This window comes from Stenella coeruleoalba (genome assembly GCF_951394435.1).
Source record: "Stenella coeruleoalba genome assembly, chromosome: 1".
In the NCBI taxonomy this organism is placed as follows: Eukaryota; Metazoa; Chordata; class Mammalia; order Artiodactyla; family Delphinidae; genus Stenella; species Stenella coeruleoalba.
The window spans coordinates 162,661,469-162,722,416 of record NC_137169.1 but is presented as its reverse complement, the minus strand read 5'-3'; the positions used below and the strand labels follow the sequence as shown (position 1 = coordinate 162,722,416).

The 60,948-nt window shown below is 47.2% G+C and overlaps 4 protein-coding genes across 6 annotated transcripts in view; 2 read left to right on the top strand and 2 right to left on the bottom strand.

Moving 5' to 3' along the window:
* Positions 1-387: 387 nt before the first annotated feature.
* On the top strand, positions 388-9,215 carry PIGR (polymeric immunoglobulin receptor; the record flags this gene model as incomplete). Its single annotated transcript, XM_079931032.1, has 10 exons — positions 388-430; positions 1,159-1,503; positions 2,245-2,895; positions 4,091-4,423; positions 4,988-5,311; positions 6,218-6,392; positions 6,785-6,903; positions 7,540-7,671; positions 7,795-7,853; positions 8,886-9,215. 10 exons carry the CDS (start codon positions 388-390, stop codon positions 8,979-8,981), a joined length of 2,277 nt encoding a protein of 758 aa, XP_079787158.1. The 3' UTR covers positions 8,982-9,215.
* Positions 9,216-15,646: 6,431 nt separating this feature from the next.
* FCMR (Fc mu receptor) lies at positions 15,647-29,008 on the top strand (the record flags this gene model as incomplete). Of its 3 annotated transcripts, XM_079923052.1 has the most annotated exons (8): positions 15,647-15,706; positions 22,994-23,329; positions 24,078-24,209; positions 25,168-25,390; positions 25,541-25,677; positions 26,001-26,177; positions 26,433-26,491; positions 28,779-29,008. In XM_079923052.1, 8 exons carry the CDS (start codon positions 15,670-15,672, stop codon positions 28,953-28,955), a joined length of 1,278 nt encoding a protein of 425 aa, XP_079779178.1. In that variant the 3' UTR covers positions 28,956-29,008. The 3 variants fall into 3 exon arrangements, with proteins under 3 accessions (XP_079779178.1, XP_079779180.1, XP_079779179.1); XM_079923053.1 differs by lacking the exons at positions 22,994-23,329; positions 24,078-24,209 and having other exon boundaries at positions 15,670-15,706; XM_079923054.1 differs by lacking the exons at positions 24,078-24,209; positions 25,168-25,390; positions 25,541-25,677 and having other exon boundaries at positions 22,994-23,326; positions 25,998-26,177.
* A 1,910-nt stretch (positions 29,009-30,918) lies between these two features.
* Positions 30,919-34,759, bottom strand: IL24 (interleukin 24; the record flags this gene model as incomplete). The annotated part of the gene is made up of 5 exons (XM_079923080.1): positions 30,919-31,002; positions 31,903-31,977; positions 32,436-32,594; positions 33,472-33,534; positions 34,589-34,759. The coding sequence occupies 5 exons, from the start codon at positions 34,757-34,759 to the stop codon at positions 30,919-30,921; spliced, it is 552 nt and encodes a 183-aa protein (XP_079779206.1).
* A 25,798-nt stretch (positions 34,760-60,557) lies between these two features.
* Positions 60,558-60,948, bottom strand: part of IL20 (interleukin 20) — a gene marked incomplete at both ends in the record, with an annotated part of 2,632 nt that continues 2,241 nt past the window's right edge. The window contains 1 exon segment of the mRNA XM_079904822.1: positions 60,558-60,632. Coding sequence (XP_079760948.1) covers positions 60,558-60,632 — 75 coding nt within the window.

Below are 60,948 nucleotides of genomic sequence, written 5' to 3'. Positions count from 1 at the left end.
TCCGGTGAGCTGTTCCTGAGCTGTAACGGATCTTGCCCAGGACCGTGACCCCCGGACAGGGATAGAGAGGAAATGACCCATGTGCGTGTCCCTACCCCAAAGGAACTTTGCAGCTTAGTTGAGAAGATGAAAATCTACTTATACCTATTAAGGAACAAAGAAGCATTGTTGATAACGGGACTTTGAACTGTAATGGGAAAGGTGGAGCCATTCATTCTTCCACAGGTTTTATGTCGGTTACTGGAGATACAAAATCAAACAGGTGTTGCAGGAACTCGGTCAGCTAGTCTTGGAAGACAAAGGCACTCCATCACCTCATGCTATTGTCTTTCAGCAACCACTCAAGAAGGCGGCCTGTGTGGCACAGCCCCACGGGATCCTCCAGCGATGTCGCGCCTCTTCTTCGCCTGCCTGCTGGCTGTCTTCCCAGGTGCGTCGGCCAGGTCCCAGCCCACCCCCATCCCAGACCCAGTTCCCTGGGGGCTCTGAAATCAGGCCCGTCCCCAAGGATGTCCTTTGCAAAGCCTGCACTCCCTTGAGGAGTAACCGCACAGACGATGCAGAGAGGCCACGTCTGAAAATGGATTGGTGAGCCAGCGCTGGGGATAGGGAACAGAAATGGCGCTCCCACATTTGAAGGTCAGGGGTCTGGTGAAGGATCTTCACTGGGAATAAAGAAAATAAGACCTTGACCTTGAACGAAGCATCACTATGAGTTGCTTTGTTTGGGGGTTTTGGGGAAATGACTTATCCTTGTGGCTCTTAATATTTTTATCTGGAAAAAAAAAAGAAAGTAATCTGTAAAGCGTTTTCAGAAATATAAGGAAATAACAGATAACAAAGGAAATAACGTAGCACCCCACGAGGGTGGTTTAAAAAAATATATATATATACACACACACAAGGGATATCACTAAATAAGTTTGTGATTCCGTTTTCCTTAAAATGGTTATCATTAATGAATTACGATTAAAATGTAAGAATTGTTCAACAGTTTGGCAATTTAGCAATTGCCTAGCTGTAGCACATGGTAATTAATCCACAGAAGGCACATGTCTTGGGAGGAAACGTTCATGTCCTCGGCGTGGGCTGTCTGGATCCTCTCAGCGGGCTTTACCCTCCTGCAGCCTCGGAAAGCCTCTGTCTCTGTCCCCACAGTGGTCTCCATGAAGAGTCCCATATTCGGTCCTCAGGAGGTGAGCAGTGTGGAAGGCAGCTCAGTGTCTATCAAGTGCTACTACCCTGCCACCTCCGTCAACCGGCATACCCGTAAGTACTGGTGCCGGCAGGGAGCCAGGGGCCGCTGCATTACCCTCATCTCCTCAGAGGGCTACGTCTCCAAGGACTATGAGGGCAGAGCCAACCTCACCAACTTCCCAGAGAGCGGCACATTTGTGATGAACATCGGCCATCTCACTCGGAATGACTCGGGGCTCTACAAGTGTGGTCTGGGCATTAGCAGCCGAGGCCTATCCTTTGATGTGAGCCTGGAAGTCAGTCAAGGTAAGGATCCAGGTGCCTTAGACTTCTGGGGAAAAGTGAGAGGGAATCATCCCAGGAGCAACAGGAAGGCCTGAGGAAGGATCTCCTGAGAGGGCATGGGGAAGGCTATGGGTCCATCTGGAGGAAAGGACTTTGCATAATAGAACATGGAAACAAGACAGACGGGACCTACTTGGTGGTGGGGTGCGGGGGCACTTTTCTAGGTCTTCAGGGCCTGAAACATTTAAGGTTTTACTAAGGCTCTAACTTAGAAGAGCATGAGGAGGACAGCGTCTCTCATTAGATTTGTTGCAGGAGGGACAAGAGGTCCATGAGCAGGGAGAGATTCATAGGGTTCCTTAAATTCTTGCTATTAGAGCACCCTTCAGATCAAGACCTTGGGTCACCAGAAGGCTTCTTTTAAAATATATTTTCTAACCTGAGATCCATTAGTCCATCAAAACTCTCAGCGTAAATAAAATGATCAGTTCTTGCCCAAAGTCCACAAGACTGGATGTAATAAGTGATACAGGTGTAAGTATCAAGACAGAATAGAGGAGGGAGAGACGAGTGCCAGCTTGGGAAGCCTTCATAGAGGAGGCAGCAGTAAAGTTGGGCCTTGGTAGATATTCCGACAGTGTCCCTCTGGAAAAGAGGGCACTCCAGGTGACAGGCACACCCAGCCCTCAAGGGGAACATTGAGTAGTCCTATTGTTGCAAGAAAGCAAAATCACAACTTACCCCCCACCCCTCATTCTGCAGCTCCTGGGCAGATAAATGGCGTCCACGTCTACACAGCAGAACTGGGCAGAAAAGTGACCATCAACTGCCCTTTCAGGGCTGTGAATTCTGAGAAGAAGAAATCTGTGTGCAAGAAGACAGGCCAGAGCTGCGTGCTAGTCACCGACTCTACTGGGTATGTGAGCCCCAGCTACAGCAACAGAGTACATCTCAATATTCAGGGTACCAACGAATTAGCGTTCAGCGTTGAAATCAATCACATCCAGCTCAACGATGCTGGGATGTACGTCTGCCAGGCTGGGGATGATGCCAACGCCGACAAGAGCAATGCTGACCTCCAAGTGCTGAAGCCCAAGCGTGAGCTGATTTATGGAGACCTGAGGGGCTCAGTGACCTTTGACTGTATCGTGGGCCCCGAGAAGGCAAATGTGGCCCAATTTCTGTGCCAGGTAAAAAATGCGGAAGCTTGCAGTGTGATCTTCAACACGCTGGGGAAGAAGGCTCAGGACTTTGAGGGCAGGATCCTGTTCACTATCAAGGATGACGGCTTCAGAGTGCTTGTCACCAGCCTGAGGAAAGAGGATGCGGGGCTCTACCTGTGCGGAGCCAACCCAGATGGTGAGCCTCAGGAAGGCTGGCCCACCCAGGCCTGGCAACTCTTCGTCAATGAAGGTGAGACCTGAGAGTGGGGAGAGGGAAGAGGTGGGCAGTCTGGCAGGGGAGAGCCTCACTCGCTCCCTGTGAGTCTATTTAATCTCCGTCAGTCAGCTGACAATAGCTGCTCACTGACGAGCCCTGGATCAGATGTTCTGTGGGCAGCTGTACACGAGAGCTATACGACATAGCCTTTGCCTTGTGTGATCTCCTAACTCTTCTTCTCTGTTATCAAAGGCCTTTGATGGCCGTCCCTGATCAATAGGAATGAGAGGAGTGAAGCTCCTGATTGAGACCCGACCTGTAGATTGCCTGGGTTTCAGGGAGTCATGGTGAGGACATAACACGGAGGCTACCTGACCCTCGAGCACTATGGCATCTCATCCTTCACACTCAGATGGAAGAAGTCTTGACTTACGTTGGTCGCAAAGCTTTCCCAGGAAGGCAATGCCCCAGCTTCTAAAATCTCCCCTCTAACATCTCTTAGGGTTATTTGTTATTCAGCAGGTTAAATCTTTGCTTCTTCTCACCCTGGAGCACTCCACACAGAGTTACCCTCATGAGACACAGTGAACCAGTACTTGAAGTTCATGGTCACTGCCCTTGTGACTTTCCTGTAAGGGGCTCACATTCCCTGTACATCATTTCTCCATCTAGCTCGGTCCTCACCACATCCCTCAGCATCTTCAGTCATCTGGGGTTCTCATGAAATCTCAACTTTAGCTTCTTGGAGAGAAGCCATGCTTCTTCTCTTGGACATGGCCCTCAGTCGGGGTGCTCAACAATTAAACTTATCTGTGCTACATAGTGTATATTTTAAATCATACTGTTCTAATACATTTTCTTAATTTGGAGAAAAAACATCTGGCCCTTTTGTGGGACAAGTTAATAAACAGACAAAAACTTACCTAGGGGGAGATTTTGTAAGAAGCCTAAGGAGAAAGGCTAATAGTTTCTCTTTAAACCCCTTCCATTCTCTGCTCAGAATAAGGTGGGGGAAGGAATCAAGGTCGCCAGACCAGTGGGGAAGTCTCCTGGAGGCTGGGTGAAGGCTCCAGTGCTGGGCTCTGTGACATTAGGAAAATCTTTTTCACTTTCTCAGGAGGGTGAGGTGATTGGTCTAAATGTCACTCTCTACCCTGGCCGAGCCCACGGGGAAGAGGCTGCCCAGACCGCATTGCTTCTTCCTTCCCATCCCTGTCTGTGCTTCTAGAGACCATGATTCCCCCAAGTCAGCCTGTGGTGAAAGGAGTGGTGGGAGGCTCCGTGGCCGTGTCCTGTGCCTACAACCCGAAGGACACAGGCAGCCTGAAGTACTGGTGTCGCTGGGAAGACACTCAGGGTGGCCACTGCCCGAATCTGGTGGAGAGCAAGGGGCTGGTCAAGGAGCAGTACGAGGGCAGGCTCGCACTGTACGAGGAGCCAGGCAATGGCACCTACACCGTCATCCTCAACCAGCTCACCACCCAGGACGCCGGCTTCTACTGGTGTTTGACAAGCGGCGATACTCGCTGGATGTCCACGGTGGAGCTCAAGGTTGTGGAAGGTAATTGCTGCACTGGGGCAAGAGGGAAGGCAGGCAGCCCCAGGTACCCCTCCAGTCAGCAGCAGTAACACCCCTCAACCACTCTGCCTCCCACCTTCCCCCACCTCCATGCTGATGGAGAGAGCCCACCTGCTCATACCTGTATCAAGCACCCATCCCCGTCCCGTTCACACCTGTAACAAACCCTTTCCTGCCCCACACTCTTCAAACTACCACACCTCCAGCGATCAAGAGTATCGGCTTCTTTTACAGTATATACGGCGTCAGCGGAGTAGAGTATGGCTGTCTTGAGTCTAGGAGAGCAGATAACAACGAGGAAAGCAAATTGAAGTCATTAGCAAGGTCTATGGTCTGTGATAGACTAGAGTGACTCACGGTGGTCACCAATAATCTATTATAGACACATAATTACAAGTGCTTTTGTGTTCAGTATAGTGTGTTTATTTACCATGCTGTCCAAAGAGGAAATAGGCTGTGGACAAAGCACCCCCCTAGTCCCCCCGTCACTTTTCTGCAGCATCACCAGCGCCGACTTCTGTGCCTATTTCTCCCTCCCTGCTCCAGGAGAACCAAGCCTCAAGGTACCCAAGAATGTCAAGGCTTGGCTGGGAGAGACCCTCAAGATCTCCTGCCACTTCCCCTGCAAATTCTACTCCTATGAGAAGTACTGGTGTAAGTGGAGCAACAAAGGCTGCAGGACCCTGCCCAGCCAGGATGAAGGCCCCAGCCAGGCCTTTGTGAACTGCGACCAGAAGAGCCAGGTCGTGTCCCTGAACCTGACCTCCGTCACCAGCGAGGACGAAGGCTGGTACTGGTGCGGAGTGAAGGAGGGCCACAAATACGGAGAGACCGTGGCTGTCTATGTGGCGGTGGAGAAGAGGGTGAAGGGTGAGTCTCCGAGGGCCATGCCCACGTACCCTGGGACCCCACAGAAAGCTGCCTAAGAGCATCTCCATCAGGGGTGGCCCCTAGGGTTGGCTATAAGAGGCGGGGGTGGGGAGGGGGGTAGATTATGCCCCCACCTGGTCTAATTTAGCCTTCCAGAAAGGGCATCCCAATAAATATACAAACTAATTAAAAATAGTGGATTTGCCATTTAACCTCAGTTTCAAGACAAGTCCCATAGTTGCTCCTTCAGGCCACTTTGAAGCCCTTTCTATACAGAGAGATCTTCTTCTATATGTAGAAATGTCAAAGTCACTGTTATATGCGTCATACTCTGCCAAAGTCTGCTCAAAAGAGGGCCAGATAACCTTCATGTACAAGGTCTGATAAAGAAAATCGGGGCAATATCTTCTAATAAGTTTGCATTTCAAGCCTCTTTTTAAAATATCACATGAAATGTTTTATCCCTAATGAAGGTATTTTTAGTCCCTCCAGAAATCCGATTATGTCAGCATCCAGTTGGTCAGGCTCACTGAGGGAGCCCTAACCAAGCTATCACCAGGGGGCAGCACTATGGCGCCCAGCCCTGTAGTCAAGAGGCCCTGGGCAGGGTTTCAAAGCTGTGAAAAATCTCCCTGTCCACAAATGATGGGTCAGCCCTTATGCATACCTGGATCTAATGACACGGAACCCTGCAAATGGAAGTGAATTTGCTATGAATGAGACCGAGGTCATCTGTGACAAGCTACTGAAGACCACCAGTCCTGTTTCTAGTGTCCTTCGAGACCCTATCCTAACAGTCTTGAAATCTCACCCTGACCCTGGGGTTCCTAATGAAGTCCCACTCCTCAGACTCCCTAAACTCAAGGACAGAAAGAACCATAATCCAGCCCCCTCTGCTCTCTCCAGGGTCCCAGGATACCAGTCGAGTGAATGCTGCTCCTGGTGAGGAGGCGATAGAGCCGAGGGCCAGGGAGACTGAGAACAAAGTCATTCAGGGTCCCAGCCTTTTTTCAGAGAAAAGAGCAGCGAACGATGTCGGAGGTCCAGCTGGTGGGAGCGGAGCACCTGCAGATCCCGGCAGGTGAGGAGGGATTTGGGGATCCCCACCCGGAGAACATTCTGGAGACCGAGGACCTGAGGTTGGTCCACCAGGCCCAAGGAGGAGAGCCTGTCCGCTTCTTGACAGCGGAGGCAGCCCTCACTGCCTCGGTCTGTGCTCTCTGCCCTTCTCCCGCGACCAGTGCGGTGTTCACCATTCAGTTCAATTTGCCAGTCCGGGGATGCAGGCAAGGCCCGGTCCTCAGCTTTGTCCTGTCTAGGAGGGCTTCTTAGAAGAACAGAGCTCGGGCGGCTGTATCAGGAGGACGCAGTGGATTAACCAGGAAGGAAGAACTGGCTGGAGACAACCGGCCAGCACCTCCTGGGATCCCCAGTGTCCCTTGCAGGGACTAACTAAATTAATGCTCCCTCCAGCTCTGCAGGACAAGGTGGGAGCTCCAAAGCGCTGATCACCCTGGTGCCCCTGGCCCTGGTGCTGGCTGCAGGGGCCGTAGCGATTGCAGTGGTCAGAGCCCGACACAGGAAGAATGTCGGTGAGTCCCGGGGTGCTCCCTGCCCCCCACCTCCAACACTGAGCCTCAGTCCTGGCTCAGAGGCGCTGAGGGGAGTTGCCATGATTTGTTTCCTTTTATCAGCTCAAAGGAAGGGTCCAGGAAAGTGAGGTGGGGAATAATAAACCCATACATGCTCAAAACTTACAGTAAGTGCTGTGGTCCAAATGCCGTCATCTCTGCTGGAAGTCCATCTTCAATTGCTGCGGGTCTAAGTTCAGAGGCATAGCTGCTGGGGAGAGGAGGGCAGGGTGCTGGGAAACCTGGGCTTCCAGCCTGGTGTGAGGACCAGTCAGCTGTGTGACTCGGGGTGTCCCAGTTTCATACCTCTGGTTTCCTCACGGCTCAAGACAGGGCTAAGAATAAACATCTCTGAGGACAAAACAAGGTCCTGGGCATTGCAAGTTTGCAGAGTGATGAAGAGAGGTCAGCGACTGTTGAGTCTAGATTGTCTGTGAAAAGGGACTGGGGAGGAGACTCGGGTCACTTCTAATCTGCCTTGGGTCCTAGTCAGAGACGAGCAGCAAAGAACTTGCCCCCCTTCAGCTCTCCTGTGGGGCTCCCTCGGGGACGCCCCGGTCCCCATCTCTACACCAACTCCTCTTTGCCCCCGGACAGACCGGATTTCAATCAGAAGCTACAGGACGGACATTAGCATGTCAGACTTTGAGAACTCCAGGGATTTTGGAGCCCATGACAACATGGGAGCCTCTCCAGACACTCAGGAGACAACTCTCGGAGGAAAAGACGGTACATCCCTCACTCAAGGGAATGCCCAGTCCCTGGGGAACAAGAATTAGCCCTGACTCCGCATCTGGGATGGGAATAGGAGGCCGGGGAGGGCTGACCCACCCACCCCTGCTCTTCACACAGAGTTCGCCACCACTACCGAGGATGCCGTGGAGAAGGAAGAACCCAAGAAGGCGAAAAGGGTGAGAGCAAGGAGGGAGAAGGAGGCCTCACGTGGGTGACGAGGAAATGCAGCATGAGGGACTGCAGTTAGACATCAGGAGAAACCACCTCAGAGTGGGGCTGGTGCCAGAGTAGGGAAGGGGGTGTAAACAGTATTTGGAAAGTGCATCTTTCTGGTTGTGGTGTTGACCTGGCTGAGGCCCAGGCAGGAGGTAAGCTGCGTTTATAGGCTGTAAACTGGCAGGAGGGAGGGAGACGGCAGTGGGGGGGAGGGGGCAGGGGGAGTGGTTGGCAGGGGATGAGGAAGGCAAATGCATTAAAGATTCAGCCACAGGGTGGGCAGGTCAAATGTCAAACGCTGGCCATGGGACCCATAGACTCAGGTCACCACCCTCGCTTGAGGGTTTGCGGGGACCAGCATTTTCCCTGGGCCCGGAAGACATTTGCTCATGGGAGGTACTGTTAGTCACTAGAGGCCCCTTCCCACCCCAACCAAGTGCCATGTTACTTGAAATCCTGCCTGCCTTTGGGTCACATGTTACCCTCTCCTCGTACTTCCCTGATCCCAAGGCACTAACGCTTGTTATCATATCTACTCTCCCTGGCGGCAGCAGAGATCCCAGCACTGGGAACAATTAGGGGAATGAGTCAGTCCTGGAGACAGCCTTCCCCTCCAGCCTGGTGTTGTGTCTCTGAACTGGTAGAGAAAGAAAAATGTAAACCTTGTAGCAGACGCCAACCTAGGCCACCTTGGCCGTGACTGGGGGCAGGGCTTCCGGGGACGGGCCCAGGCAACAGAGATGGTTCCACTCCATGTGTTGGAAGGAGGTAGTGAGACAGAGGGAGATATTTTTAGAAGCTGCAACTTTCCATTTCTCAAAATTAGTCCCTCTTGGTGAGCACAGTGGCTGGAATGAGAACAGTGGGTGAACAGTCTTGGGTTGTTTAGGCCAAGATTATGAATTTAGGATACTTAGTGCATCCCCCCCCCTCCGACCCCCACTCTCTGAGCCAACGCCCCAAACACTGACCCCTCTCCTGTTGCCCCCTAGTCATCCAAGGAGGAAGCCGACATGGCCTTCACCACCTACCTGCTCCAGACCAACAACATGGCCGCTGCCACCCAGAACGGCCCCAGAGAAGCCTAGACAGAGCCCTGGTTGCACCCATCCCTCTGCACGTGGCAATCACGTTCTGAATCACGTTGATCCTCAGGGCCCTCAGCTCCGGGCCTCCACTCCCTGCACTCACACCCCACCTAGGCTTTTCCTACCTGTCCTCAGAGGGTATGTTGGTCCCTTCTCGGTGGCATCCAAGCCTGGCTTACTTGTTCCTGTTGGGGGTGAGGTGACGTGAGGCATTCCCACCTACAGTTTATTCCTAATGAAAGAACTAAGGTGTGGAAGGAGAATTAAGATCTAAGGGGACCTCTCAGAAAGAAAAGGGACCACAGTGGGTGGAGAGACAATTTCAGAAAGCCACTCAGGGCTTCTCTGCACCCTTGTTTTGGGATGTCAGTGGGATTCTCCCTTCCACTCCATCCCCGAGTCTCCCAATCCCCCACTCCCTTCCATCTTCTCTTCTTCTTTCCCTCATTAAAAATACGCATTTGGATATTCACTAGATTCCATGTGCTCTGCTAGACACCGGGACACGTAGGCCACAAACCCGGCTAGCAACCTTTCTAAAAACATCACTGAATCCCTGGAAGCCACAGCATCTCTGTGTATTTACACTCACTAAAATCCTCATCAGGTATTCTCACCTCTGCCTATATTGGGAGAAACCATAAAAGGTCTGGAGTCCTGAGGCCTTGGGGATTATGTAACATGGGCATACATACAAGGAATCAAAAACACATTCTTACCATTTTCCAGGTGAGAAAATTGAGGTCCTAAGAGGTGAAGAATTTTGTCCAAGGGCAAAAAATGAGATACACTAGTGTCAAAGCTAGATTTCGCATCTCCTGTCTCCATACAAGAGCCTCTGCTCTCCTGATGGAGACAGAATTCTACAGGAAGGAGGAAGAGGAGGAGAAAAATGTAAATAGCGACTTTCGCAAGCCCCACCTCAGGGAAGACACCCCTTTCCCTTTTTGTCACTCACAGAGACCTAATCGTGTAAGAGAATGGTCAAACATTCATAACCCCTGTATTTGAAGAGTTCTGAGTGAAAGGGGAGAAAAGAGGGGGTTTGATGGTGCCAGGGAGGGGCTGATCTCCAAAGAGCTAAGGTTTTAAGGTCTTTTTCCCTCTAAGCTCTGCACTTCAACTAGCACCTACAAGCTGGGACTTGCTAACAAATCAAAAATGTGAATTAATTAATAATTAAAGACAGTGATTGCCACCAAGGAGGCTCAGACTGCATTTGTCCCCCATACCACTTGTTTCCCAGGCAACCCTTTCAGAGCAGTTTGCTGTAGTCTCACTTTTAGACACCCCAGGACATGTATCTAAACCAGAGTTCCCCCACCTCCAATGCTGGGCTGAGGGAGGCTAGGGGACAGCTTGCAAGTGGGACCAAGATTCTCTTCAATAAGAGAACACTTTGGGGCCTACACCAGTGGTCAAGATGCCAAAGCTCTGTAATGAAAGACTCTCTATGATGGAATAAACTGAAAGCAGATATAACCAGTGCTCCGCTTAGGCATTAAAAAACGTCTTGGTACAGCATCCATGGAACACCTGACCTTAAATCTCATACCTCCCTGGGGTATCCTCTGAGATCAAGAGGCTATTAATCAAAACTCAAGTAACCAAACGAATAGACCCCTTCCATAGACTAGAGGCTAATTAGATGATGAGTTAGGTTTTAGAATAGTTGACCCAAAGCCTCTTGGGGGACAGTGATTAGGTAAAGGACCCCCTCGTCTCCTAAGGCCATTCCTAGGTTCTGCTAAACGTTGCCATATCTTATAAGTTTCCGTGCCACCCCTAGACTCTTCTTCAGGGTGTCAGTGTGTAGAGAGTTCTCTCTTGGAGAGAGTTCTTCCTGGCCGTCTAGCCCACCTGATGTGGGATAGAACCTATGTTTCTATCCGGGCCTTGAACATAATGCTTTCCATGCTATGTGCTTCCCCAGTCTGGATCGCAAAGCATTGCAGGAGAACCAAAACTACAAGGTATGTTAGAACCCATCACTGTTTTACCCTCAGGAAGCTGCTCCCTGACCCACCAAAGAGTCATGCCTGGGGCAGAAGAATTAAGATACAGCTTCTGTGTTAATGCAACAACCTACAAGCCAGTCCTGAACTTAGGCAGTCTATCCCAGTCCCTAGAATCAAAGGCCAAGAAATGTCACTAAAGCTGCAATCTTGTATTATTCTTAACTGACATTGTCAATAGATGATAGCAAGTTTAGTAATATGACCTGCCCCAAATCCACCTGCTCCGCATGCAGCATGTTGGACAGAAAAACCCTCCTATGAATAAGGAAGCTGGTCTATAGCCTAAATGGGATCTCTAATAAGTTAAAAAGTCACCAATTTGCGGGAGTATATTAATTTCCTAGGGCTACTCTAGGAAGTACCACAAACTGGGTGGTTTAAAATGACCGTAATTTATTTTTTCACCATTCAGGAGTTTAGAAGTCTGAAATCAAGGTGTCAGCAGGGTCGGTCCATGTCAGCAGGGAATATCTGTTCATGTCTCTCTCCTGGCTTCTTGTAGTTGCCAGCAATCCTTGGCTTGTAGACGCATCACATGCATCAACAAGGATGCATCACATCCTGGGCTTGCCTCCATCATCGCATGGCCTTCTCCCTGTGGGTTGCCCTGTGTCTTCACATGCTTTCTTATAAGGACACCAGTCATTGGGTGGAGGACCCACTCTAATCCAGTTTGACCCCATCTTAATGAATTACATCTGCAAAGTTACTGTTTTTAAACAAGGTCATGTTCTGAGGTTCCAGGTGGACATGAATTTTGGAGGGACACTATTCAGCCCAATATAGGGGAGTAACAATCAACTGTGAGGTTGATAATGATAAATCAGATAACAAGGATTAGTATCCAGCAACCATGCAGAGAACTAGTTCAATATTTCTGATGGCAAGAAAACCTTCCTCAAGTTCTTGAATTATCTTGATTTTTTTCTTTTTAAAAATCCATTATGTAACAATGATTACACATTACTAAGACCCAGTAGTGGTTGAGAAGCTGTTTATAGCAGTTGATTTTTGTTTGCAAAGCTAAATATGTATATATATATATATATATATATATATATATATATATATATATATATATATATTTGTCCAAGACTTTCCCAAGACTCAGGACGGGTCATCTCTCCTAAAAACAGCAGACAGCAGAGAGGACCTGACTATGATATGGTCTGTGAAGCTTGTCCCCAAGGCAGAGAAACAAGTAGGGCTCCCCATCCCCAAGCTTCTCTGAAGTAACTCTACGATGGAGCCTGTACAATAAAAAATTATGAGATCATCTCAGAAAGACTACACATCTAGACAGGGGCACACCGAGAGAGAAGATATAAAACTAAGATCAGCGGTCCCCAGCTGGACAGGAAGCTGAAGCGGGAAGGGAAGGAAGATAGTAGAGCTGTAAAATTCAAGGAGTTCTAGAAGCTTGTAAACCTCTCCTAAGGCTGATAAAGAAATGGGTGGCCAATCCACCCTCACTAGAGCCAAAAGTCTTTGTTTAAGTGTATGAAGCTGAATATTCTAAAATCTAGGTCTTTGCGGACAAATCACATTAAAATTCATCCAAAATTTCCACATATTTGGGTTCTAACCTTAGAACACCAACAGGAACATGACCATATTCAGGAAAGAAATTTTACCCAAACTCCACCATTTCTTGTAGCAGAAAGTCACGAGTCTGTTTACCATAAAGGTTAACCTTCCCAAAGGCCCATTCCTGGGGAGCAGCTCCCTCTGGGGCGGGCAAGCCTGTGATCGAAGTTCTCAGAAAGAGGAAACTGCAGGATGCCTGAGCCAGGTGCCTCTACCTGGGCGGGCTCCCCAGTGAGTCCAGGGGGCAGGGGACTCTCACGGTCTGTCTTTGGGGAGAGCAGTGCTGGGTCATAGTGAGGGCCACCCAAGGATCTCAGCCCTCTGTCTGGAAAGGTCAGGAGATGGCTCTTCAGAGCCTGGCCAAGGGGAAGGTCAAAGCAGGGTGATGCGATAACCAAGCAGAGCCGTAGGACAACGTCCCCCTTGATGACAAGGGCTAGTCTCCTCGGCGCTCACACTATATTCCAGCCCTAGGTAATGCCTGCCTTCTGCAGCCCTTACAAGAACTTTGTGAGAAATGTTCTCACCCCATCTGTAACAGAGGTAGGATAATAAAACCTCAGCTGTTATGGAGAGTGGATGAATTTACCTGAAGGACTTTACCTGAAGGAATTTACCTGAAGTTCCTGATCTATCTGGTGTTATTTATTCCCTCCACCCGCCGGTCACTGGGCTCTGAATATTTTCCATTGGGTTATCCCTTCTGGCCAAGCCTTGGCACGACATGAGGCCACGGAGTCCCCTGCCTGTCGGGGCGCTGCAGCTCCTCAGAGCTTCTCCTGTGAGTGGGGGCACCAGAGCCTTCCAGCAGCCCTGTCGGTCAGAAAGAAGAAATAGTATAGATGGGCAAAAAAAGGCGAGGGAGAAGAGAGTGAGGATGGCTAACTTTTCCCACTTGGCAATTTAGCCAGGGATCAGCCTTCCCCTGGGGCCACACCCCCAAGACCCGGGGGCAACATCTGAAAGTAGAGACTAGACGGCCCAGGTCTGCGAGCTTTAGTCCCTCAGACTCCAAACATTCACTTCCTCCCTGACCATCCTCAGATCCCACTCTTAAGAGCCCAATGTGATGTTGTTAAGAGTTTTATTTGGGCCACACATGATGTGAAACTCCCTCCTACACACTCTTATCCCACACATCCCTGCACTACCTGGCAGACGCAGCCACAGCTCAGCCGACCCCTCGTCTTCATAGACACATTCACACACACAGCACGTTCACACTCACAGCCACGCACCCACACACTCACAAGCACACACCACACACACACACTCACAACCACACATACATTCACACATCACACACACACATCATTACTCCACACACGCGCTCACACGCTAACATCACACATAACACACTCCCACACCGCTCCTCCCACTGTCACACACTCACACATTCTGGTCACATACCACTCATGCTCACACATCACACACCTCACACTCTCACACCCACAGTCACACACACACACACACACACACACACACACACATTTCATTCATTCATTTATTCTGTCTCCCTCCAAGGCATCCCAGGCCTCGGGCCTGGCAATGCCAGAGCCCAGCTGTGCACCAGCTGCAGGGCTGGGAAGAGGCCTGAGTATAGGGAAGGGTGGAGGCTGACGGAAGACCCCCTAGAGTCACCCACTTGAACCAGAGCCTGGAGGCTGCTCTCGACACCTCGGCGGGGGCGGGGAAGAAATCACAGCTGCAGCTGCTCTGGGCTGGTGGGGACCCAGCGCCCCGCCACCCACACTTCCTCTGCACCTGCTCCGAGCCTCACGCCCCACTTCCACTGCGGATGTTGTCTTCTGTGTTTTGGAGAGCGTGTGACAGACCTGTGTTGTGGGGGCAGGTGGGGCCTCCTGGAAAGGTATGGGGACAGCCAGAGTCCCCTGTGGGCACAGGAGGCTGCAGCGCCTGGAGGTGGGGGCCCTGGGAACCAACCTGTGGACAGGGATGAATCATCCAGGGATGAATGCTGAATCCTCCGATCAGTAGCACCTTCCATGCCTCCGCATGAGGGGCTCTAGAGACACCTGCATGACCATGGCTTCTGCGGGGCCTCAGGCACACTGTGGGAGGGAGGCAGGGCAGGCACCATCCCATTTTATCCGTGGGAGAACTGAGGCCCACGCTAGAAAGTGCCAAGCCAGCAAGAGAATCCAGGGTTCTGACTGGAGCCCAAAGCTCCTTCCGTGATGACTCTCAGTGTCCCGGCCACTGACCCTCACCCTCGACCGTCAGGGGCCTGAAGGGTAGTTCTGCCAGGCTGCTGTGACTCTAGGCAGAGTTGCCGTGTGACCTGTCACACCCTTTCCGGGCATTGCCCTTGTGGTCACTGGACCGTGCCTGGGCCGCCGTGAGAGGGCAGCACCTTAGGGAAAGAGTCGGGGAAGATGAGGGGTGGCTGATCTGAGGGGGGATGAGCTGCAGTTAAGACCCCAGGAATGATGTTCTGTGGGAGAGAATGCCAGTGATCATCTAGTCCCACCTTCATTTCCTAGATAGAGAAATGCAGGCTCAGAGAAAGGTAGTGAATTGCTCAAAATCCACAGCTGGTATTTCCACATAGTAGGTCTCCCAAAGCATGTGTCAAATGAGTTCAAGGGCTACAACCAGCACCTTCTGACTTCAAGCCCAAGCTTCTGTCCATACAGCTGTCCTCAGATGCAGAAAATTGGTAAGGAGGCTCTTTTATCCTGAAGACAGGCATAAGGGGAATGACTGTGGCGCACTTAAAGCGTGGGAGGAGCCCCCAAGGCAGAGAAATAGCAGAACTGGTAGTTTCTAATAGTCTTCAGAAGCTGCCTCGAGGCACTTTGAACCCTGGTGACCCATTCTCACTGAACACAACATGTTTTCTCAGTTCCTGACTTCCTGTTTGGTTTGCTGGTATATTCTTTTTCATCTAAAACTGGTAAGCAAATAAAATAGGTTGTCATTTCCTCATTTTCAAGCCATACTCCTTGTGGGCACCAGAAATCTCTTTCAAGCCTCAAACAGTGAAGGGCTCCTGGGTGAGCAGTGGGTCTCTGTCCCCCTCTCCAGGGGCTCTTGGATGGGACCTTGGTCTGGAAGGAGCCATGGACCTCTGGCTTTGGTCACTTTACTTCCTGCCAGGTAAGTGTTGTGGGGAAACACACTGGACGTTGTATGAGGGCTTAATTGGCCACAGGTAGGGGAGTTGCTGTGCATCTCCAGCTCTGAAGTTTCTGGATGGATTTAGTTGCAAACCGGTACCTAGGGCAGGACATGGATGGAGGTCCTCCCCACTCCCAGTTAGTGCGCCTCCCTCTACTCCAGACACACCTCCTGCTCGCTCAGGAGTTGATTTGTAAGGGCTGAAGATGCCACCTCTCCAGACATATCGGCCTGTTAATATGGAATCTCAAAGCAAGTACCTCCTACGTTCTTTCTGCTTACTTCTACATTCTCTTTCTTTGGATCTCTTTAACGCCTGAATTTTCAAAGTTCCAATGTAAATGAAGTCTCCCTAACCCATTTGGTAGCCCTAATCCATTTCCTGAGCTCCATATCTCAATTTACAGCTGTCTCCTGGGCACTCCCACTTCCATATCCCATCAAGATCAGAAATGCAGCAGGCCTAACACCTAACCTCAAATTCCTCACTGGTCACCACCCAAATCAGCTACTCTCTCTGTCTTAACTATCCCTGATATCAGCTGTAAAATGCCAAAATAGCTTTTTACCACCTCTTCCTATTTATCCCCAACCAGACTTTGACCTAATCAATGGCCAATTCACGTAGTTTCTAGATTCACATTTACAAGGATGAGAAGCCATGGCAGCCCCTACTAGAGACATAACAGAGGGAATGGAAAGGAAGACCACAGGATCACCTCTTAACTATCTCTCCCACTTCCTCCAACCTGATCAGCCTGTAGCTCCAGATCAACCTTCCTTCATCTTGACTGTGATCATAGGATCATCCTTTCCAACAACCTTCCATGGCTCCCACTGCCTACTGAATCGAACTCCTTAAATACAAACTCCTCTCTTTGCCTCCCTTTTTTTTTTTTTTTTGTGGTACGTGGGCCTCTCACTGCTGTGGTCTCTCCCGTTGCGGAGCACAGGCTCCGGACGCGCAAGCTCAGCGACCACGGCTCACGGGCCCAGCCGCTCAGCGACATGTGGGATCTTCCTGGACCGGGGCATGAACCCACGTACCGTGCATCAGCAGGCGGACTCTCAACCACTGCGCCACCAGGGAAGCCCTATAGAGGTTTTTTTGTTTGTTTGTATTTTTGCGGTACGCGGGCCTCTCACTGCTGCGGCCTCTCCCGTTGCGGAGCACAGGCTCCGGACGTGCAGGCTCAGCGGCCATGGCTCACGGGCCCAGCCGCTCCGCGGCATGTGGGACCCTCCCGCACCGGGGCACGAACCCGTGTCCCCTGCATCGGCAGGCAGACTCTCAACCACTGCGCCACCAGGGAAGCCCTTGGCCTCCCCTTTTATACTCTGAGCTTATCATACTCCCCTGTACTTTCCTAACCTCCAGCCAATGGGACGCCTCTTTGAACATGTGCTAGACTTTCCTGCCACCATGCCCTTGCTCATGCCATTCCTGCTGCCGGGAATAGCCTTCCACTCACCTCCACTATTTATGGGTCCTTCAAATCCCATCTCAACCTCCACTTTCTCGTACATGTTCCACAGGTCCCTCTTCTGAACCCCAATAGCTGACCCCGTTCTACCTTGTATTGTAGCTCAGGGTGTGTCCACTTTATTTTATTGATTCAATGGTAAGCTTCTTGGGGGTCAAAGTTGTTTTTTATTCATACTTGCTTTCTTTGTAATGACTGGAGTTCAGAAGAAAGTCAAATCTTTGAATCAAATATTGGAAATCCCTAAAAACCCAAGGGAATGAAGTTTTAATGAAACAGACTCTGTGAGAGGTGGTAGGACATAGGTGATCACAGTGGATGGTTAACTAAACTTAGACCTGAGAGGGAAGAGGGATTGGGTGGACGTGGAAAATGTCTAGGAGTGAAGGGTACCTAAATTGTACCCCTGCAGTCTGTCCTGAGCAATACGACCCTTCTAGCCAGAGGTGTCCTTGCTCTGGGCCTGGTCCTTCTCCACTTGTGCCCATCTCCACAGGGTGAGGCGTTCAAGGCCCCAAAGGATGTGCCTACTCCAAGCCCACACCCACACCCCCTCTTCTAGACCTCAAATTCCCTGTCCAAATGTCTCTGGAACCACCTTCAATGACTGTGTGAGATTCTATCCTGGGTCTTCTGTCCTAGGGTGACCCCTTGGCCTATAAAAGGGTGGCTACAGGTGGCTGTTTGGGAAGGAGATGGATGGAGCTTGTACACGCAAGCTGGGTCATCCCCCATGTATATACCAGCACCATTGTGGAGTGGGCAGGAGCCAGGGATGAGAACAGAAAGGAGAGAGGCCAGAGGATAGAGGCAGGAAACTTGGAGCCATTTTTCCCTGCACAGCCATGTATTAGAGTGGACATCCAAGGAGTGTGTAAATTTGTCAAGATAGGGGGATCATTTATTCAACAGTTTTTTAGCCTGATAATTAACTTTAAAATATTTAGACGTATGATATTTGGGTCTTATTTGTATTTCTGCCCCAGGTCCTGCAAATGTGGGGGTGGTCTTGGTCCCAGAGCCCAGTGCATGAGGCACAGACTATAGGCCACATCGCCTGGGGCCCTAAGTGGAGTTCCGTAATAAAGCAAGGCAGTAGCATAGGGTATACACTTTCAAACTTTTTTTACCTTGACCCATAATAATACATACACTTGATGCTGTGGCCCAGTACACATACGCATACCTAAAATTTATTCTTGATTCTTTAATATGGGGATGACTCTGGGGCTTCAGCACTTGGACAGATGTTGGTGCTATTTTTGGAGATGGGAACAGCTTGTGACGGAACAGGCTTTGGAAGAAAAATCAAGAGGGTTTTGTTTGTTTGTTCTTGCCATTTAAGTCTGGAAAATATCTTATATGTTTGAGTGAAGTGCAAGAGCAGGTGTCAAAAAGGCAAGTTTGGAGCCCAGAGGTAAAGACAAGACTGGAGATCCATATTATGGTGAGATCTATATAGAGTTGGTATTAAAAGCCATGGAAGTAAATGAGCTAGTGTGGGGGGAAGCAAGGAGGACAGAGAAGAGAACAGGCCCAGCGTCAGGTCCAATGCTGATAGAGAAGGGGAAGGAAGGAAGGAAGGAGGAGGAGAACTAAAGTGAACAGATAAGGAGAGATAAGTCAGGAGATTGCAAAGGAACAGTCATTGAGAGTGTAATGTCGGGGAAGCCAGGAGAGGAAAGTATTTCAAGGCAGGAAGGCTCAATTCCACCAAATGCTGCCAGGAGAGCAAGAAAAAAAAGGATAAAGAAGTGACCATCCAACATGGCAACAAGGAAAGTTTTGGTGACCTTGACCGGAGCAGTTTCAGAGGAATACTGGAGCCATAATTCTGACAGATATAGGTGGAAGAGGAATCGGGAGATGGAGGAGTGGATTCAGTGATTTTGAGAAAGTGAACAGAAGAGGGGTGGCAGCTGAAGGGGAGGGGAGAAGTCGACCAAGGGTTTTTCCAGTATGGGCCATATCAGGGCGTGTGTGTAAGCCATGCAATGTTGGAGGAGAAGAACCAGTGAGACAGACAGAGAAAGGGGGTGATTGCAGAAGACATGCTCTAAAGAAGGTGATGGCATGGATTCAGGATAAAGGTGAAAGGACTGGCTTTTGAGAGGAGGGGGACACTCCATCCACAGCGACAGGGCCGAGGGCAGACAGCGGGCCCAGACACACACAGGTTAGTGTGGGCGGAAGTGGGAAGGAGCATAGGATGCTTCCCATCCTTTTAAAAAAATCCACGCTCCATTGGATAAACATAAAACTCTCAGGTCAGCTCCCTTCTTCCAGAGATTCTGCTGTGTCTTGAGTTGATAGGGTCCTCATCGATTTTCCCACCTAGAAAATCACTGCTACACGGAATCCAAAGTCTGTTCCCAGAGCACTGCCACCAGCCAAGGCCTTGGGGGCCTTTACCTTATTTTGCATTATGAAAAAAAGATTTTTTCCATGTTCCAAATTGGATATTTATATCCAACTATATGTTGAGAGTGACTTTTTAAGCTACATATATCCCTTTCCCCTACCATCACCACTGAAAATCAAATCACCAACTTAAAGATTAATGACACTTAGTTAGCAGCCTCTCTAAAATGTCAATATTAAACAGCTTGGTTCCTTTAGATACCTTCTCCCACCCCTTTCTTTTTTCCCCCGAATCATTTGGAAATGTAGTTAAGGGGTCCAGAATTGCAAAAATTCAAGGGCATCTGGGATGCTTATCTAAGAATGCAGATCCACAGGCCCCATCCTAAGCAGATATAATCACATTGCTTAAGGGCAGGACCAGGTTATCTGTATCCTAGCAAGTTCCCCCAAAGGAGTCTTATGCACACTGTGCCTAAGTTCTAAACCTGGAGGTTATAGCTATCTTTTTTTCTACTTGGGAAATCTGCTTTTGGTTAGAAGCTACTATGAACTCCAAGGAGAATGGGATCTGGTCATTTTCATCTCACCCATTAGTGCTTCCTTGGGACCAGAGTTCAGTGTACGCAGCAGCTTTCCTTGTGCTTCATCCATCCAAAGTTTGCACGATAAGGATGTCTTAGTCAGCTCCAGCTGCTGTAACAAAATACCATAGATTGCGTAGCTTAAATAACAGACATTTATTTCTCACAGTCAGGAAACTAGAAGTCCTAGATCAAGGTGCTGGCAGACATGATTCTCTGTGACGGCCCTCTTCCTTGTTTGCAGCCATCTCCCTGTGTGCTCACATGGTCTCTTCTCGTGCACATGGAGAGAACAAGGACACTAATCCCATTATGAGGGCTGCATCCTCATGACCTCATCTAACCCTACTTACCTTCCAAAGGCCCCACCTTGTAATACCATCACTTTGGGGGTTGGAGTTTCAACACATGAATTTTGGGGAGATACAAACATACAGTCCATAACAGAGGACCTGGGCAAGCCAGGGGGTTACCAGCAGCTCATCGCTGAGCAGAGAGGCCACTGGAGGCATCTGCACAGGTGATGACCCCTCTCTGCTCTGTCTTGCGCCTGCCCATTTTACAGCATCTCACCCTTGAGAAAGCAGCAGGCATGCCCTTTTCTGGCTGGGTTGGTCCAAAAATGTTTGCATGTTCATTCTCAGGTGCTGGGCTTTACACACAGGTATGGTCCTTCTGGACATACAGGGGATTCACCTATCCCCTTGGTTGGGTGTTTGTCCTTTGATGGGTCACCCTTCCACTGGCACGTTCCAGTCACAGAGCTACCTCACACGTCTGTTTCCAGGGGATTTAAAGCAGTGTTGGGTTATTCATGAAGGGTTTCCATGTCAGATCATACGTGTCTGGTGGGCCCCTCTTCTCCCCACCACACTTACCAGCTACACTTTCAGATCGTAACATACTCCTGTAAATGTCCCCAGCTAGCCCCTATCTAGCCTCCTCTACCCCCATCTCATGTTCCCATGGTTGTTTCTGTTGTCCATGTTCTTCCCTCTCCCCAGAACATCCTCCTCGACTCTCTCTGCTCATCTAGGAGGCTCCAGCCCCACTTCTTTCCTTGACTCCTTGGAGCTATTCTTTTTTTTTTTTTTTTTTTAAGAGAGAATCTTTTTTTTTTTTAAATTTACTTTGGCTGCATTGGGTCTTCGTTGCTGTGTGTGGGCTTTCTCTAGTTGCGGTGAGTTGGGAGTTACTCTTTGTTGCAGTGCACGGGCTTCTCACTGTGGTGGCTTCTCTTGTTGCGGAGCATGCATTCTAGGTGCATGGGCTTCAGTAGTTGCGGCACACAGTCTCAGTAGTTGTGGTGTACGGGCTTAGTTGCTTGCAGCATGTGGGGTCCTCCCTGATCAGGGCTCGAACCAGTGTCCCCTGCATTGGCAGGTGGATTCTTAACCACTGTACCACCAGGGAAGTCCTAGAGCTATTCTTAATGTTTGCTCTATGGATGAATTTCAGGAAGTTTGTGAACATCCCTCCCCGCCTCGTGAACGTGCCATGTTCTCTCTCCTGTCCCAGCCTTTTTGGGGGTGGTTCTCACTGTCTAGAAGGGTCTCTCCTCCACCCTAGTCCACAGCCCCCTCCCCCCACACACATTTCATCCTCTGAATTGTTTTCCCAGAAATATACAGACACTTACTGGGACCCACTTAGCTGACAATTAATCATACTTGGACTTACTTTCTTCTCCAGCTTAGACCTGCCTTCTCTCAGCCAAAGCATAAGCTTTTTGATGTCAGGGACTCAGAAACCACCCCTTTTATTCCACCCTGCTCCACACCACCCCCAATGCACATACAATGTGCACACACACTCAAATATACCCTTGTTTCCTTCTGTGTTCCCTTCCTCAGTGAAGACAACACCATCATTCTCTGAGTTGCCGTCCACACCCAGTCCTTCAGGTCACAACTTACACATCACGTCTTCCAGAAAGCCTGCGTCAAATTATATCATCCTCTGCAGCAGACTGGATCAGGCGCCCCTGCTTGCTGCTTCCAAGGGGCTCGTGTATCTACGCCGTGGGATTTACTATACTCTGTTGTCACATAGTGGCCGTCCATTTGTATCATTCAATAAATGATTTGTTCTGTGAGGGAGGGATGCCAGGCACCTTATCACATGAAAGGCATTCAACTGATACTTGTTGAATGATTGAATAAAAAAACTGGAGGTGAATGGTTGTTTTGGTTGGTTGGATGGATCTGAGCAAAACAAAACTAGACAGAAAACCTGTTGGAGCCAATTGTACCATGCCTCCCGACACCACCCTGAAGTCACTCAGGGATCATGGGCTGGTTGCGGGGATCACTGTGGCACATTCTCTCCCCCTGGAGTGGGGTAGTGGCTTTGACTGTATTTTCAGGGGGTTGATGTCTGGGTCCATATGGGTTCAGGTTTGGTAACAAGGCTGAGGATTACATTAAGGCTTGGGCTGGGGAGAGACTCAGCCTTGGGCATAGGGCTAGGGCTGGACATAGAGCTGGACCAAGAATATAAATAGGGTTGGGGATGGGAAGAGGCTGAGGATGCAGCCAGGGCTAGAGATCATGAGAGGGCTGAGGCTCAGGGCTGGCTGAGGCTTGGGCTGCTAATGGGGATGGAGTTGGAAGTAGGGATGAGTGTGAGGCTGGGCTGGGGCCTGGGTTGGAAACAGGGATGGAGTTGGAAATAGGGATGAGTGTGAGGCTGGGCTGGGGCCTGGGTTGGAAACAGGGATGGAGTTGGAAATAGGGATGAGTGTGAGGCTGGGCTGGGGCCTGGGTTGGAAACAGGGCTGGAGTTGGGGATGTGGCTGGGGATGGGGCTTCCTCTACATTAACTCCCTCTCCCTGCAGTAGCTGGAGCCCTGAGGGTCATTCCAGAAGTAAAGGTGGAGGGAATGCTGGGAGGATCCGTTGTCATCGAGTGCCCGCTTCCTGAAATGCATGTGAGGATATATCTGTGCCGGACAATTGTTGAGTCTGGAGGATGCGCCACCGTGGTGTCCAACAGGAACTTCGTCAAGAAGGAATTCAAGAATCGAGTCACACTGGAGCTGTGTCCAGACAGGAATCTGTTCCTGGTGGAGATGACAGAGCTGGTCGAGAGTGACAGCGGGGTCTATGCCTGTGGGGCAGGCATGGACACAGACCGGGGCAAGACCCAGCAGGTCACCCTGTCTGTTCACAGTGGTAGGTGCCCCACACGATGGAGGCTCTGGCCACCCAGAAAACGTTTCCACTCAGGAAGGCTGGGACGACAATGGGACTGCAGCAGTCCCCACACTCTTACACTATTCCCATATTAGCAAGTCCAGTAGGAATTGGGATCTGTAGAGTCGAAACCTCATAGAGTCAATGAACTTCACGGTCCACCAAATTTTCTATCCAAACTGTATGAAAGGGACAGGATAGGTGCTCTCCTTGTGTGGTATTTTACTCATCCTACCCAGGGCACGAGGCGAGTGTGGGGTGAGATTGAGGAGGGGCTCTGAGACTGAAGGAAATTGGAAGCAAAAGGACATAATTATTACCATAATTGTCCCGTGAGAGATATCAGGGATAAATATAAAGGAAAGACAATCATTTTTCACAGTTGATGGCCAAATTTGTTACTTTATGATCTGATCCTTTCTTTATTTCTCCCGAATCCTTCCTTTTTTCTTTTCTCCACTGACTTCCTCAGACATACACAGCACTAATTCAACAACCTAGATTCCCAATGGTCTCCGATGGTTTTGCAGGGAATGCCGACGGGGTTAGGGTGAAAGAGGATTTCTGTCAGGGAAGCCCCCAGCCTGGTTATTTTTCTTCTCCCTGCCCTCATCCCCTCACTGCCATCTGCCCTAGCTGAGTCAGCCTCAGCTCATAGCAGCAGTCCCTTCCCCAGGCCTCAGTCTCGTCCTAGAGACCACCAATGGACTCCTCTTGCCTCCGGTAGATTACGGGCCTTTCTGGGAAGAAGAGCCAATGCCTGAGCCTCCAGCATGGTTTAACAGATTTCTCCAAATGCGTATGCCTCTTTGGTTCCAGATGCCCGAACATGCCAGTTCTTTGGAATTCATATCCAAAGGTCAGTTCCCCAAAGGTAGGGTAGGGGAGGTGGGGGAGATTCTATGGCATTGTGAAAATGGAGGAGGGGGTACATGTTCAGCTCGTAGGATGGTTGGCAGAGCAGAGCTGCGTCTCAGATGTGTATTTCCCTGCCTTAGGAGGGGGTACCTCCCTGAGATCTGCATTCCAAGTCTTTCAAGCCCATCCTTCAGCACGTACACTTGGCACTAGTTGCAGAAATGACCCATCACCACCAGGTGGCACCACATGTAATGAAGTTTGTGCTCCATTCACAAAATCTAGCTCTTTTATGAATGACTGCGGGAAACCAAGACTGGGCAGACTTTCCCAGCCAGAGGTCCTCCTGCTTCCTGCTCCCCATAGGGCTGTCTACCATTCGCTGGCATACTGATTTAACAGCTCTATTTTACAATAACAAGATCAATCACGATTATACTAATGATACTTTTACATTTCTATACCATTTTCCTGTCTTAAATGCATTTTGACATGCAATAGTTACATCACATCCTCACATCTGCCCTGTGAGGTAGATACATTAATTGAATATTGTTACACTAAAAGACCGCTGGCCATTGAGAGAGGGATCGTGTAACTGAGCTCATTGTATACTCAAGGCTGTGACTGACAGGTGTGGGATGGGGGAGAATAGACAAGCACATAGATACAACACAAGGCAGAGTGGGAATTGAACTACAAACAAGGTTTTGTCCATGCTTAGAGGAGCGCAAGCTCTTCTGCCTGGGAAGTCACAGAAGACTTTCTGTAGGAAATGGAGTTTGAAGCAAATATAGACAGAACGTACTAGATGCAGATGGCATGCTCAGGAGGCATTTCAGGTGACAAGGACTGTGAGAACAAAGGTAGTCTAGGTAAAAGGGAAGCATGTGTTCTGGAAAGAAATGGTTGGCCCAAGGCTGCTGGAGACTAGAGTTTCTTCCTGCTGTGTTCTGTAGTAACCACACCAGCTCAAAGGACCGAGGCCCCTCCAGCACACCATGCCTCCCCCACCACCTCAATCACCCACCGCCCTCGAGTTTACAGGGCATCTTCAGCAGCAACTGCCCAGCCCACCACCCTCCTGCCATCTGCCACAGCCTCAAAAACCTCAGCACAGGAGGAACTGCTCAGGCTCCAGACGGCCAGCTACAACCACCAAACCAGGCTTCACAGGCAGAGGTAAGAGGCCTGCACCGTCCAGGGTGAGAATTCTGTTAACAAAGGGACAAACTTGTGAGCTACCTCCAAAAAAGTTGGCTACTTGCGTGCTGCCTTAACCCCCTCCCTTCCTGACCTCTCCCTTCTCTCTCCCCCTCCTTCCCTCCTCAGTTCACTCAACCAGGGCCCAGGCCCTGTGTCTGGGATGGAAGACCAAGGCTTCTACATCCTGACCCCCACCATCCTGGGTCTCATCCTGCTGGCACTTCTGGGGCTGGTGGCGAAGAGGGTCATTCAGAGGAGGAAAGGTGAGGGCGCCAGGCTAAGTTTCCGAGAGCCGAGCTTCCCCAAATCCCAGCGCATTCAGATCCCTCTGACCTCCCGGGGACACTCAGGCGCTTTAGATGAGCAGCCTGGGGTGTGGGGAACGTGGCACGGGGCTCAATGGTCTGGAAATGGGGGCGGGGAGGAGCGCGGCCTGGGCCCTTTGGTCTTCAGTAAGCACCCACACGTCAGACATTGCCAAACACCAGGCAAACAGACAGCCTTTAGTTTTCTAAGACTGGGAGGGGGTGCCCATGGGCCTCTGACGCCCTCTTCCTCTCTCCTTCCCTGTGGCTTTACCGAGAAGCTCTCTCCAGACGGGTCCGCCGACTGGCCGTGAGGATGCGCGCCCTGGAGGCCTCACAGCGGCCCCTGTCACAGCGGCCACGCGTGTCACAGCGGCCACGCGTGTCGCAGCGGCCACGCACCCAAAACAACGTCTACAGCGCCTGCCCTCGGCGCCCTCGGGGGGTGGACGCTGCTGGTGAGCAGGCGGGCAGGTGGGGGAGAGCGGGACAGGTCGCGGGGAGAGGGAGGCGGGCTGGGGGAGAGCGGGACGGGCCGGGCGTGCGAGCTGGAGCAGACACTGCGCGGCGCGGAGGTTGAGCCAGAAAAACCCGCCATCAGAACAGCCGCGTGCAGCGCGGCCGGCTCCTCCTTCCCCGGGTTTCCGGCAGAGCTGCGGGTGGGGTTGGATCCTCGGCCCCGCCCTCATGTCGGCCCTCCCGGTTCCTATTAGGTGAAGGGGCGGCACCTCTCCCATGCCCCGGAGCATTGGCGCCCCCAGCCCCGCCGCAGGTAAGCTCCGCCCCGCCCCCTGATTGGCAGCTGCGGCCCTAATGGGCGGCCCCAGACCTGAGCTTGGACCCGAGCGCAGTCGGTGGAGCTTCGGCTTAGCTGGGGGGCGGGGGCTTTCGCAGCGGCTCCCCGGGCCCTGAGTCTGGGAACTGGTATCAGTTTCCTCCTTTGATGGTGTCAGTAGGCGACTACGCAACAATTGTGGTAGACTTAGTTACACGGCTTTTAGCCAAGCATTTCTCATGGGATAAATGGGAGCTTAGTAGAGGATGATAGATGGTACCTCTACAAATACGTGAAGGGCTTTCACGTGGAAAAGATTCGATTTCTAGGAGATCTTAAGGGGGTGGAAGTTACCCAGTTTCACCTTAATATGAGGAAGTACTTTCTAGTAAGCCCTCGAAGATGAGAGGAGGTTGTTTACCCATCACTGAAGGCAGTTAAGCCTGGCCTAGAGACGTAGATAAGATTCAACACTTTGGATGAAGAAGATTCCTCTTGAAATCTAGGTTTGGACATAGGGAACTCATCTTTCTTTCTTTTTTTTTCTTCTCATCTTTCTATTGAAGAAAAAATCTGCCATTTGGCAGATGTGTGAAAAACCTTTAAACTATTCATTCGTGTTTGTTTTCCCAAATTTCTCATTTTGTTCTCTAAAGCAGCCTACCATAGCCGAAACATTATTACTTCAGGAACCAGTAAAAACTAAGTGTGGCAAGTGTCCCTGATTTAATTAGGGGGTAGGCTAAGCTAGTGCAGTAAACCCTAAACCACGGCCCACAACATGGAAGCCTCCTGGCAGGTAGCCAGGAGGAGGTGGCCTGAGCCATGGGGTCATCCAGGGACTCAAATGCCTTCTGCCTGTTGCTGCACCACCCCCTGGAGTCTTGCCGCTTCCATCCTTCCGTGGTCAATGCTCAATCACCAGCACCATGTCTGCATCCCAGCGCATGGGAGGAAGAAAGAGAAAGTCGCTTTATTAAGACCATGACCCTGAAATTTCACACATCACTTCTCCCTGCATCCCACTGGGCACAGTTTAGTCACGTGGTCACACCTGCCTTCAAGGGAGGCTGAATAATGTATCCCTGGCTCGGTAACCGTGCCTTGCTACAAGGGGGAGAGTGATGCCCGGCAACAAGCAACAGCTCTGCCCCCATCATGCCCAGCTTCTTGAGCTTGCCCTCAGCCCTGCTGGAGAAGGTTCACAGTAGCTTAGGTAGGTCCAGCGGTGCCCATCTATTCTACACTTACCTCAGCCCTTTTCTCTGGAACTGCTCTGTGACCACACATGCCCTCACCTGGCCCAGTACCTTGCTCAAATTTTACCCTTCCTCCCTGCTTGAAACTCACATTCCCACTATCAGGGATAAAAATCTTGATGGAGCAAGTTGACAACAAGGTGCCTATGATTAATGACTGAGTATTTTAAGCCTTCACAGGGAGTGACGTTTTAAAATTTTTTAAGCCAAATGAATCTCAAATGATGAACTGTAACAGGCAGTGGGAGATATATTTTTGAAGCAAGCTGCTGCTCAGCTTGTACTTGGTAAAGTACAGAAAGTAACAGCTCCTTTCAGTGAGCACCTACTCAGTGCCTACTGTGTTCAGGGGGCTGAACTTCTGGTTCTCAGCGCTTGTGTCAAAAATGTGTGACTTTCCCTACTGCAGCCTTCCTGGGTGGATGTTACAATAGTTGTGCCGTGTTAGAGTCATGGCATAGCCCTGCCCTCCGAGAACTGATCCGTCCTGAAGGCAGATGGTCCTGAACTTTCTTTCTGGGGAAGCGGAGTTCCACATGGCCTGCCACCTTCCTCTGCTTCACCAGCCGGCTCCTTCCTGGAATGCACTGTCATGTCACGTCACAAGCTCTCCATGGAATAAAAGCCCTATGGAGGTGCAGAGGATGACTCATGCTACTTCTGATAACTCCCTGAGAAGATGCATATTTATTCCACAAGTCACATCATCTAATCCCAGAGGGGAAACTCCTCCAGCAGCTGGTTCTCCTTCAGACCCGTGCTTAGTCACATGATTTTAGTCTGAGCCCCGTTTAAGGCATTTCCTGTCACATTAGATCTAAGTGTTTTCCAGTTATTTGGGGTTGAGACGCCACCCTGAAAATCCCCAGGGCTGAGCCACCTGATGGAGCTCAACCACCTCTGTGTTTTGCCTTCTAGAAGACAGCAACCACATGCATGCTTCCCCCCCACCCCACCCCATTGCCTGCTGTCGATGCTACAATCACCCTACCCAGATCCAGTGATGCTTCTCCGGTTGTTCCCAGGTGTCGGAAACTCCCTGGCTCCATGCCCCATCTGTGAAGATCAGCTGTGAATATGTGAGCTTCTACCACCAGCCTGCTGCCAAGATGGAGGACACGCATTCCGATGACTACGTCAATATTCCCTGCCTGACTCAGCTCTCCAGCTGTCCCCCTGGGCCCAGACCTTGGTGCCAATGAGTCTTGTCTCTATGCTGGTTTCCAACACCCACTCCATCCATTTTCAGAACCCTCATTACTCCCACGTCCCACCTCGAGTCTCATCCCTGTCTGTTTGCCCTGAGCAGTGCTCAGTCTCCCCTCCCCCAGCTCTTCCTGGACACTTTTGCAGCCCCCTGTGGTTTTCAGGTGGGCTCCGGGAATGCAGAGCATTTGTCCTGATGCCACTTGCTTCCTTTCCAAGCCATGCAACAGGCTGTGGGATTTGCAGAGTGTCTTTGATCACGCGGTCTTTGCTGCCCTGGATCTAGACCACATGGACTGGAGCCTAGGCATAGCTGTTGCTTTGAAAGCCCTTCTCGGTCTTGGGTTTCCCACCAGTAGAAGGTGCCTGAACTTCTTTGTGAGGACATGCTTCAGCCCTGAGCTAGGAAGGGACCTTGTTATGAAACACCCCTTACAACCTCTTTGCCCAGATCTTAGGGCTGGCATTTACCAGTGATCTTCTATTTGTCTGGAGTCCTATGAGGGCAATTTATTTTGATGTGATGAAGGGTTGTAAATTTTCAGAACCATGCTTGTTAGTGCTAGTGATATATGTGGATACCCTCTTTACTCTAAGTCTTCCTCCCTTGATGCACCTAAGTACCCTGACTCCAGCATTCGCCCTCTTTCAGAAATAGAATAGTTTTTGTCATCTATTTATCCTTCTTCCATGCACTGAAATGTGTGCACTTATCTTAGCCTTGGTCTATTTGAGCTATCCAAAGGCATTACATCTCTCTGCTTTCAGAAATGCACCTCCTCTCTTTGCCAGTCCAGGTGGCTTATAGCCAGGTGGGGGAGAACAAGGATATGGGATTCCTGGAAGGCCAGTTGTTCTGCAAGAGAACTCACGTCATGGAAGAAGAGACATCCCACCTCCTACGTACATTCATCCTCTTCAGTGTTCTGAACAAGGGCAGAGTTAGGCAGACATTATATGTTTGGATTGCAATCAACTACAAAGTTCAGTCAAAGCTTGAGACTAGAGAATGTCCCGTCTTGCTTTTAGGAAGAAGGCCTTTCCCAGACACACAACTCAGCTTCTCTGGGCACTGGTCCAGTGATAGAAAGGAAAGGTTCCCGAGGTGCCTGCTTTTTATGAGCAGGGAATGTCATCACAGATGGGATAACACATAACCCTAACCCTAACCTAACCCTAAATTATATTCGCACCACCATCATACCTGTCATCCAGGTATGATGACACCATCCACGAGGTCAGCTTGACACTGGCACCCTCCCAAGTGGCAGATAAGGGACGAGTGAGTAGGATAAGAAAGAGAGTACCCAAGGGGCAGGGATGGTGAGAGTGAGGTGGGGAGTGTGGGCAAGAAATGCAGTGTTTAGGGAGAGTCTGCTTTGTTCTGGTCACCCCCCTGCATTATATCTTTTATCATTTATATTTCAAACCAGTGCCCTCCCCCTCATCCCAGTGCTCTGTGTACGACCCCTGCAGGTGTCATGACAATGTGATTTCCATGCCCTAAAGTTCAACTTCACATCCCAACATCCCTCATTGTTCCTCAACAATTCAAAGACAGGTTAAAAAAAATCCAATTAAGCATTTACTGAGCACCCATCCTCTACCCCACGTGGTGGCAAAGATTGTGGAGGATCAGAGAGAAGCGTGGGGCACTGTCCTTGCTGCCTTCACAGAACTTTCATTCTGACAAATAAATAAGGTGTCGGTTAAAACACTGATAGGAATTAAATAGCGTTGTAATAAATATAGGAATCTGCGTTGTAGGTTATTCGCAGCACCCGAGGGAACCTTCCACGACTGTTGTTGGGGTCCCTTAAAGAATGAAGTCTTTGAGGATAAGCCTGTGCCAAGGATGGGGCCCATGGTCAAGGATGTGAAGCACCCAGAGAACATCATGGGGACGAACGCTTGTTTGAAATGACACAGAGAACGAGGAGGGTATCCTGGCCTAGGCCTTCAGATCTGGTAGAATTTCTCCATCCAGGTCAAGAGAATGTCCACTTCTCCAAAGGCTTTAGTCACAGCTGCTTCTCTGTCCAACTAAAGAGAAAGGAGAGTTGAAGATCTGTCATGTTAGCCACAAGAATAGGTTTCCTTCCAACACCTGAACCCGGTCTGACTCCAAATCATGAGCTGAGTCCCCTTTGGGATGGCCTCTGACAAAGTCACCTACCCATCAATTATTCCTCGTCTATGAGTGTTGTCTGCTTCGGAGGTTAGGACGGGTGGGTTGGTGAGTGGCAACGGATAAGGAGTAAGGGAAAAGCATCTGGAGTCCCTGACACTAAGAATCAGAATCCCAGCGCAGGGTGGATTCTGTCCATCCCCTGAGCCCACTGTGCAGATGAGGAAACTGAGGCCCGGGTGGCCCCTTTCCCTTGTATATTATTGCTCTTCACCACTTATTTATAAACTGGGGTATCTGTTCCTCAAAAAATGATCAAAATTGTATTTGCTTTGCGGGGGAGCTGGGTATGAAATTCGGATTTTCTTTGTTGTCTTAATTTAGGAAAAGGCAACATAATTCCCGTAATTCTTTTTCACAGACTAGACCCTTTGAACATCATGGAAAACACGCAATGTGTGTTGTGCTCGGGGGTTCTCCCTTCCTTCCCCCTCACTTCTGACTCCAATCGCCCACCTCAAGTACCCATAAAACTCTCACTTGGGAATGTCCTTGGTAGTGAAATCGTCTTGTAGGGAAATATAATAGCACTTTAACTTGAAAACTGGCAGAAAAATAGGCTGCCATTTGTGGTATTTATGCAGAGGATATGGCAACTGACGCAGCGACAGCTGTGCTAAGTCAGGTGGTTTTGGGGCCAGCCAGGTGGAGTCAGCTGCACTGGATTCTGCACTCGGTCCCTGAGGAGCAATTGTGTGACACTTCAGGCTAGTCTACTTCCAGCGGGGCGGCTCTCCGTTCCTGGCTTTGATTACCTGTTTAAATGCTCGCTGGAACAGTAGAAACCGCCTGCGTGCACTCTCACTGATGGAAAACATCTCCTTTTCCTGCTGGATAACAGAAAAAAAGTGTGCCAAGTGTCGGGTAGGAGCAGAGGCGAGCTGCCTCCCACTGCTTCCTAATGACGCCAGAGGGGTGCCCGAGGCCTAAGAGGACAACTCCAAATCCCGTGTCCCCAAGGTAGCCAATGCTGACCTCCCACCATGCAGCAGGGACTGTGTCCTTTAATTCTCACAGTAGTCTTGCCACATAGGGGTGATTATCAGCATTTTATAGATAAGAAAACCAAAGCTCAGAGAGGTGAACCACCTTGCAAATGGACACCCAGTTGGTTAGAAGCAGGCCTTGATTTGAGCCCAGAACTGCTGGTGCCCAGAGCCTGTGCTCTTTTCCATGACACCTGCAGCTCCCTGTCGTGGAATAAAAGCCAGGGCCAAATAAGGGAAGATGAGTCTTCTGAAAACATAGCATTTCCTGTGGGCCTCAGTCCCAGCTTTGTTCTACTCACACTGGGTTGCAGTTTGGACACGATGACAATAAAGTTGTTGGCCAGAGTAGAGAATGACTTCAGGATCCTGAATTCAACTGCCTTATCGCGGTAGTTTTTGAAGACAGTGTTCAAGTAGAACTCCAGCAGGGCATGGATGAGGTAGCAGCTTTCAGCCTCCTGGGGAGGGGCGGGGTCACTGCAGAGCCAAGGCCTCTGCCCACCCCAGCCCTGGATGAACCACTCACGTGCCATGCAAGGCAAGATAAGCACAGTAGAGGCAGCGATCCTCTAGGAGATGCTGATAAACGTTAGATCTTAAGGAGCCTCCAGGCCCCTTTGTTTGACAGGAGGAACCGCAGACCCAGAAAGAGGGGACTCACCCAGGGTCCCATGGCCGGTCAGTAGCAGACACAGCCTAGCCCCCAGGACTCCTGACTCCCATCTGGTTAGTATTCTTTCTTCTATACCACATGGCCTCTCTAATAGCTCTGGGCGGTGATGGACCTTGAAAAGCACCAGATCTTGATTGGTTGAGAGTTGGCAGGGAAAAGGCTTGGAAGGAGAAGAAAGGAGGAGAAAAGAAAACTAAGTATCCCTGAGCACATGGATTGCACACTGGCCCTCTGAAGTGCCACAGAGGGAAGCTCAGCATCTCTCAGGGATCAGGGCTCAGTCGTCTCTGCTCATTGCCTAGATGGGTGATGAGTAACAGGTGAGAAAAAAGCAGGGGCATGGAAGTGGCCTAAGCACATGCTCACTGGGCCGACAAAAGCGAGAAATCTAGACTGATGGCAACTCTGGCTAAATGGAGACAGAGGTTTACAAGCCGCAATCCCCGCCCCTCTCCTCATGCCACATGTTCACATGCCCCAGATACTGAGATGACAACCCCAGATATTACTTCTCTGGCTCACTACCAAGCCCTGTCCTGGGCAGGCTCAGCCCAGGGCAGAAGTGAAGTCCTCTGTCAGCCTCCCCTAGACAACCCCTCAGCGTCACCCATAGAAGACCAGCCACCCAGAGGAGGCACCATCCTTCCCCAGCATCTGATTACCGAGACATTCTGCAGAACCTCCTTCCGCAGCAGCTGGACGCTCGTGATATTATCCTGAGCTTGCTTTGGGGAAAGAAAGAACAGATGTCTCCAGGTTGGGGGTGAGCATAGAAACCGACCTTGCAAATACACGCTGTTTCCCCAAACCCCTATCCAGTCTGTGAGATCTCAGAGGCCAGAGGGAGGACCCAGGAAAGGCCATGCTGAGCTGGCCCCTGGGGTAGGGGTACAAGGTTCCAGGCCCAGAAAATCACCAATCTTGGCCCCCAGGGGCAGATGGAATCCCAGGAGCTCTTAGAGCTTTGATGAGGGACCTGTTTGATCCCTTTGGTCACTTGAGGCAGGAAGAAATAAGCCCATGTGGTTTAAGATCCACTAGGAATGGGATGTTACCCCCATATTCTGGGGCGGGGTGGGGGGCTGCCCCTTGGAGCTTCCCCTGCAGCCCACCCCTCATCCCAGTTCTTGAATCTTGAGCCAAAGAATGCTTGAGAGGAAGGAGTTTTAGAGCTCCTTTGTCCCACCTCCTCATTGTGCAAATAAGGAAACTGATGGGGGCGAAGGTAGGGGTTGCTGTACGGCTTGGTTTCAAGGTCAAGATCATACATAGGTGCCCTGTCTCCAATGCAGCACCCTCCCCTCTTCCCTAGCTGCCTCATCAACTCCTTCTTTCTGCCTTGCATGTGGTTTGTCCTTTAAGTACTACATGTCGCAAGCTCTATTAACCATTCTTTCCCAGCTCAGCATTAAACATTCTTTGACCTTTACTCAAGGCCTAAGCGGGTGGGAACAGGATAGTAGGAGCTGGCAAAGCAGTAGGTGAAAACTCTGGTGGGTCTCGAAGGATTTCCCATGACTTCCCATTGGTGGAGTCTCATGTGACCCTGGGACATAGATGAAGCTCAAATGAATCGGGCTCCCTTCTTTCTTCCTCGTGGGCTGTGTTTCTTTTCCTACAGACTGGCCACATCTTTCTGAGCCTCCGTTTCCCCAAGGGCAAGAGGAAATGTAGACTCGTGATACGTCTGATTTCACTGAGTTCCTAGATAGGGAAATGATGATCATGCTGCAAAAGGAATCACCCCCACGGCTGGCTTCAGAGCAGCGCTTCACTCACCACAATGTCCTTCATGGCCTGGAAGGCTTCCCACAGCTCCTGAAGAACTACCCCTTCTACTTGGCAGGGCCCAAATTGGAATTCTTGGCCCTGGACCCCTGGCCCCTGGCTCCAGAGAAGCAGGATCAGACTCAGGCAGGGAAGGGCAGCCATGCGCACAGGAGAGCCCATCTGCAGCAGAGGAAGGAGCGGGGCAATCCTGCTGGAAGAAAGGGAGGCATCCCTCTGAGGCAGGCCCTCTGCCCCAGGAGGGGTACACCCCAGAGTAATGCTCCTTGGCTCTGCCTCAGCCAGCCTCGGGGACACACAGATGGGAAACCTGAAACTAGAGTGGCTTCCCGGTGTTAGAATAATTCAAACATGTGGCCTTGCTGAGGTGCCCTGGGGTGGGGCAAGGTTCTTTCTGCCACTCGGTCTCATACCCATTGGTCTGGCTTTCCCACTATCTGCGCCCCCCGCCAATCCATGTCACACACACACCCCCTGCACCTCCTTCCTTGCTCTGTTATAGTCAACTCTAGCCAACCACCTGCCAGTCAGAATTTGACCAAAAAGAGTGAAGAAATGAGGAGGGCCATTTCTTCACTCTTTTACAATGTGCCAAAGAACTCATATAGGGAGCCCAAGCTCAGCAGGATAGAGAGCTTAACTCGGCGTTTGCCTGTCTGAGTTCTGCCCTTAAGTCACCGGGCACACGTGGACAGGTCTTTCTCCCCTCCCCCAGGAGAAGGCCACCTCCGACTCATGAGGAGCCGTGGGTTTAATCCTGACCCACAGGGAGGGACTAGCTGATTGATAGGTTACGGTCACATACTCACTATGCCACCTCAACTGACGGACTGGCTCTCGACTCTAAGAATTAAATTTTCAGGTAACTGAACAAGAAGAGGAATCAGATTTCCAGAGGAATCACCTATAAAACCTTCCACTGAAAGACTCTGTGAAGAGCCCCAAGCCAGAGGAAGGGAACCCCATTGTCTGTCTATCATAATCGTATGCAGAGATTTCTTCTCCCTAATTTCTTTGTCCTTTGCTTTTCTTCCTTCCTTCTTTCCTCAGAACTCAGTCCATCCCTCCCTTTCTTTCTCCTGGCCCTGGTCTCACACCTGAGGACACTCAGTCTTCCACCCCTAAACTGGGCAGGAAGCGGGGAGAAGGCCTGTCTCTGGAGTGCCTGCCAACACATGGGCCAGAGAAGTGGGCCCAGAGCCAGCACCCATGGTCCCGTCATGCAGCTCTGTGCTTCAGCCTCTCACTCAGACTCTTTCCATACCCTTCTTGCAAATTCCACAGGATCTGCAGCCTGTCTTGCAAATTCATCTCTAGGCCTCATAATCCTCCTGGCCTTCCTCTCCTCCAGCCTAAATTCTTCTGGGTGTTAAACCCAAGAAAGCAGCTCAGCCTCACGGTAGATCTCGCCCTTACATAAACACTGGAAAAGTTGGCTTCTGCCATCCCCCAGCCCCCATTCCCAGTAGGGCAGCGGTCAGTGTAAGGCTTCAAAGCCAAGTACTCAAGACTCTCCCATCACTCACCTCAGGTCCTAGAAGTGATGCTTGAGGGTTTGCTGTTTAGAGGTGGCTGGTTCCTGTTGTAGAGGAAGAGGGTTGGGCAGGCGCCCCTACCATTCAGCGATCAGGGTGCAACTGTGAATGGAAGGCTCCTGTTCCAGCTATGGAAGCAGCTTCAAAAGTAAAGGTGCACAGGCAAGCCAGGCTTTGTGGAGCTTCCTATATATGGGGGCTGCGGGGGAGGGGCAGAGGAAGAAGAGGGAGGTGGAGAAAGGGAAATTGGTCATGCTGTCCTACAGAATTGCTTCACTGCCTAGTCACCCTTCACTCTGAGACAATGCGGCAATGGAGAAAGCAGCCTCTGAGGTGAGGTGATACCTGGATCTGAGTTCTAGCTCTGCCGCTGTCGGTGTGCCAGGGGCAGGGTGTCTAGCTACCTCAAGCCTCAGTTTCTGCATCCGTAAAATTAAAACAAGCAAACAAACAAAAACCCATCCCGCCACCCTCAGAGGGCAGGCGTAAGGAGTAAATGCAAAAGTGCCACAGAGGTGCTTTGTAACCCCTATACACAGGTAAACCAATTATTACTGTACAGAGTACACTAGTCTCCTTACTGCTAAAATCACTCAAAAATTAAGCCCTATTTAATGATGCAACCGTAACCCAGAGGCCAAGGATGGCCAAGATATGTTTCTCCTTTAATCGGTCAGGGACAAGAATTTTAGGAGTGTTTCCTGACATACAGCCACCCAGGTGTCTAATCACTCAACCAAAATGTGCCCCTTCTCAGGTTCAAGTAGAATAAGGAAGCGGCTGTGCATGGCCAGGTCTGGAAGGATGGGAGCCCTGGTGTGCTTGTGGTCTAGCCTCAGCAGTGCTGCTCTGCCTGGGGTCACCCAGGGGATGCGTCAGTGCAGCATCAGGAACACCAGTGCCATCAAGAGACCTGGCCTCGGGCTTTCCTGGTGGTGCAGTGGTTGAGAGTCTGCCTGCCGATGCAGGGGACACGGGTTCGTGCCCCGGTCCGGGAAGATCCCACATGCCGCGGAGCGGCTAGGCCCGTGAGCCACGGCCGCTGAGCCTGCGCGTCCGGAGCCTGTGCTCCGCAATGGGAGAGGCCACAACAGTGAGAGACTCGCGTACCACAAAAAAAAAAAAAGAGAGACCTGGCCATGTGTCCAACTAGCAAGGCACTCCCGCCTTCAGTTCTCTGGTTGTAGAATGAGGGGCAGACTGGAGCAGTGTTCCCAAAGCATGTTCCACAGAATCTAGTCCTGAAGGATGCTTGTCTGCAAGACTCTCCACGAAACTAGGGATTTCACTGTCAGTAAATTAGAGAAGGCTGGCATGTGCTAGCCCCTCTTGGAAACCTATAGTACCCTGTAGAGGCAGGGGGCCAGGCGTGGGTTTAACTTTCTTTAACCCAGCCTGACCCTAGGAAACACAGTTTGAGAAATATTGGACGCTGAATGAGGAATTGGCAAACTACCGGCCAAGAATAAGCTAAGAATGGCTTAGCCCGGTGACAGAAGGATAGTTTTTATATTTTTTAACGATTGAAAACAAATCAAAAGAAGAACATGTTTTGTGACACATAAACGTGTGTGAATTAAAATTTCAGTGTCCATAAATAAATTTTTATTGGGACACAGCCAAGCCCATTTGTTTACATGTGGTCTAGGGTTGCTTTCGTGCTACAGTGACGAGGATGAGTAGGCCTGAGGCCATATGGCCCACAAAGTTGAAAATATTTACTCTCTGGCCCTTTGCAGAGAGAGGTTGCCAAGCCCTGCTCTGAATTACTTTCTTTCACAAACATTCTAAGAGTTTCCTTAAACCTGGGTCCAGGCAAAGCCATGGGAGTAGAAATGTGATGTGAGGGGCAGGATAACTTGCTCCGGCTCCGGGGAGGAGGAAGGACAGGGGACACTGGGAGGAACAGCCCTTCCAACCTCTCCAGGTGGCCGACCCTTAATCTCTCTGGCACCAGCACCCCTTCCCTCCATCACACTCACAGTGTTGTTTGTTTTCTTTAGTAAATCAAATACATGATGCAATCCCCAGCCAGCAGGCTGCCCAGCTGCCACTGCTGCTACAGGTACCACGCGTGAGTCCTTTGCTCCTGGAAGACCTGAGTCTCGTCCTCTAGTCCTAGGCAGGGGCCCACATCACCCTTTTTCCCTTTTTCCCTTCAGGGTCTAGCTCATTACTAAAAATCCCTAACTATGATGGGAAGAAGATGCCAAGAGGCATTTATGAGACAAAGTAAGAGTATTGTGGTAATAGATGACAGGGAGGCAGGAGAGGGCTGGAGAGACTAGACAGGTGAGCTGAGAGGAAAAGTGAGCCCCTAGAGCAGCCGCAATCCTAGACAACTGTCTACCGATCGGCAGGAGGGTGGGAGGGATGAGCTGCTAGCAGAGCAGGCTAGGACCCACCTGGGGTCATGAGCTGCTCATGCTGTCTAAGGAAGGAGTAATATAATACAGACGTTCCAGGCAAACACGTGTCTGCCTCTCAGGCTTGGCTGAGCTTATCGTAGCAAGACTCCCCAGGGAAGGGAGAGCATGGGGAGAACCCAAAGACCTTGGTCCCACGACACCTGAGATCACTGGTTATGAGTTCGCGTTTTGCATGCATGCAGACCTGGGCCCCAAACATGATGAGCCCCTAGGAGCTCTCTGACTCTTCTCTTCCTCATCTGTAAAACCGAGTCCTCATAGGGCCACAAGGAGCCAATGACGTAGAGCCTTGCTCCTCAAAGTGTAGTCTGTGCTCCAGCAAAACAGCAAGATCTGCAAGCTCATTAGAAATGCAAAATCTCAGACCCTTCCCCCAAAGCTACTGAACCAGAAGGTGCACTTTAAAAACTCTCGAGATGATGCTTATGTATATTAAAATTTAAGAAGCATTTACATAAAACACACGAAGGACCATCCGGTATCTTCCACATGGTAAATGCTTAACAAATGGGGGCTTCAAGTGAAGGAGAAGGAACTAGAGCGGTGATTCTCAGTGGAGCAATTTTGCCCCCAGGGGACATTTGACAATGTCTGGAGACATTTTACAGTGCACAGGACCGTGCACAGGACAGCCCTCACCACAGAGAATTATGTGATTCCCAAAGCCAACAGAGCTGAGGCTAAAAAATCCCGGACTAGAGGAGAGTAGTGGCTGTGGGGAAAGAGCTGACGTAGGCGTAGAGAAGGATTAGAAGGGTACCCTTCTTGGGGGACAGGGGGAAGCAGTGGACTGATGAAATGATCAGGAGAGGGGACAAATCAAGATGGCAACTTGGAAGGCAGTGACTAAAGGCTCCTGGGTGGGAGCAGATGGGCGAGGCCTGGCTCCCTGGCTCACCACCATTCCCCCCACGCCCCTTTCCCAGAGAAGCTCGATGTCTCAGACTTTGAGAGGCTGGAGAAAGGGGGGCTGGTCCCTTAGTCCAGATCCATGTTTTTTCATCCAAACTCCATCCTGGACCAGACTAAGACCAGGGGCTCTTCTAATCTCTCTGGAAACTTGGAGACTTTTCTTCACAATAATATTGGACAGGAGAAAATGTCCTCTGAGGATAAACTTTGATTTACAAGGCCACTTTCATCCCTGAATACACTTTATTGGATTGAGGAGGTCTATTCTGTTACTCTCAGGCCACGCCTGTCCCATATGTATGTGTATATGTACATATGCATTTCACGTATGTCATAGCCTGTCTGCGGTCTGAATTTTACCTTTGAGAAGTAACTCTGTTCCCACCCCACATCCTCTACAAATTCTCCTAAACCTATATATAGAGAAAAGGACTGAACCAGGATGGAGAAGTTTCCCTTCTCCACTCCTGGGTGAGGCAGTGAAGAGCTCACTCCTAAACCTGAATACCCCCTCCTTCTCTGATTAATGGAAATGCCCTGCGGGAGAGAAGTGATGAGAATGTGAATCAGTATTTCCTGAGTGCCAAGACATAAAAGAAAGTTACAGCATCATTTTTCTTCCCTGATTTAATCTTCACTCTAAAATGGATTGGTATCTCCTTATTTGGCTGGGAAGCTCACACACTGATAGATGTGGGATTTCTGGGCTTTTGTTAGTCCTTTTCCCTGTTTCAGCTGCCGTCATTCCAGGAGCAGAGATGAGGGGTGGGTGTCCACTGGTTGGCCCCCTTAGACTGGCACTCTGCCGTTCCACCTTGTCCTCTGTCACTAGTGTAATAAATGATTTATTATTACAGGCATTTCAAAGGAGGAGAGTGAAAACAAACATAGATCATTCTTACATCTGTACAGCATGCTCAGATGAACAAAGTACCCCCAAGTGAAATTTCTCATTTGATATTCACTGTCACAAGTATGTTATGAGAAAGAGGATAGATATTATTAACTGTCCTTTGCAGATTAGAAAGCTAAGTATCAGAAAAGTCAAATAATCTTTCCTAGGTCACATAAATAAATGACAGAATCAGAACTAGAGTGCAGGTCTTCTGGCTCTCAGTCCAGTATTCTTTCCTCTGTTCCACCGTTCGTCAACTTCTCAATCTTGCGTGTATTCACACATTTAATGAACAAACATTTCCTCAGCACCAACTGAGTGTCAGAAAAGTCTATACAAAAGATGAATGACTATGATAACAATTTATAAAATGTCCAGAAAAGACACAGCTATAGAGATAGAAAATATAGTACTGGCTGCCTAGGGCTTGGAGTTGGGGACTGGGTGGATAGAAGGAATTGAGGGTGACTGCTAATGAGTACAAGGTTTCTTTGGGGGGTAAGGAAAAATGTTCTAAAATTAGATTATAGTGATGCACTCTGTGAATATACTAAAACCCACTGAATTGTACACTTTAAACAGTGAACTCTGTGGTATGCAAATTATATCTCAATAAAGCTGTTAAAAAAAAGAATTAAGACCCAGTACCTGTGCTCTAATGAGTCAGTAGAGTGGATACACTTGCAAACAGATCAATTGCAACACGAGTCACGGGAGTGTGTTAACACCACTAACAGAAGGATGGAACCAGTGGAAACATAAATGTGAGGCAGAATCTCGGTGAGGTGTGTATTGGATGGTGCTGGAAGGGGTTGAGAAGCTTTCTAGTGGAGGTGACATTTGACCTAAGGCTTGAAGCCTGAGTAGGAGTTTGCCAGCAAAAATAAAGGGAGGGCACCTGCTGGAGACCACTGTGACCTCCACTAATTCTATGGCCACACAGCTGCTATAGGGGACCAAGGAGAAGAAGGTTCTGGAAGTTGCTGGAAGAAGGAGGATAACTGTTCTTTTGCTTGAAAGTTAAGGGAAATCAATGGACAACAGCAATTTAAATACAGCTGCAGGGTATGTAAGGTAACCTAGTGTTACTGAGCCTGGGGAGCTACAGACAGGAATGGAGAAGTGGGGTGAAGGACTTGGGTCTCGGCTTTCTAAGCAAAGACTTTGACCAGTCACAAGAAAGAGAAGCACAAGAGACATGCAGTTCTGAAAGCTGCAACTGCCTCCCAGGAGTCAGGCTCTTGTACCCTCCCACAGCCTGCAGAGCATCAACTTTTGGGTCCCAAGGGCAAGAGTATTTTAAATAAATACACGGCAGTGCACAGGGTTGGGGAAAATGATAGTGACAGAGTCTCCTGAGTAGATCCAGGTGATGAATCATGGTCCATGTCCCCTGTGCCAATCTGTGTCTCACATATTCAAGGTTGCTTTTTTTTTTTTTAAGGTTGCTTTTTCTAACAGATTTTTTTTGAAAGGAAGAAAGGAAAGGAAGAAAAGAAAAAAATAAAGAAAAGAAAGAAAGAAAGAAAGAAAGAAAGAAAGAAAGAGAAAGAGAGAAAGAGACAGAGAGAGAGAGAGAGAGAGAGAGAGAGGGAGGGAGGGAGAAAAGGAGGAAGAGAGAGAAAAGGCTTCAGTGGGAATGCCATGTATCCCATCCCAAGTCATTCAACAGCGTCAATGCTCCCGAAATAGCGCCTCTGCCTACCTCCTAGCCAAATTCATTCTCTAGACCTACAAGGACATTTTTAGAGTCCTAGACAGCAGCAGTCGCTCTACTCCTGTGCTCTTTTCTGATGGCACCGTTGTCATCGCTCCCTGTGCCCTGGTTGTCTTGTCCACCAGGCCATGAACTCCCTAGGCACCGGCTCTGAGTTTTCTCCATCTCAGAATGGCCCTCAGAACCTGGCACATGGCAGGTGCTCAGTAAGCATTTGTTGAATAAGTGCATTTCATATGACTGATCCCCAAATCTAATTATGTACAGGCCCCAATAGCCTCCTGGGCTGTTTATAAACAGGTCTTTGCCAAGTGTTGACCAGTTTGCTCAGGCAACAACCATTGGGTTGGGAGACACGGCCTTGAATCCCATGGCCTTATTAAACACCTGGACCAGCTTTGAGTGTGTCCATAGTATGAGAGTAAAAACTCATGAAATTATGCTATAACCATCCATCTGATTGTAGAATCCCAGGGAAACAGAGTCTGTGATTAGGCCAGCACAAGAGAGAGTCCTGGGTCTGTGAATAAGAAAGTCTTATCCTATCCTAGAGCTTCCATACTGCTGCCTTCATGCTTTCTCTGCGCCACCCACACCATTCTGCCAAAGGGAGAGATGTCCCTATTTCATCTGTCTTATAGACTCTCTCCCCGTCTCATCCCTCTTTACAACAGAATGCACACTACTCCAGAAGATCCTTCTAAATGCACAACTCTGATCATATTACTCCTGAACCCCTAAAATTACCTTTGGTTTCAGGTAAGGAAAGCTCCCCCCAGCCCATTGCTCTTTTTTCCATTTCTGTATCCGTCAGTGCCTAGCACAGAGGCTTCAACATTTTAGCTTGTTTTTTAATCAATTCTTTTTTTTTTTTTTTTTTTTTTTTTTTTTGCGGTACGCGGGCTTCTCACTGTTGCTGCCTCTCCCGTTGCGGAGCACAGACTCCGGACACGCAGGCTCAGCGGCCATGGCTCACGGGCCCAGCCGCTCCGCGGCATGTGGGATCCACCCGGACCGGGACACGAAACCGTGTCCCCTGCATCGGCAGGCGGACTCTCAACCACTATTCCACCAGGGAAGCCCAAATTCTTAATTTCAAAACCAGGTAAATGGAATGCATTTAGGGGAGAGGATAAATTAAATTTATTTTTACTTTGATGTGATATTCAACTGGTTATTTCTATGGGTAAGAGTCCGTGTAATAGGATGCTATTCAACCACTAAATATAGTTTGTCTTTACATTCTTCAAAAAAACCTTTTATAACATTTTAGGCTTAAAAACCAACTTACAGAATGACATATGCAGTATGGTCCCGTTTTTGTAAACAGTACAATGGGCATATGTACATGTTGAAAATGATCTAGAAATATAAATACCAAGATGTTAACAGGAATTTTTGAGTGGTGAGATCATGAGTGTTTTCCTTTTCTAGAGCTTATCTGTATTTTCCAAGTTTCTACGAGTTTAATACAAGGGTAAGGTTTTTTAAAAGTTACTTAAAATTTAAATAAATCATTAGTCTCACCATTGCCCACAGAAAATTATTGAAATTCCTGTTGTGGAAGTACACATTCTCTGAGACCTGGCCTACTCACACCTCTGCCCATGATGCTCCCAGCCAAACTGGGCTGCTCACCTCCAGCTCCTGCCTCTGCGCTGCTGTTCACAGAATCTGGGACACGCTTACCACGTGCCAAACACTAACCACCATCTGTTGCCTCGACATAGAAAGATGAAGTGATATGTTGTTGACTGTCAAAAACAGATTGCATGTATATATGTGTTCACATGCATGCATATACACATGTATAATATGTGTGTGTATACACGCACACACATATATCCTGCTAATGATACTTATTTTGAAGGAGTAAGATTACAGGCTGGATAGATTTTCTTTTCATCTTCAGACTATTTTGTATAACTGGTGTAAAAAGAATGCAACAAACACCATTTGAGAGTGAAAGAGACATTTGCATTAAAATTTTACCTGTTTTTAAAGGTTTCTTCCTTGAAGCTCTTGTAAAAGCTTCAAGGAATTTTTATCACCCTTGAACACCACAGGGATTTGAATTTCTTTTGTGGCACTGAATCTCATCTTTCCCCTTCCCTTGTCCCTCTCCCTCTCTGCCTCTGCCTCCCCCTCCACCCCCTTTCCCCTGGTCTAGGACCTTGGGAGGGCAAAGGAACAGATATGATCTTCTCTTTTCCTCACATTGCTCAGCACAGCAGAATAGGTTATTAAAGAAATAAACAAATAGTAAGATACTCGATATGAAAAGTATTCAGAACGATTCAGAGTCTGCATTTTGGTGGGTCATCTCATCACATGAATAAAGAAGTGAAATCTCTGGAAGTATTCTAGGTGGGATATCCACTGAGAAGTATGGTAGACGTTGCAGTTACTCCTCATTTTTACAGTTTCCTTCTTCTTAGGAGACAGGAAAATTGCACTTCCCTGCCCCATGGAAGCTCAGCATGGCCACGGGACTATTTTGACCAGTGAAATATAAGTGGAAGAATCAGGTGTCCTTTCAGGTGGAAGCATTTAAAACCCAGTGCACAGTTCTCCATGCTCTCTCCTATCCTGCCTGTGTTGGGATGGCAGCATTAAGGGATGGAAGTGTTTCCTTCGCCTGTGTCCCTGAGTACCCATGATGAGCAGATTGCCCATGCTAACACATATCAGACATGTAATATAAGTGAGAAGTAATTTTTGTCGTAATAAGCCACTGAGAAAGGTTAAGGTATTGTCTGCTACTGCAGTATAACATAGCCTAACCTAATACAGAAGGAATGTTAGAGGAGAGGGATTTAAACACTTTTCAAGTCCCTTTCAACCCTCAGAAAATGAATGTAGACTCTGCTGTAGACAAAACTGTTATTCCACATGCTATTTAGACAACTCATTATAAGTCACAGAGTCTCAAAATTCTTCTTTGATGCAAAGTACTGCTTTCTCCTTGAATACAATGAAAACTATGCATTCGGCAGGATGAGGTCAGGTTACGGCATGATGCTGACCACTTTGGGATCCAGGAATTGGCTGCTCAGTCACTCAGGAGTCACATAAAGGGGAAAGAGCTCTGGAATGAAGCATGGATGGAAGTCTGAAATCCTTGTATGCAAGAGAGAGCCCTGTGCTCTTGGCAGGAGTGATGGAGAGGACCCTTTTACTCACAGGTGCCAGTAAAAAGTTTGGGACAAGCCAACAGACACACACACACACACTCACACACACCACACACACACTCATTTACTACATGAGTTTTAAAACTTTCAAAGCAATGCAGGCTAAGGCCCAGCAAGTCTGAACATGTTCCAGAATGTGAGAAAGTATAGATGTGTGTCCCTGAAAACGCTTACATATAGTACCAGAAATGAGAAACGATTTGGGTTCTTAACCCAAAATAGATTTTTTTGGTTCCTCATCTTCAGCCCTAGCCCACAGGTAAATGATCAAATCCAGGGAATTATCAAAAGTCAAAGAGCTGGTGAAGAGTAGAAGCTGCTTCCAGCAATAGCGAGTGGGGCTCTCTCCACTCAAACTCTGACTTTAACTTCCAAAACGTATCCTCTTGGAAAATGTTATTACTCATGAAAATGAAGAGAGGGTGTTTCCCTCTGTGGACTAGTTCCTGCCTTGAAGTCACCACTTCTCTTCCCAGGCCAGAGACATGGCCCCACCAGAAAGCTGATCTAATGGATCTAATTGCTTGATCCTGGTTGAGTGAATTCTGCTTTTCCACAATAAGATGAGAATAAAAATAACCTGGAATAACAGAATCTGAAAGTCCACATTTCATTAACCTGGCATGAAAAGTTAGAAATTAAAAATTTCAAAGTGCTGTGGTCCCCAGTGCTGATATAAAGCTAGCAGGCTCTTGCAGGGCTCCACTCTCTAAAGTGTTTTGAGAATTCCCAGAGGGGTGTTTCTCACAGCCTTGTCCATGAACCATCCATGCCATCAGAGCTGGCTGAGCCAATGATGGCAAGCTCCAAGGGCTGCCCCAGGGACGGTGAGAATGGGACTCTCCTCACCAGGTTCTCAGCGCCAATTTGCGCCAGCCAAAAAATGTTGCAAGGTCATATTCACCCCTAATAGGATGTTTGGGCCCAAAGTATTACAGAGTTCAGTGAAGCAACTTTTCCAGTTTACACTCAGAGACTTTCTTGGTCCCAGGATGCCCACATACCTCCAGAGTGATGGGTTTGGGCAGCTTCTGGTGGCATGGGACTGGAATTCATCATTTCTTAGCAGTGTGTGGGGGAATGGTTAGGGGTAGGTCTCCGCACTAGTCCAGTAAGCCAGCCAGCCTGTTGTGTAGTACGTTACTAAATACTTCCACAATTTGATATTCACAAAAACCCTGTGAAACAGAGCATACATCATTATCTCCATTTTAACAATGAGGAAGCCAAGGCAAAGAGGAAAACTTCACTAAACAGTGATTTGCCTAAGCTCGTAGAGCTAGAAAATGGGACTACCTAGACTTGACCCCAGGTCTCTGACTCCAAGCCTGGGTGAATGGGAGGCAGTACAGTGCACCGGAAAGCATGCAGCCGTGGAGCCACACTTTGTGTGTGGACCCCTGGCTCTGAGACTTAGAGCTGTGTGACCATAGGTAAGTCACTTGATTCCTCTATGCTTCAGTTTCCTCATTTGTAAAGTGAGAATAACACTACCCACCTCAGAGGTATTTGTGAGGATTAAATGAGAAAATACATGCAGGGTACATAGAAGACAGGCTGACACATTAGGAAGCATGAAAAAGAGTTAGCTATTCTTAGAATACTATTAATAGTATTTTTATATATTACCATGGCACATTTAATGCCTTTTATTAATGAAAAGAGCTTGATACAGCTACAAAAAAACACTTAGCCTCTAACTATATGAGCTTCTGTTTAGGAAAAAATTTTAAAGTGTCATAATAGTATTCCATATGGAAACAGTAGAATATGTCAGAATATACTATGGCCCATTCCAGTTTTAATCAATCTGTTTAGAGAACTTGTGAAGTTGCTTTGAAATGATAAATAGAAGGGTGGGAGAAATAGATGAAGGGGATTATGAGGTACAAACTTCCAGTTATAAAATAAGTAAGTCATGGGGATGTAATGTACAGAATAGGGGATATAATCAACAATATTGTAATAATATTGTATGGTGACAGAAGGTAACTAGGCTTATTGTGGCCATCATTTCATGATATATATAAATATTGAATCCCTGAGTTGTACACCTAAATCTAATATAATAGTGTATGTCAATTATACGTCAATAAAAAAGGAAAAAAATTTAGAAAACTTAACAAAAATAATAGTCCAGCCCCAAGAGAAGTCACATGAGACTATATGAAAACGTCAAGACCAGAATTCATTGAGTGGGCTCTTTTTTGATTAACAATTGTAATGAAGGTAAATGAGAACTAAATCGTTTCCTAAGAAGCCAAATCATTTTGTCCTAAAATCATTATACCTTAACTATTTCTACTTTCCTCTAAAGTTTGTTGATCTGAAATGTCTTTATCTCATCTTCATTTTTATTTTTTATAAATTTATTTATTTATTTTGTTTTTGGCTGTGTTGGGTCTTCGTTGCTGCGCACAGGCTTTCTCTAGTTGCGGCAAGAGGGGGCTATACTCTTCGTTGCAGTGCACGGGCTTCTCATTGCAGTGTCTTCTCTTGTTGCGGAGCATGGGCTCTAGGCGCACGGGCTTCAGTAGTTGTGGCACACAGACTCAGTAGTTGTGGTGCACGGCCTTAGTTGCTCTGCGACACGTGGGATCTTTCCGGACCAGGGCTTGAACCTGTGTCCCCTGCATTGGCAGGCGGATTCTTAACCATTGTGCCACCAGGGAAGCCCTTCATTTTTAAAATAATAGCTTTATTGAAATAGAATTCACCCTTTTATAATTCACTGAAAAGTGTACAATTCAGTGGGTTTTGGTATATTCACAGAATTGTGCAATCAGCACCATTATCTAATTTCAGAACATTTTCATTACCCCGGAAAGAAACCTCATAACCATTAGGATCACACCACACCCTCTCTCCCCTTAGTCCCTGGAAAAAACTGGTTTTCTTTCTGTCCCTAGGGTTTTGCCTATTCTAAACGTTCCCCGACATTGTATTTGAAAAGTTATAAAGATAATTTCAAGGTTAGGATATTATCGTCCTCTGAGGTGGATTTATATTTGCTTCTGGAAGGAGGGTAGGGGATTGGTAATTCCACGTTAGTTTAATCCAATCACAGAATGAGATAATTCGAAGCTGATTTTCTGTCCCTGTTAGGGGATCACCATGGGTGACCATGACACCTAGTGGGTAGCACTTTGGGATCTCAACGGGAAGCTTGACAGGGAGGTTACTAGGACCCCTCATCAGCAGGCTCAAGCACCTATTGCTGTTACCCTGATCCTGTAAATTTGTGGCAAATTGGGCACATCTTCTGTTTCCCAACCTTTCATCAACTTTTCTGAATTTGGATGACCTTCCTCAGGGAAAAGCAGTACCCAGTGCTGGGCTCACTTCTCTGGATTTCCCTCTCCCAAATCTTGGCCCTGGAATTATGTCTGTTTTGTTATCTCTTCAAAACCTTCAAACAGTATTTTTTTCATGTTTCCTGATTTTTCCAGCTGTTCTTGAATTCTTCTCAGTGAGAAGACTCATCTAAAAGCCAACAGCTGTTTCTTCTTTCAGGCAAAACAGACAAAAAGGAAGATTCTTCCACATATTCCCCAGCTCCCCAACAGCTCAGAAAAACCAATGTCTTCTGCCACCGACAGGAAAGACACACCTGCTGGGTACATCTGTGAGGATGCAATGAGATAACACAGACAAAGTGCTTAGTGAGTTTTGTAACAACCATGTTTCTCCCTTTGTTCCAGCCTCGATAAATCTCAGAGCCAAATCTTGATCCTTCTAACAAGTTATGATTCAGAACCTTATGACATGTCCTTTGTGGAACAATCTTAGCTCAACTTCATTGTATTATCTGCGTTCTAAGTGTTTCATCTGTTTTCCTTAAATCCTGCAGTATTGCATGTATCCTTATAAGCCACCCTCGATCACTTTGAAAGGAGGTGGGACATACATAAATAAGTTAAATAAAGGTATTTTGAACTGCCATACGCTACACGTGTGAGAATATTGATATTAGCACAGGACAGAACCACTTCCCTGGGGTAGCAGGACTTCAGGTCCTTTGTCTTTTTATGCCACTCACTAACATCCTTGCTCATCCTTCATGGTCTAATTCAAGGATCCCTCCTTCAGAAAGCCTTCCCTCATCTCCCCACATAGAGGTCTTTCCTTAATTACATTGAGTCTTATATTGCTGGCAGTGACTTGTCCTACCAACCTCACTCTCTTTATATGCCTCTAACCTCCACAAAGCCTAGAAAGAGAAATTACCTCAAGTTGAATTATTTTTAAAGAACTTTACTGATATACAAGTGTCATGCGATAAACTGCACATTTAAAATGTACAATATGACAAGTTTTGGCATATGTGTACAATTGGAAACCATCACCATCATCAAGATAATGAACACATTCATCACAGTTTAACCCTTCGTTTGTTGGTAGACATTTAGGTTGTTTTAAATTTGGGGCTATTAAAAATAAACCTTCCATGAACATTTATATACAAGTCTTTTCATGAACATATGCTTTCTCTTCTCTTGGATAAATACCTAGGAATGGAATGACTGGGTCATATGGCAGCTGTTTCTTCAACTTTTTCAAAAACTGCTGAACTATTTTCAAAGTGGTTGTATCATTGTATATTCCCAACAGCCCATATGAGTTTCATTTCCTCCACACCTTCCCCTAGCATACGATATGGTCAGTCTTTTTTTTTTTTTTTTTGCGGTACGCGGGCCTCTCACTGTTGTGGTCTCTCCCGTTGCGGAGCACAGGCTCTAGACCCACAGGCTCAGCGGCCATGGCTCACGGGCCCAGCCGCTCCGCGGCATGTGGGATCTTCCAGGACCGGGACATGAACCTGTGTCCCCTGCATCGGCAGGCGGACTCTCAACCACTGCGCCACCAGGGAAGCCCGGTCAGTCTTTTTAATTTTAGCCATTCTAACAGGTATAGTGTGGTATCTCACTGTGGGTTTTTTGTTTGTTTGTTTGTTTTGAATTTTATTTTATTTATTTTTTTATACAGCACGTTCTTATGAGTTATCCATTTTTATACATATTAGTGTATATATGTCAATCCCAATCTCCCAAATCATCACACCACCACCCCTCCACCCTGCTGCTTTCCCCCCTTGGTGTCCATATGTTTGTTCTGTACATCTGTGTCTCAATTTCTACCCTGCAAAACAATTCATCTGTACCATTTTTCTAGGTTCCACATATGTGAGTTAATATATGATATTTGTTTTTCTCACTTACTTCACTCTGTATTACAGTCTGTAGGTCCATCCACATCTCTATAAATGACCCAATTTTGTTCCTTTTTATGGCTAATACTCCATTGTATATATATACCACATCTCCTTTATCCATTCATCTGTCAATGGGCAATGAGGTTGATTCTATGACCTGGCTATTGTAAATAGTGCTGCAATGAATATTGGGGTGCATGTGTCTTTTTGAATTATGGTTTTCTCTGGGTATATGCCCAGTAGTGTGATTGCTGGATCATATAGTAACTCTATTTTTAGTTTTTTAAGGAACCTCCATACTGTTCTCCATAGTGGCTGTATCAATTTACATTCCCACCAACAGTGCAAGAGGATTCCCTTTTCTCCACATCCTCTCCAGCATTTGTTGTTTGTAGATTTTCTGATGACGCTCATTCTAACTGGTGTGATGTGATACCTCATTGTAGTTTTGATTTGCTTTTCTCTAATAATTAGTGATGTTGAGCAACTTTTCATGTGCCTCTTGGCCATCTGTATGTCTTCTTTGGAGAAATGTCTATTTAGGTCTTCTGCCCATTTTTGGATTGGGTTGTTTGTTTTTTAATATTGAGCTGCACGAGCTGTTTATATATATTGGAAATTAATCCTTTGTCCATTGATTTGTTTGCAAATATTTTCTCCCGTTCTGAGGGTTTTCTTTTCGTCTTGTTTGTAGTTTCCCTTGCTTTGCAAAAGCTTTTAAGTTTCATTAGGTCCCATTAGTTTATTTTTGTTTTTATTTCCATGACTCTAGGAGGTGGATCAAAAAAGATCTTGCTGTGATTTATGTCAAAGAGTTTTCTTCCTATGTTTTCCTCTAAGAGTTTTATAGTGTCTGGTCTTACATTTAGGTCTCTAATTCATTTTGAGTTTATTTTTGTGTATGGTGTTAGGGAGTGTTCTAATTTCATTCTTTTACATGTAGATGTCCAGTTTTCTCAGCACCACTTTTTGAAGAAACTGTCTTTTCTCCATTGTATATCCTTGCCTCCTTTCTCATGGATTAGTTGACCATAGGTACGTGGGTTTATCTCTGGGCTTTCTATCTTGTTTCATTGATATATATTTCTGCTTTTGTACCAGTACCATATTGTCTTGATTACTGTAGCTTTGTAGTATAGTCTGAAGTCAGGGAGTCTGATTCCTCCAGCTCCATTTTTTTCCCTCAAGACTGCTTTGGCTATTTGGGGTCTTTTGTGTCTCCATACAAATTTTAAGACTTTTTGTTCTAGTTCTGTAAAAAATACCATTGGTAATTTGATAGTGATTGCATTGAATATGTAGATTGCTTTGGGTAGTATAGTCATTTTCACAATATTGATTCTTCCAATCCAAGAACATGGTATATCTCTCCATCTGTTGGTATCATCTTTAATTTCTTTCATCAGTGTCTTATAGTTTTCTGCATACAGGTCTTTTGTCTCCCTAGGTAGATTTATTCCTCTGTATTTTATTCTCTTTGTTGCATTGGTAAATGGGAGCATTTCCTTAATTTCTCTCTCAGAATTTTCATCATTAGTGTATAGGAATGCAAGAGATTTCTGTGCATTAATTTTGTATCCTGCAACTTTACCAAATTCATTCATTAGCTCCAGTAGTTTTCTGGTGGCATCTTTAGGGTTCTCTATGTAGAGTATCATGTCATCTGCAAACAGTGACAGTTTTACTTCTTCTTTTCCAATTTGTATTCCTTTTATTTCTTTTTCTTCTCTGATTGCCATGGCTAGGACTTCCAAAACTATGTTGAATAATAGTGGTGAGACTGGACATCCTTGTCTCATTCCTGATCTTAGAGGAAATGCTTTCAGTTTTTCACCATTGAGAATGATGATTGCTGTGAGTTTGTCATATATGGCCTTTATTATGTTGAGGTAGGTTCCATCTATGCCCACTTTCTGGAGAGTTCTTATCATAAATGGGTGTTGAATTTTGTCAAAAGCTTTTTCTGCATCTATTGAGATGATCATATGGTTTTTATTTTTCAACTTGCTAATATGGTGTATCACATTGATTGATTTGCATACATTGTAGAATCCTTGCATCCCTGGGATAAATCCCACTTGATCATGGTGTATGATCCTTTTAATGTCTTGTTGGATTCTGTTTGCTAGTATTTTGTTGAGGATTTTTGCATCTATATTTATCAGTGATATTGGTCTGTAATTTTCTTTTTTTGTAGTATCTTTGTCTGGTTTTGGTATCAGGGTGATGGTGGCCTCATAGAATGAGTTTGCGAGTATGCCTCCCTCTGCAATTTTTTGGAAGAGTTTGAGAAGGATGGGTGTTACCTCTTCTCTGAATGTTTGATAGAATTCACCTGTGAAGCCATCTGGTCCTGCACTTTTTGTTTGTTAAACATTTCTTGCATCGTGTTGACCTTTGCCTCCCTTGTTTTTCCGAGGTCCTGGATCATCTTCACTATCATTATTCTGAATTCTTTTTCTGGAAGGTTGCCTATCCCCACTTCATTAATTTGTTTTTTTGGGTTTTTACCTTGTTTCTTCATCTGGTACATAGCCCTCTGCCTTTTCATCTTGTCTATCTTTCTGTGAATGTGGTTTTTGTTTCACAGGCTGCAGGATTGTAGTTCTTCTTGCTTCTGCTGTCTGCCTCTGGGGATTGAGGCTATCTAAGAGGCTTATGCAAGCTTTCTGATGGGAGGGACTGGTGGTGGATAGTGCTGGCTGTTGCTCTGGTGGGCAGAGCTCAGTAAAACTTTATTCCACTTGTCTGCTAATGGCTGGGGCTGGGTTCCCTCCCTGTTGGTTGTTTGGCCTGAGGCGACCCAACACTGGAGCCTCCAAGGTCTCTTTGATGAGGCTAATGGCAGACACTGGGAGGGCTCACACCAAGGAGTACTTCCCAGAACTTCTGCTGCCTGTGTCCTTGTCCTCACTGTGAGACATAGCCACCCCCTGCCTCTGCAAGAGACCCTCCAACACTAGCAGGTAGGTCTGGTTCAGTCTCCTGTGGGGTCACCGCTCCTTCCCCTAGGTCCCGACGCACACACTACTTTGTGTGTGCCCTCCAAGTGTGCAGTGTCTGTTTCCCCAAGTCCTGTCAAAGTCCTACAATCAAACCCCGCTAGCCTTCAAAGTCTGATTCTCTAGGAATTCCTCCTCCTGTTGCCAGACGCCCAGGTTGGGAAGCCTGACGTGGGGCTCAGAACCTTCACTCCAGTGGGTGGACTTCTGTGGTGTTAGTGTTCTCCACTAACACCTGGGTGTCACCCACGCAGCAGTTATGGGATTCGATTTTATTGTGATGGCACCCCTCCTACCATCTCATTGCAGCTTCTCCTTTGTCTTTGGGTGCAGAGTATCTTTTTTGGTGAGTTCCAGTGTCTTCCTGTCGATGACTGTTCAGCAGTTAGTTGTGATTCCGGTGCTCTTGCAAGAGAGAATGAGAGCACGTCCTTCTACTCTACCATCTTCAACTCTCTCTCACTGTGGTTTTAATTTGCATATACTTAATGACAAACAATATTGAGCATCTTTTCATGTGTTTCTCTTATTTTTGCATATATTTATCTTCTTTGGTGTCCGTTCAAATCTCTTGCCCAATTTTTAATTGGGTTGTTTTCTTATATTTGAGTTTTGAGTATTCTTTATATTTTCTGGACCCACATCCCTTATTATATATAGGGATTTGCAAATATTTACTCCCAGACTATGGGTTGTCTTTTCATTTTCTTAGGTGTCTTTTTAAGCGCAGAAGTGTTTAACTTTAGTGAAGTCCGATTTATCAATTCGGTTTTTTATGGATTCTCCTTTTGGTGTTGTATCTAAGACATCTTTGGCTAACTCAAAGTCAGAAGGATTTTTTCCTCAGATTTTCTTTGAGAAATTTTATAGTTATAGATTTTACATTTAGATTGATGGTCCATTTTGAGTTAACATGTATATATGAAGTAAAGTATAGATCCAAGTTTATTTTTGTCTATACAATATCCAATTATTTTAGCACCGTTTCTTGAAAGATTATTCTATCTCTACTAAATTACCTCTGTACGATTGTAGAAAATCAATTGCCCCTAGTTGTGTGGGTCTTTTTCTGGACTTTCCATTCTGTTCTATTGATCTATTTGTTTTTACACCAATACCACACTGCCTTCATTGCCATTGCTTTATATAAGTCTTGAAATCTAATAATATTAATCCTCCAACTTTGTTCTTTTTCAAAGTTATTTTGGCTATTTTAGGTCTGCTGCTTTTTAATATGAATTTTAAAGTGGATTTGTCCATTTCTACCTTAAAAAAAGGCTACTGAAATTTATATTGTGATTGCATTGAACTTATAGATCAATTTGGGGGAAATTGACATAATAATATTGAGACCTATGAATATAGTACATCATTCCATTATTAAATAATCTTCCATTTCTCCCAGCAATGGTTTACAGTTTTCAGTGTAGAGCTGTTTTACATTTCTTGTTCTTGATTTATCTCCAAGGATTTCAAACTTTTTGATGTTATTTTAAATAGTATTTTTTTAAATTTCAAGTTCCAGTTGTGTGTTGATGGTGCATGGAAATACAATTGATCTTTGTATATTGATCTTATATCCTGCTACCAAACGAAACTTTCTTATTAGTTCTACTAGCTTTTCGTAAATCCATTGGATATTTCTCCCTGGATAGGCATGTCATCTATGAATAAAGACTGTTGTACTTCTTCATTTCCAATCTGGGCGATTTTTACTTCTTCTTTAACTGAATTGAGATTTAGTGATCTTGGAAGTACAGGGACCTGAGTTTTAATGCCAACTCTGCCATAACTCACTGTGTAACCTTGGACAACTCACTTTCCCTCTCTGAACCTCAGTTACCCTGTAAAGTGATCTGTAAATTCTTGCCCACCTCTAATGTTCAGTGAGACAAAGAATGTACTCTGAAAGGTATTAGCACTCTGGTTTTAATCCACAGCTTCCTGACTCCTTCCTGCCTCAGAGGGTAGGTCCCTGAGTCCTACCCTCTTCCCGTTAAGTGACTGATTCATTGTGCTCTTGACAGTTGGGTTGAACGGGAGAGTGTTCAACCTGCCAACCTTCCAGTGAATTAGGGGTGCGGCCCTATTAGTTCATTCTTTCACCAACTGTTGTTCTGCTGCCTCCTGTTGGCAAGGCCCAGTCTGCAGGGTGTGTTATCTATTTTCTAGCAAAAGCCAAAGCCATTAATTCATGAAAAAATTAACTAAGAACCACACACGTAGAGAAGCCAATTTCATTTAGATTTTTTTTGTTTTTAATTTTTAAAAATGCATTCCATTCTCCTGCTTTTGAATTCAGTCCTTATCAATAAAGTAATTTTTCCTGAGATAGGGTAGGCTAAAAAGCTGAAAAGACACAGTCCTGTCCTGTAGGAACTTAAGAGTCCAGCAGGGGAATGGTCCGTTTGCTCTCCATCTGTATGGAAGAAGAACGGGCAGACAAAATTATACTGGACCATGTTGGAGAAGGTCTGAATCCTTGAAAACAGGGAATTGGGTCAATCCCAAGGCACGGTGGAAGTGAGAGATACAGCAGACTTTTTTTACCCTTTTTAGTCACCCTGCAACTGGATCTCATTCCTAAGTTTAGGGGATGCTCTTCCTTCTGAGCCCACCTCCCATCAGAGGGAAGGCTTGTCCAGTCTCCCTGGCATCTAGGGCATCACCTAGGTCTTTCCAATTAAATAAGCGCGCCTAAAATTCTAAATCCAAAACTGATGTTACAGGAACCATGCAAACCCCACTGGTAACTAAGGCAGCAGTAGCTACATCTGATCTCCTGAAACAGAGATAGCACATCCAGTTTCTAGAATTCAGAATCATCTGTCCCAACTCTTTCATTCTACAAATGCAGTGTGGAGTAAATGAAGACCAACCAAATGAGAACAGGCAAAGGCTATTTTTTCAGAGCTTGTTATAGAAAGGGAGTCAGCCACCATCACATGTTTTGGCAGAGACTCAAAGGCCTGCAGAAGTGGGAAAGCTTTACAGGAGAAAACAAAGAAGCCATCAGGTATGCCTTGCTTGGAGGCTGCTGGTGTGGGGAAGCCATCAGTAGGCTAACTAGAAGCAGAGCATCCTATACGATCGGTTAGGGGTGCATTATTTGGTCTGATTCATGCTAGGTTGGAAGTGGGGACAAAAATTAGGGAAGCTGTCGGTTTTTAATCAATTCCTGACCATTTGGATCCAGTGGCTACAGGAGTTATTGTTCGGCTTCATGAGCTGGTTGCTAGAGACTGTGGTCTGATTTCATACAAGTCTGACTTACAGATAGCAGACTGGCTTCCTGGGCTGTTTACTGCAGATAATGGATTGGTTTCCTGGGCTGGTTGTTACAGACTGTGGATCAGAGTTCTACTTTTATACATGCTCTAGCCATTGTCTATTACTATATGCAATCTCTCATCAGAAACTGAGGCCCAGAGAAGTAGAGTGGTCTAAGATGCTTAATCCAAGGTCTAAGAGCTAAGAGTAATCAGAACTGATAGGTCAACCTGAGATTTAGCATATTTATCTTATCACCTCCAAAGGAACTTGTTCTGCTTGTTGAGGAAACAAGGTTCAGATCCATGGAAAAATGAAGTTCAGTACAGATGTTACAGAGATAAGTTGCACCAGGAAGTTAATAGTTAGTGCTACAGCTTGGCAGGAAGGCTCATCACTTTCCCCTTCAGGCAGAAGCACTGCTATATCCAGAGCCTCTGTTGATCAAGTGCTCTCTATATACTGGGCATTCCAGCCAGGCAGCAAAGTGAAGTAGTTAAATGCACGGTTCTCCAGGCTGCCTATTCTATCATATTTTACCCTCACCATTATTAGCTGTAAACTTGAACAAGATACTTTACCTTTCTGGTCTTCAGTTTCCTCATCTGTAAAATGGGGATAACAAGGACACCTAGCTCATCATGCTCTTGTGTAAATTAAATGAGCAGGCACTTGCAACACACTTAAAACAGTACCTGATACTTAATATGTGCTTGTACAAGTTAGATATGACAATCTTGTTTAGTCTTCACATCAGTTCAGTGTGATAAGTAGTATAATCCTACTTTGCAGGTGAAGAAACTAAGGATAGTACTAAGGATAGTTATGTCACTGGTCCAAGATAGTGAGTGTCCGAATCAGGATTTTCACTCATGTCTCTATGAAGCCCAAACTTATTATTCCTTCCCACTGAGCTTCTGAACACTAGATGCCACTGTTGGGAAAGGAGACAGTAGAGTGGGAAAGCATAGAGGGCCGTGGTAGCAGGATGTCTCAACTCAAAGCTTGGTTCTGCCCTTGCACAAATTACCATCTCTGAGCACGTTTTCCCTTGCAAACTGGTAATAATAACCTACCTCACAGGATTGTTTTAAGGATTAAATAAGATAATGTATGTGAAGCTTCCAGAACAGTGCCTGGCACATGAGAAGTACTTAATAAATGACAACGATCATTTTCACTGTTAGAATTGAAAGTGACAATTGAAAACTATTCTTTAGAGTCTGTCCCTTAATGGCCCACCTTCATGAAGCTTTGTCTTAGTCTCCAAACTGGTTTGACTCTCCACTGCTGAATTCCCCATTGTTGGTACTGTGGTAGCTCAAGCAGAGACCAGAAAAATGACTTGGAGGAGGAGAAGGGTCCTGCAGGGGAGACGAATAAACAGGCAAGGAGTGGTTACATGGTAATGTGGAGTTCCAAAAGACCAAGGCTTCCCATGGCCCAGAGTCTCAGAAGAATCAGAAATGCTTCCCAGAAAACAAAGGGAGGAGCTTCATCCTCAGTTCTGTGGGTCAACCTGAGATACGCCCTCAGCATGTCTCATGTTGGTTCTAATTTTAACACTGAGATCAGTGAAGTTGACTTTGCAACTGTGCCTTGAGAGTTAAAGCTGAGTCGTTTGTCAGACTGGTCAGGGAAACCAGAAGACAGGCAACTGGAAAATCTGATAGAAGAAGGGTGATCATAATGGAGAGTATAAAAGCAAAAATGCCCTGTTTCAAAGGAACATAAAAGACCATCTCTTCCATCACCCTGAAAAGTAGATATTATCATCTTGTTTTCCAGATGTTCCTAGGTTAAATTTTACAGCCCAAATCAATCAGGTAACCAGAATTGAATCATGATTTGAATCCAAGATAAAAGATCTGGAGAAAAACACACCTAGGGATTTCCTTGGTGGTGCAGTGGTTAAGACTCTGCCTACCAATGTAGGGGATACAGGTTCGATCCCTAGTCTGGGAAGATCCCACATGCCATGGAGCAACTAAGCCTGTGAGCCACAACTACTGAGGCTGCGCTCTACAGCCTGCGCTCTAGAGCCCGCGAGCCGCAACTACTGAGCCCGTGTGCCACAACTACTAAAGCCCACGCGCCTAGACCCCGTGCTCAGCAACAAGAGAAGCCACCTCAGTGAGAAATGAGAAGCCCGCGCACCGCAACAAAGAGTAGCCCCCGCTCGCCACAACTAGAGAAAGCCTGCGTGCAGCAACGAAGACCCAACGCTGCCAAAAATAAATAAATAAATTTAAAAAAAAACCCTAAACATTTCAGAATGCTTATCTATGGGTGATAGGATTATGAGTGATTTTCATTTTCTTCTTTATATTTTTTGTATTTTCCAAAATTTCTCTACTGGGTAGTTGTTACTTAATAATGAGAAAAAAATCAATAAAATTATTTAAACTTCATCAGGGCCGAGGATGAGGGCTGGGAGCAGAAACCAGAAGCAGTGGGAAAGCTCACTATAGGAGCATCAGTCTGCTGTTTCTGAAACTGTGGAAACTAAACTGCTAAGCTGAGGTGCTATTCGGAGTGAGCTGGGGAGGAAGGAGGCAAGCAATCCAGGCCAGAATTGTGGCTCCTTCAAGCCCAGGGAAGCTCAGCATGAAAGGGGCCTGGAACGAGAACACTGACTTAATCGTTGTTTCCAAACTCAAAGACTTAATCCAGGAGCAACCTATACCATGAGGCTGGCCAGAATCCAAAATGGAAGGACCTCAAAAGAGGGCTCATGCACCTCCCTGGGCAGGGCTCGGGAAGTACACTTTGCCCCTGTGCATTCTTAGCCCTTATAATAGAGCTTCCTGCCCATTATAATTTGTGTTGCAATGAAGACCTCTGACACAGAAGTATGAGAGCCTGAAATGAGAAGGAAAACACTGGTACAGAGGGGAGAGTGCTCAACACCAGCAAGGAGGAAGCAGGGAGGGCTGATGCCCCTCACCCAGTCACAGTCCCTTTATGTGGAGGGCAGAGTCATGGGATCAGAGCCGTGGGTGATTTAGGAGATAGAGCTGGGGATGCATTTGGCAGGGGAGAGAAGGCCCAGGTTCTCACTGGCATCTTCCTTCCCCAGAGAAGCAAGAGGTCCCTAGGTAATATGAGATTCAAGCTCATCCCCACCATTGTTTCTACTCCTGAAGCATTTTCAAACTCCAAGCAGATATCATACGGAGAAAACTTTATTTGTAAAAATACATTCTGGCCCCAGAGGATTCCATAAGTGGAAGATACACAAGTCTGGGGTTTGGGAGTTGAGTAGGGGTGGTCAGTAATTGTAAGACAAGCCTGTAATTTCACATCAGAAGTTCTTCTTCCACAACCCACGCTTAGTAGCCATTGGTTCAGTTTTAAGTATCTCTTAAAACACTGGTGGTCAGTAAACATGTCCTTAATTTAATAAAATTCTAGCCACTCCTCTAGAATTTAGAAGGTTTGTTTACTCTACGAAAAACCTGCTCTAGTTGGGCTATAAATATAATCTGTGAATTGTTTTTAAAAGTCTCATCTTCAAATATAAAAATAAATAAGTTAAATAGCAGAAATAAATATATTAACTAATAAATACACTCAACAGTAAAAAAGATCTTATTAAAATCTGATAAAACTCTAGATTAAGAATAGGAACACATGAAGATAATCACAATAAGGAAACAAATAATAAATAAATAATATACACAGTGACCAGCACTAAATTATACAAAAAGAGATGGTGGTTTGGGGTCATGCCTCCTGGGTACTGAGGGCTGGGAATCTGGGCCCAGAATACTCTCAGAAGCATCACTTTCTTCCTAGTCCATCTCCATCCAGCTCAGGAGAATGTCTAGCTCCCCCAAAGCCTTCACCACTGCTGCCTGAGGCTGAAGCTGGAAGATACCAAGTGAAGTGGTGAGCAACTCATAAAGAGACAATGTGGGCTCCAAGGTTAATCCTCTCCTTTCACTGGTAGGTCTATTGGAGATTGTAAACAGAGCATCTTTTTCAAAATGAAGAGCTCGAGAGACATTATGGAACCTCAAGATCTCACAAGAGGGAGGAAAAATCATTGAGTCCAATCACCCTAGTCTTACATAGAGAAACTGAGGCCCGGGGGGTAGCAGAATTGGGACTACAACTCAAGCCTCTTGAATCACAGAGATCAAAGTAATTAAGCTGTTTTTTAAAGAAAGATGTGTGTGTGTG